Source organism: Chiroxiphia lanceolata, chromosome 3 (genome assembly GCF_009829145.1).
Source record: "Chiroxiphia lanceolata isolate bChiLan1 chromosome 3, bChiLan1.pri, whole genome shotgun sequence".
NCBI classification, from domain to species: domain Eukaryota; kingdom Metazoa; phylum Chordata; class Aves; order Passeriformes; family Pipridae; genus Chiroxiphia; species Chiroxiphia lanceolata.
In genome coordinates this window covers 97813719-97877375 of record NC_045639.1, presented here as the reverse complement: position 1 = coordinate 97877375, position 63657 = coordinate 97813719, and the positions used below count along the sequence as shown (strand labels likewise).

The window sequence follows — 63657 nt, the reverse complement described above, 5'->3', positions numbered from 1 at the left end:
CTAATTATTTACATGTCAAGTGATTTTGGATGTTTCGGTGCTAAAGCAGATGTGCAAAGCACTTTAAACTGTCCTTTGGTTGGCCTACAAAATTTCAAGGAACTAAAATCACTCAGCAGTTTAGAGACTCTTACCCTATCTTTAAAACAGTGCCCTCTTTAATTGAAAGTGTGTTGTAAAATTGTTCTGTGACTCAGGCAGTAAAGCCTCTTTCTCTAGCACTGGGATATTTTCTTAAATGTTTTCCTTACATTTGCTGGGCTTTGGTGTTGTAATAAATGGTATCCTTTTCCCTATTGGAAATAAAGGGAAATTGAAAAAGCTTCAGAATGTTCTAGTCCAAACTTGTCCCTTTCTCTTCTTATATAAATAACTGTACATCTCAAATCAGAAATTCTTTGAAGCTGACCTTCCCTGGGCTTTCTTTGTAAAGCTGACCCTGCTTTTCTTCTACTGTGAAGGGACTTAAAGGCTGCTTGTCAGATGGTCCAGCCAAGAGAGAAAAAGGAAGGCTTCATTTCTGGGCATGGGTCAGAAAAGTACATGGGTCAGAAATCTCCTATTTACAGAAGATTTCCCCTAAGAAAGAAATGTTTTCTTAAAGCCACTTGCAAAGGCATGTATCTGTCTAAAATGCACTGAACATCCAGATTTCCCCATGCTGTCTCCAGGTTAATGAACTTTACCTCTGCCCTGCAGAGCTATGCTATACCCCAGTTACCATAGTCTTTCCTGCTTCTCTTCTCCTTTTAAATCTTACAGCATATTTTGCCCCTGGATTGGAATATGCAGCATGTGTTTGTGTGGAGAACACTCAGCAGGAACCAAGTTGTGTGCTTAATCTGATAAACCCTCACATCCCTGACTCCATGAGCTGTTCACACTATGAGGTTACGTGAGAATTCATGCATACTTGGATGTGATGGGCTTCTAAAAATACTCACTCCAATGTACATGCACACTGACAGCAGAAATGCCAGACATTCCTCACTGCTCCAGGCTTTTCTACTGAATGTGTGTGCATACGAAAAAGAAACCACTTGGAGGAATGAAACCACCTCCCATAAGGCAGCACTGTACGACAGGATTTAGCAGTTTCTTTGCTAATTGTTCATAGATTCTTTGTTTCAAATAATTGGCAGCAGTAGCCCAAAGTACTGCAGGTCTCGTCCTGCCCTTGGCTATTCTGTCAATTTGACTAACTGTGAAAAAAATCAAAGGGAGGGCTGCAGTCAAGGAAAATTTGTTATTGAATCAAAAGTGGATCTGCTTCCCTGCCAGACTTTCCGTGGACAAAAGGGTATTTGTTTTCCCTTTGGTACCCACCGTGGCATGGCTTTCATTAGAAAGTTAGCAGGCCAAGGTTACAGCTGTACGGAATTGCCAGCCAGCTTTTGCAGCCAAATGGTCTCAAGCAATCCATGAGAGCACAGCTGTCTCATAGTACAATGAGGTGAGGAGCACATGATGAATAGCTAAGTCTGTGTCTGTGGGGGAACTGGGGAAGGAGAACAGATCACTGAGGCTATTGCAGAATGCAAGTAATACAAAGTATTTGGAGCATTTGCTGTCAGTGAAATGAGCTACGCATCTGATAGTGCCTGAAAGAACAGATGGATTGAACCTAGTATGTTGCATTCAGCTCATCTAATCTGTAGCCAAGAAGGGTGGGGAAACATTTGAATTCCCAGTTTCAACATCATTACTTTGCTTATGGTTTCCAGTAAGATCCCAAAGCTGGAAGAGCCTGTTTCCCATTTGAGATGCAGCCAAGATTCTCAAAAGCAACAATTCTCAGGAGATTTTATGAGATTTTTTTCCAAAACCACATAACTATTAAAAACATTTTGGCACAGTTGGTTCTGCCACCAACCCAAACTGTAATTCTGGTAAACTTAAACCTTCAAGTTTAAACCAAGACCAAAAATCTTTCCTGCAGTCCATATTTATTAACAAATACATCTTGTGTTTTGATGTTGGCAGAAATGACTATATTTGAATTCAATAGTAGTAACAAATCGCAGAATCACAGAAGCACAGAATATGCTTTGTTGGAAGGGACCCACAAGGATCGTTGAATCCAACCCTTAGCCCTGCACAGGACTATCCCCCAGAGTCACACCACGTGCCTGAGAGTATCATCCAAACGCTTCTTGAACTCTGTCAGGCTTGGTGATAAATCATTGTATTTATTAAATTTTTATCTGTCTTCTGTAGGCCTTTAAAGTGCTATGTAGAACCAATTAGTGTTAAATACAGCTATCCTTAAAATCAGCTCTTTATGTGGTGTAAACACCCTTTTGTATAAATACAAGCTGATGCACAGTATAGAGGAAAAAAGGTTACAAGATTGGACAGTCCTCAGTGGCAGTAACTCCACATTTCCTCAGAGCCTTCTGCTACCAAAAGCCTAGCTCATAAGGGTGAGCTAAGCAGTAGTGATGGCCGAACTGGCTGCATGGATCCTGCTCCTGATACACATGCATGGGAGAAATAAATCATAGTGGCCACATGTCTTTAGTATGGATCAGCACCAGAAATGGCCTTGTGCCTTTCTCTTCTCCTTGTTCTCTTTGCTACTGTTAAAGGCAGAAAAGATAAAGTCATGCCAAGTTTTCTTCCCTCAGCCTTATCTGGATTACCAGTCCTGATTCCTTCAACGTTTATGGGCCATGTTTTTAAGACCTTCAGTCATTCTTGTTGCTTGTCTGGACTGACCCACATTCTTCTTAATCTGCACTGCCCAAAAATGGGCACAGTGCTCTCCCTGAGGTCATGCTAATGACAAGTAGAATGAAAGAGTTACTTCATGTCTTTTGCAGACAAAGTTATTGTTTATCCATCTCAGTATGGTATGATCTGTTTTTTTGTAGCAGTTTAGCACTGAATCATTTTCAACTCATGACTCACCATAGTTCAGACCCTTTTCTGTAGTACCAGAGATCACAATTATTCGTCCTGTCATTATACAGCTGATCGCTCTTATGTGCAGAACTTGACATTCATTCCTGCTGAATGTATTCATTGTATTCTTCCCCAGATGGTTTCTCTAAAATTGCTCAGTGATTCTGTTGTAAGCTTTTTTTTTAGAACCACTCTTGTTAGCAGAAGGTGGCTAAAGCCACTGTCACTGATGCCTCATTACCACAGGTAATGTTTGCAGTGCCACTTCTGTCACTCTGCATTAGGGTAGCCCAGACACTGATGGCACAAAAGACACCTCCACGCTTGGGGTTAGTTATCTACAGGCATTTTAAGTGCTTAAACTTCCACTGCAGGCAATGAAAATATGGTTCATGTGATTTATGAGTATTTGAGGATAACTTACTTAACCAGCCATCAAAACAGTGGTTCTCGAGTGCCATCTGAAATGCCCCAGGCTGGCTCAGACATCCACAGTAGAATGACAGAGATTGTACAGGAACATCTGGGCCCTACTGGATGGCAGCAAGATGTCAAAAAAGGAGATCCTAGGACCTTTCAAATGGCATCGGATCCCTCTGATAGATTGAATCAACCCCTACACAATTAATAGAGGATTGACCTGCAGAGGTCCCTTTCAACCCTAACTATTCTATGATTCTGTCATGGTCAGTGAAAGGACGCAACAGCCACAAGTTGTAGCAAGAGTAATTCCAGATTTATTGTGACAGTGGTTTAGCATTGGAGGAGGCTGCCTAGAGAGTCTATGGGGTCTTCATGCTTGAAACACTTGAAACAACTTGACAAGGCCCTGAACAACCTAACCTGGCTTGGTAGCTGGCCCTGAGGCTGGAGTTGGACTAGATAGCCTCCAGAGATACCTACCAACGAAAATTTTATGACCCTAAACCACATGCAATGTTATTTTGTAATTTCTTTACTGTTGCTTTACATCATGTTTAATTAGGCAATAGAGGGAGAAGAAAAAAGAGAAGGGTAGGAAGTAATTGAAGCTATTTGTTTTCTTCAGTTCAGAAAAAAAAAAAAAAAAGTCCATGGCAATAACAGCCCATGGTCATTTAGTTAATTCAACACCATTAATTAAAATTAATAACATTTTCTTATCAAGCTTCTTTATCACATTTATGGTATATTTATTTCTTACATGACACTTCATTACTGTCAACTATGACCTGAGAAACTTGACAGATGGAGAAAGAACAGCAGTTCACTGACAGAAATGGGAACAAAATGCATTCTTTCCAAAGCTTTAGACATTTTTGCCTGTTTCCTGTTGGGAGACCTCTTGTTTAAACTGCCGTTTTAATGGATATTCAAAACTAAACATGCTGTGCATGTTCACATTTGGACAAAATATGGTGAGCTTGCTAGGTCATATTAGAGAGCACTTCACCAGCAAGGATCTCTGCTGATGTAACTTCTAATTTATTTATCTTAAATCACATTCATGTAATCTCTGTCCTCATGTTCCATTGAATTCCTAAACAAAGTAAAGGGAAGTCATACATGGAGTCTGTTTCTTCTTCCAAGATCCTAGCACAAAATAGAAATGGGAAGAAATAGCCACCATAGGAAAAGGCTCTTCTGTTCCAGCTGTTCTATTATGACAGCTTGAGCCCTTGAACGCTCTGTCTCCCGTTGAGTTACTACTTTTCCTGTCTTGTTTTCTCCAGCCTGACAGCTAATTTACTGGCTCCCTTTTCACTTCTGCCTTCCTTAAGACTTTTTTTCACAGTCTGTTTTGTAATTTTGCTATCCTTTCTGCATCCTTTTTTGGATCATGGTGATGTGGACTCCTGGCAGGTCATAGTAATTAATCATGTGCATGAGTCCAATCTGCTTTGCTGTGAGACCTCTCTGCAAAAAACACACAGTGGGATTCCAGTTTTCCTGGAAATTTTTACTGTTTGAGCTTCAGTGTATTCTCAGTAACTTTTGACAGGACTGGATATCTTACTATTTGACTCTACTTTTTCATTTGGCAGTCACACAGAGAAACGCAAAAGTCGGGCACTGTTGCTTTACTTGCTAAGTTTGTACGATTTATCTGTATTTATTTTTTCCCCCATTGGCTGAATGGATTTCTTGTAATTGAGTTTCTGACTCAGATGCATACACCAACTTGTTTCCCACCTTTCTTCATACATGATGAAAAATGATAATAAACAATGGGCATGACACTGAAAAATTCACTATGTTAGAACTATGAGTAATTGTGGGAAATGTTTGTGGAGAATGCTGCTAATGGTGAAAGCAACAAAAGATGTTAATTATTGTCAGAGAATTATGTGTGTATTTCTGTCCAGCAGTGTCTGGAAGCAGACATTTCAACTTGGTGTCACAGGCTGCCATGGCAGATACTACCTATGGGGAAGTTCTTTCTTCAGCAGTTGGAAACTGGTTCATACCTAAAACCTGAGGACTTATATATCAAAGAAAATTCTGTGAATATTTTCTGTCCTTGGATAATTTTACTATTCATACAAAGGTCTAATACTTTTTGAAAAACAGCTAAGCTATTTGGCTTCAGTAATGTCATGTTTGAATCTTATCAAAATATGTTCACTCTTCGCAGCCCATAAAACACATGGGAATATCTTAGCAGAGAGTAAATGAACAGCATTGGAGCAAATGTGATAACTCAGTGTTGTTAAACATCAATCCCCAATGGAAAAAGCTTTGTTTTAATGCCCATATCCAGCTGCCACTTATAGCAATAATAGCCGCAAATGAAGATCCAGGGTAATAGAAGGTTGTAGGTGTTAAGATGACTGCTTCTTGGAAAACTGGAAAAAATATGCACTATGGATAACATAAATCTTTGTTCCTACAACACTGAGCAAGAAGTTAAGGACCGTGGACTCTACTAATCAAACATAGAAAAAAGTTTCACATTTGTGGAAGAAAACAGAAAAGAAAAACAGCTGATAAAATACAGTACTTTGCTGAAGATTGCATCAGATATGAAACTGTGCTAATTTTGGATGAGATCCATTTCACCTAAAACATCTATAGCAATAAATCAAATAGTGCTATAAAAAATCTAGTCTGCAGTTTGGATGAAGCCATCCTGCTTTAGAGGGGTAAAAATATTTATTGTTAATGACACGGACTATTTCACACTAGGTTGCCTTGGTGCCAAAAGCAGTTCCTGGGTATTTTTAACTTAGTAGCATAACTGTAGTCCTAAGGTTCCTTCCTTCCCAAGTAAGAATTTGAATTTCTAAAACTCATCATGTTTCAGGCAGGAGTCTTATCAGTCTTAACTTCAAGATGTCCTAAAATTCTGGGCATCAGTATTTACTAGGCCCATTCTAACTTAGCTTGGAAGTTCCCAAGACACTTTTACAGACAGTTTTCATAACATTCTTCTTCAGAGGGGCTGTTCTGTTGTGAAGTTTGCTTTTGTCCATATTTCAACAGACATCCATAGCACTTATTTCTTGGACAATACCCAGATGGTTAAAGTGTTAATTCAGAAAGGGGGAGGCACAGCTTAAAACGTGAAGATATTGAACTCCCTGCACCAGACTAGTTACTGAATTCATAAGTCAGGAATGTGGAGAACATTATTCACTTTAATTCAAACCCATTGTGCAGTTCAGTCTGCAAACTGCTTAGCATGAAAAAAAGACTAAGGAAGAAGTAACTAAATGTTGTTGAATGACTAACACTGGGACACTTCATGTTTTCAGATCTTGCTCCTTGGAAGATGCATATGTTTTATTTTGGACTATTAATAAAACAAATAAAACTTTCTTGCAAGCAGTCACCAAATTGCTGTCTCTGCTTTGTCTCACCTAATTACTTGAGCAACAGCATAGAAAGTGGTGCCTTCTTGCTTACTGTCCTAACACAAGATCTGGCTTACTTCTGCACTCAGCATTTTTCTTTCAAAAGAGAATGAAGGCAAGGAGCTTACATTCAGTTACTCCATGGTTTTGTGCCTAAATATTTCTCTTTTGAACAAAATTGAGCCAAGAATTTGAATTATTTCTTTGCTGCTTGAATTCTCTAATCATTAATCTGTTACACCAAAGAAAAATATGCCCTCTGAATGCATGGTCTTATCAAGAAGAAGCCAAGAATGGGCTGCATCCTTGTTCTGTGTACTTTTAAAGACAAATGTAGACTCCTAAATTACCCAGAATCTGGAGAGGAAGGCAGGCTTGATGTATGTTACTGCAACTGCAGAAGGTGGTTCTATTGGACAGAATAGCTGTCCCTTTCCTGGTTTAAGGAGGTGTCTCCATCCTCTAAACAGGGAACTCAGGCACTGATTCTAGACAGGCAGACTTCACATTCACAAATATTGTACTTTAAATGTTTTTCAGGTAGACTGCCATGAGTTCATTAAATGCTCATTACGTACCAATAGTACTGTTATTAAATGTGAGCCTCCATCTGGTAAAAGTCCTGCCTAGACCATTCTAAGCTTGAAAGACAACGTAGAAAACTATGGGTTTCATTTTTTTTTTTCATACTGTACTTTAGAAAGCTGTTAGTTTTTTTTTTTTTTTGTTTTTTTTTTTTTTTTTAGAGACCCACTCCGAACTAAACCTTTTTACAAGGGAAAAGGGCATGCTATGCCTAACAAATTATCTACAGGAAACTTATTATCTGAGTTATAATATGAAAAATGACAGAAAATTGGGGCTTAGAGTAGCAGGGTAATTAAGCCCAAAATACATCTTGAAAATAGTCAAATAAAATGACTTTGCTCTGGGAACAGTTAAAACTCATGGCCAAAAATGTGAGAGGACATTGGTGCAGAATCTGAGACATTACTTCAAGTCTGTCTTTATTTGACCTGACACAAAAGGCTACATATTTACAAGGCAACTGTGCACCTGGAACTGTCCTCTGGCGCTGAGGCCAAGGGTCATAGAAGACATTCATTCTATTGTCATCTTAGGCAACAAAGCAGGTTGTACATCCTTTTATATCAGTCCCCGGATTGCATTAACACTCAGGCCATACCTGGAAATTGTTTGATAGAGCAATTGCTGGCCTAGGAAAAATGGTGCCAGGGAATGCTCTAAGAGTTTAACATGTTCAAGTTTCAGTGCCCAGGAATGTTCCCTGGCACTGCTTGATTTGTTAACACAGAAGTAGCCAAAAGCCTTTTGTTTTAGACACTTAAAATGACACTGGAGGCACACTAGCAAAAGATGATCTCTATAGAAAATTAAGGTATTCATAGGACAAAAATAACACAAAGGTATTTTACAGCATTGATCCTCAAATCTTTGAGATTATTTTTGGTCTGAATAAACAGTTTCTCAGACAGTGATTTCCATATAGAATATATAATACTGAGTTTAAGATTATTAGATTAGATCCATTTCACAGAATGAATTATTTAATTTCATATCCAAGATATTTATTCCAGCTCCAGGTAGGGAAGAAAATAGGATCTAGATTGTGGTTGATGTTCCACTGATATTTGAGAGGGAACGAGTTTGGAAAGAGAATTTCTCCTGTTTCCAGTTTGCATATTTACAGAAGCTAAGTCTATTGAATTATTTGAGCTTCCTTAATATATGGTGCAGAGCTCAGCCTAGTTCCCATTAAGTCACATGTTTGCTGACTTCATGGCCACTGTGTTGCACTCATAATTTTTCATTTGGCTTTTTAATTTTAATTTTCCTATTTCTCTATCTTTTATTTAGGAGCACTATTGTTAAGTGCTATTAATGTGAAAATACCTGTATCTATTTTTTAATCTGTTCTGTCATTTATATTCTACAAGTTGTGTGAAAACCGAGATGAAAGGAGCTATTTTTTTACCTATAATTGATGGCTGACAACACAGAGAGGAATCTGAATGAAAGCTCATGCACAATCTAATATTTACCTTTTTGGGGGCAGCATGTTGCAATAAGTAGTAGGAAGATGAGTGTTAACAGATGCACTGTCCATCAGCATAGTTGTTACTTAAATTCAGATAATATGGATGTTCTCTAATCTATGGTAGCCATCACAGGCTACATGACATTTGAAACTGCTTCTAAGGAAGAAATTAAAACCTTATTTGGAGAATTTCTCTGCCAATTGAGGGCAGGTAGAATTACTTTTTGAAAGCTCCATCACTCAAACTGAAAGAAAAAAGAAACTCCATCTCATTCCTTGGGCAGGGAAATAAGGGTTGTGTAGAAAAAAAATAAATAGGTTCTATTGTTTCTTTTAGCTCGGTGGAGCAATCCTGAAGACTTTTTGTATTTTAATTGCATTCTTATCTTGATTAAAAATGGTACTGTCCAATTTTGGTTACCCTTTTTTTTATTCTTTTGCTAGAGGACCAGCAGGAATGTTCCTTGTACAGTGTAAATATCAGATCTTAATCTATAAATACCAAGATGCTGCAAGAATTTAAAAATCACAGGTGCTTCTGATGGAATATAGCTTGCAGGAAGAGATTATGGTAAGCAATCCAATTTGGAAGTGCTCCATATACAGGAACAGGAGTTATGCAGGCCAGAAAACACTGCTGAAGGAATTTTATTTAGATATTTAGAAAAAATCAGGACAACCATCCAAAAGAAACCATAAACTAATTGTGAGCTATATTCATAGCCAAACCAGGAGAAATTAAGCTAATAGATTTGTTCTTTTAGTATATAAAACTGGCTGTGCCCTGGAAAGCCTCGGACTGCAGTCTATAATTCTCTCCATAATGGCTGCTGAACTGTTAGCTCCCATTCACATATTAATTCTTTGCAAATGTTTCTTAGTGCAAAGACTCAAGATGTTTAGCCTTGAAAAAAGCCCAGGCTTCAAAGCACAGTTTGTCTTTCCCTCTCACACATATTCCAACAAGATTTTTTTTTTTAACTAAACAATGGGAAATGCCTTTCTCACTGTGAGATTTACTGCTCCTTACAAGTATCTGACAGTTAACCTTGGCAGTCATTTCATTGCAAGAGGATGCAAGAAAAATTTCTGAAAATTCTGGGACTCTGCTCATCTGGCAGCTAAAGGATTCCAGCAAAGCCTTGCTTGGCCTTGATCTGAGAGTATGGAAGCTTTAATTGTCCATGTGAATACCTTAAACCTTAAACCAAAAAGGAGGCTGAATGTTGAGGGGCATTTCCCAGTATATCTGCCTGAGATAATATATATCAGTGTTTTTCTATTTCTGTGATTATTTCACACTATTTTAGTTGTCAAAAATCTATTGTTCTCTTTTACATTCATTGAAAAATCAATTAGTAGTCATATATGTAAATCAGGCAGTTTCCCCCTTCACTATTTTTCTCAAATTTCTAAATCATATAATACAACAGTATGATTTCCTGTTGATTCCTGTTATAATTTTTAATGATTTGCAATAAATTTACAAAGTTATGCACACCGATGTTACTGGGGCTATTTCCATTCCATAACAGGCTGTGAATCGTGCTTTTTACTGGTAAATATAATGTTTTCAATAAATCTTTTTGGAAATTTTTTAAGAACGTACAAACCAATCTCAAAGCTGGGAAATTACAATGTGTGGTTTAGTGGGTTTCTGTGGCTCAGCTTTTGTAGCGGGGGGGGGGGGGGGGGGGGGGGGGGGTAGGGGGGGGTGGGCTACAGGGGTGGCTTCTGTTAGAAGCTGCTAGAAGCTTACCCTGCCTTGTGGAGCCAATGCCAGCCGGCTCCAGGACAGGCTTCCTGCAGGTGGCCAAGGCCAAGCCAATCAAGGGTGATAGTAACGCCTCTGTGATAACACATTTAAGAACAGAAGGTTGTTGCAGGTGAAAATTCCAGCCAGGGGAGAGCAGAGTGAGAACATGGGAACAACAAGGTAGACACCAAGGTCAGTGCAGAAGGAGGGGGAGGAAATGCTCCAGGCACTGGAGCTGAGGCCCCTGCAGCCCGTGGTGCAGACCATGGTGGAGCAGCTGTGCCCCTGCAGCCCATGGAGGACCATCGGGGTGCAGAGACCCACCTGCAGCCCATGGAGGAGCCCTTGCTGGAGCAGGTGGATGCACGAAGGAAGCTGTGACCCTGTGGGAGACCCAAGATGGAGCAGGGTCCTGCCAGAGACCTGCAGCCCATGGAAAGAGGACCCCACGCTGGAGCAGGTTTTTCCTGGGTAGGACTTGTGGCCCCTGTGGTGGACCCATGCTGGTACAGCTCGTTCATAAAGGACTGCACCCCATGGAGGAGCGACTCACGGGACAGCAGTTGCATGTAGAACTGTTGCCCGAGGGATGGACTCACGCCAGATAGGTCCATCTCTGACTGTCTTCTGTGGGAGGGACCCCACAGGAGCAGGGGAAGGACTCCTCTCTCTGAGCAGCAGCAGAAACAACAACTGACTGCAACCACCATTCCCAGTCCCCCTGCACCACTCGGGGGGAGGAGGGAGAACGTGGAAGGAAGGATGGATGGGGGAAAGGTGGTTTTAAGATTATTTTATTTCTTACTCTTTTGCTCTGATCCTGTTAGTAATAGATTTAATTAATATCCCCACTTTGAGTCTGTTTTGCCTGTGAAGGTAATCAGTCACTGACCTCTCCCAGCTGTTATCTCAACTCATGAATCCTTAGCTGTTTTTTTTTCTCTCTGTCCAGTTGCAGAGGGGAGTGAGAGAGCAGCTTTAGAGGGTACCTGACATCCAGCCAGGGTCAACCCTGATGATAATTCCACAGAAATCAATGTGCAGTTGTCGTTGTCGGGACAGACACCACACTGGGATTTCATGCAGAAAAAGCCTTTATTTCATACAAACATGGCCAATTTATAGTCTCCCCTAGCCAGCGTGTTTCACCATCATTGGTGCCCTTACTACATACACATCTTAAGATTGGTTCCTGTATAGCTTCTGCAACTCAGGGTCACTCAGCAAACAGTCCAGGCTCTCTGGCTATCACAGCTGCGCTGCAGCTCCGTCCTCCTTGTCCACCTTCTAATTTTCATTGTTTACATTCCTTCACAACTTCACAGCTGCAACCACTCAAATTCAGGGCCCAAACTGTCCACAGCTCAATTGCTTCCCACATGCAGTGACTTTTAAAGTTCTTTTTTAGTAGAAATTTTAATGTCCTAACTTTTTCTTTTTTCATTTAGACACTTCTTTTTCCATCATTTACTCAGGAACTTTTTACAGACAAACTTATTATTGTGCTATAATAATGCTGTCCAGCCATGAATGCCGTTATATACACAGACATTTGTGACCAAGAAAACAATTCTCCAAGAGACAGTCCATCCCAAGTCTGGTAGAGGTCTGTACACCTTGTGTAGGTGAAATGCTATTCTGTGACAAGTAGCAGCTGTGTGCACAGAAGCAATGTAAGTGTGAATAATACTTGGAGAATCACCAGGTAAAGCTCCATAATTCTGTATAATGTGAACCTCAGCATAATGCTCACTGGGTGCGATGGGGTTTTGATTTTGCAAACAGTTGCATTCAGGGATGTTCCACTTGTGTGAAGTGATGGCTTTCTTTGTGATGTATCAGATCCAGTGAGAGGAGGTTAAGCTGAAAAATCCACTTCTGTGATCTTGTATATGAGAACTATAGAACCAAAGAACATTGCAAATGGGATCTTATGTCAATATTTGCAGTGAGGTAGAGTTTGTACCAGCTGGAGATCCAGATCATATATTTTAAATATTAGGTTTCTGCTACTTTTTGTGACTTTAGGTTTTAAAATGCATTCTCTTTATACAAGTCTAGTAAAGCATGACATTAGGAAAGCTGAGTGATAAGAATTAATTGTAAGAATTGCTTCCCATGACATACTTTTAATCTTGGCAGAGAATCACAGTTTTGTTTCAGGAGGAAAGCCTGACAGTGGGCCAACACTAACTGGACAGTTATGACTACTCCTACCCTTGGGATCTTTGCATAGTTACTTTTCTGTTACCTTAGCTATAAATCATCATGTGAGCACAGTAAATATTTAAATAGAAAAAAATCTGTGATCTGTGAAAAGAGTAGTTGTTTCCCCCCCCACACACACTGAAGAAAGAGCATTTAAGAATAGTTGTCCCATAAAATCAGGGAGGAGAATCTATATAAAAATAATTTATGGGGGTAGTGTATAAAACCAAATTAAAAATTGGGGAAACTAAAAAACTAGCAACAGAGATATGATGATAATATAATGGATTAAAGAACTGTGAAACAAAGATAACGGCATGTTTCCAGATTCTTGACCATGTGCTATTTTAATTCTTACCTGTTCAATTTCAGAAATTTTTACTTTAATCACTGCAATTGGTACTTTATAATTAGTGAATTCTAGAGCCAGTGAATTCTATTTACATTAACAAAATTACTCTCATGTAATTTGCAATAACAAGATATTCCTTCTTAAGTGAGAAGGTGGCAAGCATCTTAGAAGAGTAACTGCATGAAGAAAATGCTTCCTCTGGCATTATAGAATATTTTTATAATGGATGAAAAATTGAAATATTTTGGGATGAGCTTTAGATATGGTAAATTCAAATCAGAAATAATCTCACTGAAATTATACATAGATGTAATCAGTAGCAATCCCTTGAATTAATGGTAATGCTAGTATGAAAATCCTTTTCTTTTTATGTCTAATTGCTAAAATAGAGTTTATGCCTAATGAAAAGGGCTTCCATTAGCGTAAAATTTTTGTGCACTCTTTTTTTCAAGAAAAGATTTCTATGGAGAATACCTTTCAAATCCATCCCAAATATTTGCTACTAGAATGGCTTTATTCCAAAAGTTTTGCAAATGGATATTTTTGAGTGTTTCCAGAATTAATTCTGAAGTCTTCTCTTAGTAATATAGATTCAGTGAAAACTATCAGAAGTTTCAGCACATTGTCTCTTGTATACCTTAGCTTATTAGAGGACGATATATTGCTAGATCCTCAGTCAGCATAAATCAGTCTAGTACAACCACAAGGATTTTTGCCAGCTCCGATCTAGTGTCTAGTCAATCCTTGGCCTGTTCACTAGAACAACAGATAAGTTTGCCAAATTGGACATAGTATCTTAATTTGACTGCTTCTGCTTTGATATAAGGAAAGTTGGCTTACAGTATCAATTGATGTGTCGTTAGATGTCTCAGGTAAAGAACCTCCCCTACCCTTAAATTAAGTTTGTTACCCCTTCTCCTATACTTGGTGGGGAGGGTTTCACCAAGTTTGTGCAAATCCAAATAGAAATCTCTCACCGTTTGTTCTGGATCTTGACCCAGCTTCTGCAGAAGTCAAGGGCAAACTCCCACCAGCTGCTGAGACAAATAAGTCATCAAAGGCAAATGTCCCTGGAGTACTAGTTCTTCACAGGGATATGCAGGAGGAGATGATCACACAGCAAGAGTAGTCATTATGTAGGAGGGAATTTTTCTGGGGATGAAGCATTCAGGATGTTTATCAGAGCTTTTGTCATATTATGTTCTGGAATTAGCACGCTTGTCTATTGCAGAAATCCTTTTATTAGCTGGCTTTTTGCCAGGTAGGATTTTTGTTTTCATACTACTTCACAAATTTCCCTGGAAACATTTGTTACTCCAGATTGTGCCTGAATATTTATCTATTTTTCCAGTAAATGCTAAAAATTTGTTCATATTTACTAAAATGTAAAAAACCAAACTAACAGAAATAAACCAGAAAGCATTAAGGATTTTGGGTCTGATCTTTCAAAGCTTTTTCCTGGCCAACTTTGACAGTATGCTTCAGGAGAATTAAGTATATTGAAGTATGTATCAGCATTGGCCTCATCAACTGAAATGAAGTTTGGGTTCTGATAGAGAGACTCTCTGGATAAGCCCCAGAATTAAGATCTCAAAAGGTGGGTGCCACACAACTTGTGAGTCTTAAAGTATGAAACTATTCTGATTTTCAGAAGAATTTACCTGTGGGATAGAAACCGGATCAAGAAATGAGGGGGATTCCTGGAAGAGTGTCCCAGACACCTTTTCAAAGGCTGAAGACTGGGAGAGGGAAAGTTTAAGGGGAAGAGATGTTTCCACACTTCCTGCTTAAGCAGAAGTACTAAGATCCTTATCCAACTTTTCCAACTTGTCTTCCATGATCTCATATTTACACTTCACTTTCCTCATCTTTTATTTCTTCTTCGAGACTACTGTGGACAGCATCAGCATCACAGCTCCTGACAGTGTGCTGGCACAGGATAATATTTGTATTAGCAGTGTTGCTAAAGGATTTGAAAAGATTTGTCCTGTAATACCAGAACTGGATACTCAGGCATCCAGACAGTGTAAACTGGTGGTCAGTCCCACCAGTGTAAAGACTTAACGCATCGTAACTGATGAGTGAGCGTTGGCTGCCTTTGTTATGGTTGGAAGCTGTGCCACATAAGATGCTCTACTTTTATTCTAGGGTATACAAGACGATAAAAAATTTCTGACACACTATGAAAAGATACCAGGTGTCCTACGGTTAACAATACATCCAAGATGGGAATTTTTGCATGTTTATTATCTTAGCTGGCAACACTTTGTTTTCTGTTTTTCTCTTTCTCAGTTGTATGAGTTAATCAGCTTTGTGGAATGCATGTTTTCGTCCACATAGTCTTACAGCCATGCATTTCTAGTCAGTGTTGGGACCTCACACATTTATCACACAATGATTATTCCCTATTCTTTGTGGACAGATGCTTGTTTCTAGAATAGAATTTTGCCACTTTGTCTAGTAATTTTTTTTCTTCTTTTGCTTTGGGTATCAAAAAAAGATAATTTTTTGCTATAGAACTTCTCCCCATTAGAGAACTCTTTGCTAAAAAGGATTTTACCTCATTCGCTTGCAATCTTTCAATAATTGATGTGACTCCATTTACTTCAATAGATTTAGCTGGCTAAAAGGTGTTGTAGCAAGATTTTTCTTGAAAATAGATGTAATCTTTTCACAGCCAGTCAGAAACAAGTAACAGATATATCACAAATCTTCATTTGGACTTTGCTGGTTTAGAAATGCACAATAGATAATAATGTTATTATTACCTAGTCCTGTTTTTGCTGTTTTAATTTGCACATTTATCCTTACAGTAATTTTGTTTCAGTCAAAACAGTTTCATCTTTTTCAAAGTTTATCCTAAGAAGATGATATGACATAGCATTCTGAAGGAAAAGGTTGATATTTGTCAGAGACGTAAAAGATTTGCTTATAATCACTTTGCAATCGTTTTGGACCATAAGCTTTAAAAGGTAGCCAATCCATTATTTCTATTAGGAGTAATGCAGAGAAAATAGGATGTGAAGTTATTTAGATATTTCTTTTCTGAAACCAGTAGTTCTCATGAACGTGGGAGACTAGCTGTGGCTTGATTCACGTGTGTTTTGTCAGAAACAGTCTCATGGTTTGAGGGATAATCTCATTTCACACGGTTCGGGGGGAGGGCAATTTTTAAATGCAGTCAGTAAAATGACATTAATACGCATATGCAAACAAACACAAAGTCCTGTGTGAACTGATCCTCAGCTTCCTGTGGGAATGACATCTTCAATGGATTACATTTGAGCTCACTGAGAATCAGCCGGGATGACAGCTGAGCTGGAAGCTATGCCAGAATACTGGCTGCCGTCTGGTTTTGTATGTTTGTGATACCTATACTTAGCCTGCTGTCTGGAGTAAAGACAGTAAAAATGAATGAAGTGTGACTGTAAAATGAGCTTGATGTGTGATTCTTCTGAGTAATTGTAACATTATTAGAATAGAATAGAATAGAATAGAATCATCAAGGTTGGAAAAGACCTCCAAGATCACTGAGTCCAACCTTTGACTGAACGTCACCATGCCAAGTAAACCATAGCACTAAGTGCCACGTGGAGTCATTTCTTGAACATTTACAGGGATGGTGACTCCACCATTTCCCTGGGCAGCCAGTCTTAATGCTTAACCACTCTTTCATGGAAGAAATTCTTCCCAATGTCCAACGTGAACCTCTCCTGGTGCATCTTGAGGCCATTTCATCTTATCCTGTCACTAGTTTCCTGGGAGAAGAGGCTGATCCCCACCAGGCTACAACCTCCTGTCAAGTGGTTGTAGAGAGTGACTGAGGTCACCCCTCAACCTCCTTTTCTCCAGGCTAAACAACCCCAGCTCCCTCAGTTGCTCCTCATATGACTTGTGCTCTTCACCAGCTCCGTTGTCCTTCTCTAGACATGCTCCAGCTCCTTAATGTCTTTCTTCTAGTGAGGGGCCCAGAAACAAACTCAGGATTTGAGGTGTGTTCACCAATGCTGAGTACAGGACTATCACTGTCCTAGTCCTGCTGGCCACACTGTTGCTGATACAAACCAGGATGCCATTGCCCTTCTTGGCCACCTGGGCACACTGCTGGCTCATTAGGACCCCTAGGTTCTTTTCCACTGGACCACTTACCAGCCACTCTTACTCTTAGTCCATAGTGCTGCATGGGATTGTTGTGACCCAAGGGCAGGACCGAGCACTTGGTCTTGTTGAACCTCATACAGTTGCCCTTGGCCCATTGATCCAGCCTGTCCAGATCCCTCTACAGAGCCTTCCTACCCTCCAGCAGATCAACACTCTCACCCAACTTGGTGTCGTCTGCGAACTGAGTGAGAATGCACTCAATCTCCTCAACCAAATCATCAATAATAATATTAAACAGGACTCACCCCAATATTGAACACTGGGGAACCCCACTAGAGGTTGGCTGCCAACTGGATGCAGCACCACTCACCACCACTCTCTGGGCCTGGCCATTCAAACAGTTTTTGACCCAACAAAAAGTGCACCTGTCCAAGCCATGGGCTGCCAGCTTCTCCAGGAGAATGCGGTGGGAGACAGTAACAAAGGCTTTGCTGAAGTCAAGGTAGACTACATCCACAGCCTTTTCCTCATCCACTAGGGGCATCACCTGGTCATAAAAGGAGATCAGGTTGGTCAAGCAGGACCTGCCTTTCCTGTTGGCTGTGCTGATCCCCTGGTTGTCCTGTACATGCTGTGTGATCGCTCTCTGTTCAAACTGTTCCATAACCATATATCAAGCTGCTTCCTGAAATGTATTTTCTATTTATGAACTCTTTTATGGCTCTAGGACTTTTTTATTAAGTTGTTAGTACTAGTTATTTTCATGCCTTATGCTTGGTGCATTTCTTGATAGCAAGGTAACTTCTGAAAAGTAAAGTTCATTAAGTGTAGAAATTATATGTGCAGAATGGAATTAGCAAGTAATGTATATGGGCAACATAATACAAAGCCCTGAAGAGAGATCTGGCTCTAACTTGCTGTCCTTTCTGTCTGTGAATATATTCTTAGAACTGCATTACTTTGTTTCATCAGAAATCACTTTATATGTAGGGGTGGTATGTGAACAGATTAAAATACAGCCTTTGCCCAAAAGCATGGCAGTGATGTGTAAATCAGATGCCCTTAGTTCCTTCACAGCTACTGCCACTATCTAATGCAATTAGGGTCTCTTATAAGTGATTTATTAATGTGAAAACTATAGCAGTGATATAACCTACATTTCAAAAAACAAAGAAAAAATTTCAAATAGGAATAAGAAGGCTTTTGCATACATTTATAAGGTTCTCTTGAGCCTTCTTTTCTTTAGGCTGAACAGTCCCAGCTTCCTCAGCCTTTCCTCAAATGTCATATGCATATCATATTCATGGTTCTTGGCCAAATTCACTCCAGTATGTCCACGTCTCTCTGGTTCTGAGTGGCTCAGAGCTGTACCCAACAGTCCAGATGGTTCTCACCACTGTTGAAAAGAGTGGAAGGATCACCTTCCTCATCCTGCTGGCAACACTCTGCCTAATGCAACCCAGGAGGCTATTGGCTTTTGCTGTTATGGCCCTTTGCTAGCTTTTAACTTGCTTAATATGTAATTAAAAATAAATAACTTAATAAATGTTTGTTTTCAAAGCTAATGCCTAGGAAATGTCTTCTTTCAATTTATTTCTATAAAAGGCTTAATGGTGGGACAAATTGCTGCGGATTTAGAGTATCATCTATCCTTGTTTGAATGTGGATATCCTCTTTTGAGGTTGCTAGTCTCTCAATGCTAAACAACTCCTTCAGGCCTGAACTGGAAGGAGTATTTTTCTTGACATTGTGCAACTGCCACAATTCCATGGTTGCTCTGCAATCTTAAGGTTGTTTGACCCTAGCATGTGATTTGTGGATGTAATGAAGAATATGTTTGCTATGTCCTGCCTTTATAAGGAATCATCAGAAGTCACTGCTAATGGAAAGCCTGCTAACTGGAGAATGATTTCATATAATTCATATCAAATGAAGTTCATTAGAGTGCACTGAACACTATGAATGTTAACAGCTGTCAATTGTAAAACAATAATTTATGCTAAAATCTCTAGGATGTAAAAGAAAACAGAGTAGCTTGGCAGTATGAAATGTTGTGTGTGAAGTAAGTTTTCCTTCTAATATTATTTTTGGCTTTTTATGCTTTGTACATTGAATCAGTGACACTTCATTGTAGGTGTATTTTCCTTGAATAACCTGAGAAAGTGAGGGTCAAATGGAAAACTTTTAAAAGGTCTTGTTGATTTTGTTTAGGAATAAGTTCTGTGATATACTTCATATGCTACTCAAACTCAAGTTGTTTGTCATAATTTAACAATATTTTACAATGTGCACTTCATTCAATGCCCTTCTCATCTCGATTGAGCCTGCATTTTATACATTATACCTGTACAGAACATGTACATGTAGATGTAAGCTCTTCTTTTAATTAAATAAATTCTATTGGGGTTTTTTTGAAGGCTTGGAGAGATGGGACCAGACCTGTATCTACCTTTAAAACACAAAAAATATAAAAACTCTGTTATAAACAGCTGAATGCAGCAACACAATCTGTCTTTAGTTGGAACAATAACTTGGACTGGACTCAAGAACAGCCCCTTTTCTTACCGTGAAAGGAAGAAGATTTGAGATGACTAGCACTGTAAAACTTCTGTGTGACACATTTGAAAAAAATGATTAAGGATGTTATGTAAACACTGTGTCTTAGTGCTCTGCAGAGGGAGGCCTGCTCCCATCTTTTGGTCATCAGCAGGAAATCTGCTGGTTTTATCTACACATTATATTTTATCCAGGGCTACATCTGGATGAGAACTCCAGGTCTCCTGAGGGAGTAGATCATGTGCATGAAGAGATCCAAGCAACCATGACCTATTCTGTTCAGCGATAGAATGAGACCTGGATGCTGTCTCCAAAATCTTTGCAGCATGTAGTTTTAAAAGGCATTGGTAAGTGCCACTGCAAGAATGTAAAGGGAAATAGGGGTTCCTTCTTCAGGTACAGATCCTTTTCAAGGAACAGAAGCCTCCACTTATACAGCTTATTTGTGCCAACTTTCATAAACACAAAGTGCATTACTTTTGTTTACATTACATGTGTGCAGTTAGAAATTCACTATTTTTAGAAGTTCTAGAGCTGTAGACCTAAGCATGTTTCAAACACTAATCCATTCTCTTTCTTACAGATGATTTAGGACATTATTGACTGAAAATAGAAAAAAAAATTCTTAAATACGCTCCAGTACACCATAGATATAGTGTTACTTTTTTGTGTTGAAATACTGTAATTGACTTTACTTCTACCTGCAACATGCATTAATGTAATATCTGGAGCAAAATTCTCACAAATCAGTAAACACTATTTTCTACATGATGTTTCATCCACAGCCCGTGCATAACTGGAAAAAAACCTTCTGTATACAGATGCTTTGGTCTTCAGACAAGGAACTGAACAAAATGTTTCTCCATAGTTTACCCACTTGACATGTGTAAATAGATAGTCTTCGTTCTTTTGTCTCAGAGCATCATTCTCAAACTCTATGTCACTCTCGCAAGTTCAATCTTCATGTCCCTGGGTGTAACATTACTATTACCTGAAGTAAAGAAAGAAAACAAGCTCTAACCCCAACAGACTGTAGCGAAACCAGGGGCAAGGGAAAGGGAAATCAGGCCCAGATTATTTAAAGTGCAGCTGTGACGGAAATGAGGAAGGAAAGAGAAATGTGGGAGGATGAGTAACAAAACCAGAGAAGTGTATGGAAACTACTGAATTTTCTCAGGGGCATTCTCCACCCCATAACACAACATGTTTGTTAACTTTTCAAATCTCAAACATAATTATAGAAAATCTTTCTCTGTTTCCCCCACTGTACCCAGTATGGGTTTCACCTATGTGCCACTGACCTCTTTGAAAGAATCTTAGTGTATCATTTGGCTAGTAAATGTAGATATCCAAAATTTATGGCAAGACGGTTTTAATCCATAGCTAAAATATCTGGCAGGAGATTTGATTCTTCTAGTGAGTTAAGCCTGGGGCAAACTGCTGTGTTTTCCTGGGCTAAGTTTTCTTTCAGGAAAGGAAACTTTTGCAACTGGCCTAATCCTTTGAGCTCTCAAGCAGGGAAGTTGCTCTTTCTTTGTTCTCACAGGATGTTTCTCAGCAAGCAACTGTATTTATAGTAAATATGGGAAGATACAAAATTAGATTTAATTTGCCTCATTGATAAGTGGGATAAAATATATAAGCATTAAAATGAATGTCTCCCAAAGCTTCCCAACCATAATAGGACTCATTTTTTAAAGCAGAGCCTGCACCTTCTGAAAAAGAGACTCTAAATTTTTCAAGTCAAGTCCCAAATACTTAAAGGAAAAAAGAATCTCAGTATTTAGATGTGAAATATGGGTGAAAAACGTAAAAGGAGCTAGCTATAGCATCCAACAAAGTCACAAACAAAACTCAATTTTATCCATATTTAACCTGCTTACATATTTGTAGTCACATCTCAAAGGAATTTTAATGGAAATTTTTGTTTAGGACATGTGGTGACTGAAACCAAGAAGTTTCCCTGGACTCAAATCTGTTTTGTAAAGAAATGGATTTCAGTTTATATTTAGTCACAAAACTCTTTTTCACAGGCTAGCAACTTGAGAGCAAGTGTAGGCAGTGAGTCTAGAAACTTTGTTTGGGCAATATTGTGTCCAGATGTGCTTTCTGCAAATAAATGGAGTCCAGAAACTGAGATTTTGAATTACGACCCCATTTAAGATGAGACATAAAAGGCTCAAGGACTGACGCTGAAACCTCAATTCTTCAAGGGGCAAAATGGTAAATGAAGATTTGCTGGGGGCTGATATTTATGTTTCAAACCTTCCCTGTACCAGTGTGAAATAATGTGTAGAAGCACTACGTAAGCATGAATGAGCAGCCCATGGACAGTAACACAAACAGAAATGTGTTACTGCATGGTAACCGAATTCTGACTGCAAGCGAGGACAGAGCCTGCAGTGACATGCCACAGGTACTAACCAGGTTGCAGCATGAGTCTGGAGTCCCTTTGGGCAGTGGCCACATACCACTGCTAAGGCCTTCCTTTATATCTTGGCTTAACTGGGCATGAAACCTCATAGTGCACTGGCAACCAAAATCTACACAGGCATGCATGCGTTTTGTAAATTGATGTGAACTGTGTTTGAAGACATCACAATTAATACAGCCAGTTCTTTCATTTTCCCCTTAGCTCTTTGAAAGATAACACTCCTGAACATCTCCTCTTTTACCTCATCAAATAGGAATTAAAAAATAAAATATGTTTATAAAACTTGACATTGTGCTTATGCTTTCAAAATGACAAAATGGGTATGACAGGCAGAAATATGTTCTCCAGGGAGACTCAACACCAGTAAACATTGTATTCTGATTTTTAATTGAAAATTATATGCCTTCCAAAGAAAGGGTTGACTTTTTTTTGGTTATCCATGTTAGCTTTCCTCCTGACTTTCTTCCTGTTTGAAGTCAGGAGATCCTTAGAAAGGCTGCAATAATCTTAGTGTAATTACAGTGATAATGTAGACAAAAGGAAGCTTTCTATTATTTATCAAATACAGGAACAAATTTATCAAATACAGCTGTATTTATCAAATACAGCATGGAAGTTAGTTCATCGTGATCATTTAGCCCTGTGCAATCCTTGAGGTGTGAGCTCTGAACTACAGGAAGGTTCTTCCATCCAGGCTGTTGTAGGACAATCGTCAGCTCATATGTCTCAGCATGATTTGAGTTTTTCAGGATAAAAAATCACTAAGAAATGCAGAATAACTTAACTGGTGAATTAATTGCCCAGTAAATAGTACATTTCTCTTGCACTGCATATTTTAAAATCTGACTGGTTATAACAGATATAACATCTCTGCAAACCTGGCATTGATATGGTCTTTATTACTGTATTTATGTAAAACATATATCCGAGTTTACTCAGTCATTGTATCTTGTTCTGTGACAGAAATCTGCGATTTAGATTGTGCCAGCAATATGTGATTGTGCCAGCACAGGAATACATGTCAAGCTTTAATCAATCTGAATGTTTTACTTCAATGCACTTAATGTGATACACACAGAAAATATGAAGTACTCTTGATACTGTTACATATAACTGGTGTTTTGGAAAACTGCCATATCGAAATGGAATTCATACACAGGAAAAAAAGAGGGTTCAAAATTTCAGTTATAACAGAAAGAAAGGTAGAAAGGTGCACAGAGTGAAGGCCCTGCACTGGGGGCAGTTACTTGATCAAATAATGTAGATTACCTTAGGTGGGATGGAAGCTCATCAGTGCTCAGGGCAGCCCCTGGAAAGTTTTCTCTTTATGAATAGGATAGACCCTGAGGAATAGAATGATAATTAGTGGTTAGCAAACTAGACATTGCTAGGACACTACTAAGACACCTCTTGGGCCAATTTGTTGCAGGAACAGGGTCCACTCCTCAGAGCAATGTGTGCACACACCACTGCCCATGGGAAGTAGAGGAACTTTGTTAAACTTCTCTGAGGATATGTTCTTGAGCAGAGTCCTTATACATGGGTATATTTCCCTGGAAAATGCAAAGCGTCAGAAAGAAATGAAAAATACCAGAATGCCTGGAAAAGGAAGGGAAATAATATAATCAGTCTTGGATAATGTGAATAAGAAATTTGAAGAAAACTGGACTTTAAGGAGAAAAAAAGATTAACTGAAAAATATCATGACTTTGACATACATTTTAGAGTGTGGAATCTTTATTGTACCTGACTAGAAACAAACATCAAAATTTCACTACTGAGCATTTATGGTTTATATAGTAACTACTGTTGGAAAGGAAATGCTGAAATTTTTTATTTAGCATGAATTTTCTGATTTGAAAAATCAATGAGAGAAAGAAGGAAATATATACAGAACTAGCTTGTAAGACAGATACATCTGCCCCAGACATACAGTCAGAGGAAAATTTAAGCCCCTGAAGAGTAACTGAGCAAAAATAGGGAGACAAGTTGCTTTAGATTTTGCGAGGCTCAGTTTTGCATCTGTCATGCAGAGCACTCACTGCCAGCAGGCAAGAGGCAGAAAGGAGACAGTATTCTGCTGTGCTATAGAAACGCTGAGGATAATGGACACAGGACAGGGCAGTGTGGCAAAAACGCCAGGATGCTATTTGTGTATATGTTATTAGACTGTCAGAGGTGCAGTATGTAACCTAGTCTGTATGTTACATAGTTTGTAACTTCTCCCTCTTTCATTGCTCCTTTTCTTTCCTGTTACATGTTAAAGATATTCTATCTTTTTGTATATTTCCCAGGAGCATGCTACCTTTCTGAAAATCTGTGCTATGATCTGACCTTAAAACCCTAGAATCATGGCAAAACAAAATGGCAGGTGATAGACATTTCAGATTCTCAAAGAACAAACAAAACCTTCTCCTTCACTTTAGACATCTAAAATGTGAGCATCTGTGCTCTGACTAGTCAAGCTTATTTCATCAACATAAATGAAGAAAATCAACACTTTTACAGTTTAATAGGATTCATCATGTGAATGTCTATGATGTGGTGAATCCTGTCCTCGATATGACTCATTCTCTTATTGATGGCAGAAGGAACTAAGGGTGATGAGCTTGGACATAAACTTATACCTTACAGGTATCCAAAGCTAAATGAAATGACTCTTGGCAAGGTTGTGCTTTGTGAGCAGATAACTAATACATGTTTTGTGCCATTTTGTTTTGCAGTATCCCAGTGAAGGGTTAGCAGTTAAGGGGTGTTTAAAAATGTCTGCTCCAAAATGCTTTCCATAGTAGCAAAGAAGGAGGATATGTGATAGCAACCATAGTACCTACGAGTGCCAACTCTTCCTTTCCTATGAATGGTTAGTTAAGTCAGCACAGCATTTCTTTAAACTAACCAGAACCTTATGAATATCCCTACAAATAACACGAGCTCAGATTTTAGCAGGAATGACACTGTTAATTGAATGCAGATGGTTTAGGTCACTGATCAGCTAAATAATCAGATAAGTAAGAGTGATCTGATACAAGGGAAATTACAACATCAGCATAAAGAAAATTATTGTTGTTCCTATGTAAATTAATCATCTGTAATTCACTCTACTGAGTATGTGTGTTTTGTCACAGCTGGCTAAAGTCATTCCAGACCATTCAGCTCAGGTACTATTTCTAACTGCTGTTCATCTGGCAATGCCAGACCTGTAAAATCCTCACAGCTTCTCTTCTGCAGAAGTTTCTTTCTTTCTTTCAATTCATGGCATTATTTGATTATATTTAAAATATTAAAGGCTCTAGAGTAAAACCCATATATGATTCGAATGATGACAACTTCACTTTTGCTTCTGTTGATGGTCTAAGTGAACTGACGTGTCCTGGAATCATCCTACTGATTACAAGACAAAAGCCAAACTTAGGGGCAGGCTGACCAATCCTCCTTGGTTCCTCTAGGCTCGCCTGTCAGATAGCAGGCTCCTCCACTAAAAACTATTAGTGGATTAATTTTCTCCAATCTGGGGAGATGCTTCCAGCCTTGTTTTCAGGACCTCCAAACTACCCTTCTATATGAATATGACAAAAGCTGAGAAGAAATAATTTCTCATCTCATTTCACCCTTTAGTCTTCTTTAGACTTTTTCTCACTGTGCCACATTAAGCAAAAGGACTGATCAGGCTTATTCTGTTACAGTTGGTTGCATACATAGCCTATATGTGCAAATGCCTTCTGCTTAGGCTGTCTCTCTGAAGATGGACCTAAGCTGATCAATGAACCATAGAGACCCTTCTCTCAGTTCCACTTTGTTTCTGAGAATATATAACTCTATGGGTTGCATTCACTGGTCATAATGAGTATGTCTACAAGGTCAATGTTCACACGAGTCATCGAGGTGCCTTTTATCCTCTGGTGTAATTCAACTCATCCTGGAATAGATAACCATAAGCGCCTCACAAGCTACTTCTGTGATATCCTATTTCAATAATTTCCCATTTGTTCAAATGAGGCCTCATTAATGCTAGATGAAGTCCTGCAATAACTTCATAACTCAGGAGACATGTCCTGGGACTTAGTTTATTCTGTTTTGTTGCTGCAAAATAACATGCAGATGGTTATCATGAGCAATCACTCCCAGTTCACTTCCCTGACCTATGTCCTGTGACATTAACATTAGACATTGTAAACCTCAAGTGCATTAACATTTGAGAGCTTTCATCTTAGCAGTCGTATAGTCTCAGCGAAAGACATTCATTAAACCCAGCTCATACTTACAATGAGTAAACTTTCTCATTAATGTTCCTCAAAGGTCAGGGAGATGATGAAGGAAAAATTCTGTAGTAGTAATTAATAGTAATGGCTTAAATTTATAAAGCACTTGTATTTTCGGTATTCCGAAGAATATTAAAAATATGTTGAATAAAAGCGTTTGTACCTGGTGTTACAGAAAAACATGAATATCACTGAAATGGAATTTTGAATAATTGCCAGACTGCACTGTGTATCATAATTTTAACTAATACTTTAAAAATTTCCACTAAAATACTATTATGACTGGTTCTCCTAAACATGACCTTAAAAGCCCAGGCACCAAGTCAGGTCTATGTTAATATGATACTACTCAAAATGGGGAGTTAGAGATGTCATGATTTTTTGACATAGGCATGGTGCAAGTTATTATGAAGCCATTTTCTTTTTCCTTTTCTGGCAAGTGTTTCCAGGATGCCATCACTGGAAATACTCCATTGTTCCCTGAAAAATAAAGGAGTCTTCTCATTAACTTCCTTATCTTGACAGCTAATAAGCAGGATTTCTCAAGGAAAAGCTGCCTTACACAATTTGCCACGTTCTTACGGGGAAACTGAATCTTTATAATGACAATTTTCCATAAGAGACAGAGCATACAAGGCTTCATTTCTCTGCAAAGGGCAGTAGCATAAATGCCACACCAACCTACCTTTGACAAGTAACATCTAGCATCACTTTATGTAGCCACATAGTGTGAAAAAAGTCTAAGACCTAATAACTACACAAGCTAATCACCACAAACAGGTCTAACCAGAAAAGCAATTATCCTGGGAATCCATTTCTTGCTGAACAGATCCACTCTTTAGTCCTACCCTACAACTGAAAATTGCCACTGACTTCAGCTGACTCTGAAAAGGGTGTAATTTGTATTTAGGAGTATATGCAAGTGACAATACTGAATTCTTGGTGTATGTTGTTCCTTTTAGCACTGCAGAGCCAACAAAGGGGTCTGCAAGAGGGAGTTAGATATGAGGCAGGCTTGTGCTTCATCAGCAGATCTGTCTCCTCCCTTCTGATTGCAGTTTCCTTATGGCTGATGATGATTATGAGCCAGGAAAAAAATCACAGCTGTTGTTCCAAAAAGCTCTATTAGAACAGGGTAAATAAAATCCTGTATCACTGGAAGTCAGTTAACATGAAATGGTCTGATGCTGATTTTGCAGGCTCATTTTTTAGTGTCCATCAAATATAAAGTTTAAGAATGAAGATCTGCATTGTAGACATCCCATTCACATCCTCTGCTTCAGGAACAGAAAGTAAAGCTTCTAGCTGTTCTTATACTTGTTTTAATTTGTTCAGTTTTTAGAAATGTGGATAAGGTTACAAAATACTCCCTGGCTGAAAGCATGGAAACGGAGGGGTTGGTTTTGATAGGCACAGTCTCCATTCACAAAAGAGGCCCCAAATCTGCAAATTTTTTTCCCTTATATAACTTTATAAAAATTATTGATATTAATTATAATTTATTCTCGTACAATATAAAATTATATTTTATATAATAAAATATAAAATTACTGAAGGAGTTTTGTGTGCTTTAGCAGAAAAATGGGACTGCCTTGAACAACAAAACCAAAGAAGATAGGGAAGAAAAGGCTATTGCAATGCTGCCGCTTACTGCCTGAAGAGGGAAGAACTGCTCTGAGCAATTATCCACTTTCTGCTTTCCAATGCACTCAGAGAAGAAGCATCAAATTGTATTACAGCCAGGAAAACTGTAATGTCAGGAAAACAGTAATTTTTTGTCTCTTGTATTTAGTGAGAGCCTAAGGTCCTCAAAGCAGGGATTGACTACTGCTGTGAGGTTCTGTGTAACATGACAGACTTCTGAATACCATCTTAATCTTCATAATAAAGTAGTTAAAGAATATGAAGAAGCAGAGGGTCACAGTCACAGAGTTACACTTGGCTATGCAGCCGTAAGCCATTTATGGTAATTGGTGTTTTAGTAATGGAGGTAGAATTAGACAGTAAAACAGAGAAGTTGTATGTAGAGGAGTTACATGATAGTTCTGATGAAAGGTGGCATGTCCTGTGGAATGACAATGAGCTCCAAATGTCCATGTTTTCTGCTTCTTTAAGGTCTTGCAATAATCATAGAGCTGTTCTGCAAATAAAGTTATGAAAACTTGGAGTAACTGCGGAATATAAACTACTTATCACCTATATCTGCCTGTGCTCTGCAGACACGTGATTTCGTTTGCCCTTTCTGATGTGAAAATTTATTGTTGAAAATGACATTTGAACAGCTGGCGATGTTTGGAAATTCCCTCTTTACAGATCAGAAACTGAAAAGCAAGGAGATGAAGTCCTACATCAACAAAGTACACAGCTTTCATGGAAATTGATTTAACTGATTTCAGTGTCTAAGTACTTTTGAAAATATATGATGTAAAGACATCTGAATAAATCTCAAGGGAATGGTATTACAGGAGAATTATCTGAACTTCAGCTTATGGAGTTCAAGGTTGTTATCAAAATCACTTGATAGTTGAATCAAGAATATTTTTTAAATGTTGGTGGTCACACTGTATCACCCAAGACTTGGATTCAGCTATTTATTGTTGAACATAGACCATTAAATTCTAATATTTGTGGGCTTCTAAAAGAATTTAGTTTAATTGAATAAATACGTCTGTCACCTAAACCATGAACACAGACTTTATGAGCAGGTAAAGTCTTAGAGAAGTAAATAGACCTAATGATGTAATAGACTTTATGGTCTATGTTTGCCATCAACAAGTATTTTTAAGCTTAGTTGGCATTTACAGCAGCTGTACAGGCACAGAAGAGCAGGAAAAACATCTAACTCTGTCAGTAAAAAGACCTTTAAAGCTCTTTCACAATGAGTATTTCAGTGTCAGAAATACCTTCTCATACAAGCAACCTTCTAAATAGGCTAAAATAACGATATCTATCTGACTTCTGGCAGATATATGAAAAATCTACATTTGCACTTTATTTATCCTGGAGCCAAAGACCCAAATGCATGTGTTTTCAGTTGCTAGTTGTTTTATGACTAATTCTTTCTATTTATTGTTTTTCAATCATAATCAGACCAAGAACATCTTCTCTGACAGAGCAGTTTTCTGCATTATGTATTCAGTGTAAATGCTGTGTTTTTTCTGAGCATGTGGGTTTAATTATGTTTTTGAAAGATTTCTTCCTGCAGCTTCTCCATGCTGTGGCTGCAAAGACATAGGGAGAAGTGAGAAAATGAGAATAGAGCACCTTCAGATAGTTCTGCTAGATACCTGTTACAACTTTCTCACTCACTGCTTGTTTTGACTAGATCAGTTGCAGGGTTTCATGCCCTTTACGCTCCATTAGTCTCTGGATGATGACTGATTGCTATTCTGACCTTCACGAATGCCCAACTATTAGTCCCCCATCTGACAGCCTTTGCAGCAGTGGGACTCCCACACTCAGTGCAAAAACCTACCCAAGGCCACTGACGTGCCACTTGGGTATGTCCCCAGTCATGTATGACCTGGGTCTGGAGACTGGGTTTCTAATGGCACTCTGAGGACTGAATAGTACAGCATTTGCTGAGTTTTGAGAGAGAATGGTGATATAGTCTTCTGGACTCCAAATGCATGATTTCAGCATAAGAAGAAGCTAGAAGCTGTCGCTATGCCTATATTAGCAATGTGACATATGTGATGTATTAGGAACAGCTTTGAAGGGACTTAGTGTCCATGCTTCACATTATTTTGGGCAGATTTTAGACTACCAGCAGCTGGTAACCAGCAGATCCTAGGAAGACAGAGTAACGTTTTTACTGTGCCAATCTCTCTCCTGTGCAGCAAGACACCATCGCAAAACTGAAAACCATAGACTTCCAGCCTACAGGCAGACTCTCTCAGCCACTCCAGGTTTTTTCCAAGGAAAGACCATACATGTCCCACCAGAACTCCTCCTGGAGTAGGTAGTGGGGCACTTCTTGAAAGAGAACAACAGCTCCTCCCAGTTTTGTGTCATCTACAAACTTACATACTATCCCTTCCAGTCCTGCATCCAAGTCATTTATGAAGGTGTTGAAGAGCACAGGGCCTAAGATGGAGCCCTGTGGAACCCCACTAGAGACAGGTCACCAGTCTGATGTCACCCCATTCTCTATTACCCTCTGTGCTCAACCTGTGAGCCAACTGCTCACCCACCACATGATGTGTTTATCCAGCTGTGTGCTGGACATTTTGTCCAGAAGGGTCCTGTGAGAGACAGTATCAAAAACTTTACTGAAATCCAAAAAGATTACATCAACTGGCTTCCCTTGATCCACTAGGTGGGTTACCTTGTTATAAAATGAAATCAGGTTTGATATGCAGGACTTTCCTCTCATGAACCTGGGCTGGCTGTTACCAATGACTGTGTTATCTTTCAGGTGTTTTTCAATACCTCCCAGAATAATCTCCATAATTTTACCAGGCACTGAAGTGAGACTGACAGGCCTGTAGTTTTTGGAGTCCTCCTTCTTACCCTTCTTGAAAACTGGGATAACACTCGCTCTCTTTCATTCAGCTGGGACTTCTCCAGGTTCCCAAGACTACTCAAGAATCATCGAGACAGGTTGTGCAATGACATCAGCCAGTGTTTTGAGGATTCTGCACTGAATCCCATCAGGCCCCATAGATTTGTAGGGATCCAGCTGGAGCAGCAGATCTTGCAGAATTTTAAATCATTCTTACAGTCATGGTCCTCCAGTTCAGGGCACTGAGACCCCCTTGGCCTGTAATCTGTAGAAGACAGAGGCAAAGAAAGCTTTAAACACTTCTACCTTGCCTCTGTCCCTGTTTGTGAGGTGATCATCCTCATCCTATAACAGGCCAATGATATTCTGTACTACCTATTGCCATTAATATATTTGAAAAAACTCTTTCTATTGCCCCCCACATTTCTGGCCAGCTTCCACTCCAGCTGAGCTTTGAGTGCATGAATTTTCTCCCTGCAGTGGCAAGCAGCATCTCTATATTCTTCCTATGTCCCTTGAACTTGCTTTCACTGCACATACACCTTCCTTTTTTTCCTTATTTCCAAGAGAAGATCCCTGCTGAACCAAGCTGGCCTTATGCCTCGCCTGCTTGACTTCTGACCCTTGGGAATTGCCTGCTCCTATGCCCTTAGGAGGTGATGTTTAAAAAATGACCAGCACTGATGGACCTCAGCACCTGCAAAAACATTTTCCCAAGGGACCTTACTTACTAATTCCCTGAGCAGCCTGAATTCTGCTCTCCTCATGTCCAGAGTTGAAGTTTTGCTGGCACTTTTCCTCCTGTCAACAGAGATTTTAAACTTGATCACTGTGGCCAAGACTGGCACCAATCTCGACTTCACTCACAAGATCTGCTCTGTTGACAAGCAGCAGACTAAGGAGGGCATCTTTCCAAGTTAGCTCCCTTAGGACCTGTTCCATAAAGTAGTCATCCAGGTTTTTTAGGAATCTTCTGGCCTGGGCTGTACCAGCTGTGTGATGCTCTGAGGTAATTTTTGGCAAGTTGAAGCCCTCCATAAGGAGAAGGTCAGTTGATTTGCAAGTGTCCCTTAGTTCCTCAGAGAATAATTTGTGAGCATCATCATCCTGGCTAGAAGGTCATAGCAGACTACCACAATGACATCTGCATTATTTGTTTGTTCCTTGCTTTTCACTCAGAGCTCTCGACTGTGTCTTTGCCAACTGTGAGCTCCATACATTCTAACCCTTCTACTACATACAGTGCCACACCTCTGCCTCTTCTGCCCTGTATCTCTCTATCTCATTTCTTATTTCTCTGTGCCCTTTTCTTTTTCTTTCTATCTCTCCTCTCTTAAGGTAAATCTTAAATTCCAGAACAGTATTTTCCCAGTTGCAGTTTTTCCAGTTACAATTTTTCCAGTTATTATTCTAGAGTTGTTAAAAATAAGTTGCAACCAGACATGTCTATCTCATACTGGCCTTTTTAGCCACCAAAGCACTTGCAAGAAACGTGGGTAGAGCCCTCCCTAAATCTTCGTTCACGAAGCCTAGCTATGACCATAAAAATAAGTAAAAAAATAAATAAATAAATAAAAATTATTATCGTTTTTATAACTGGTTATGTAGTGTTGTTTCACTTTAATCCACTCCAAGGGATCCTTTGTAAAGAATATAGTTGCCCCACCTCAGAGGTGGGTTGTGACAGGGTCAGCTGTCCAGTCTACGTCTCCTCCTAGCTTCTTCTTGAACCACCAGCCTCCTCAGTGGTGAGGTGAGATGAGGAGCAGAAAAGACCTTTACATTGAACAAGTGCTGCTCAGCAATAGCTAAAAAAATCCTTCAACACTGTTTTCAGCATAAATCCAAAACATAGCACCATACAAGCTACTAGGAAGAAAATTAACTCTATCCTAGCAAAAACCATTACAAAAACTTTTCATCTAGTTCTTTTCTTATTTCAACATTTCCCAAAAATTTTTTAGATGTGTGTTTTCAGACTACCATTCTGCTGATATGCATGTAATTGAAGTCTATTGACTTCAATAGTGACTATAGTATGAAACATAATGGAATATAAGCTGAATGTATTTAACAGCACTCCAAAAAGAACAAACTTTTCCTTTGTTTTCAGCAGCTGTACCTCATGGTCCCCCTCTCACACCCTGCTGCCAGTGCCAGCAGAAGGAGGAAGCAGCACCAGAAGCTATCCCAGGGTGATGATGCTGAGCTTAAGGGCAGTGAAGTTCTAATTAATGCACTGACAATACATGGCCTCTCAAGTTCTTATACATTCTTATGAACAATCTCCTACTTTCTCTGTTCCACTTGACTTTCTTCAATAACCTCACTACCCTCACTGTTTTCCTTTACTCTACACATCTGGTCAGAAACCACTATTATTATTGCTTCTAAGGGATAGATTTGTGACCCTATGGGTAGAGTAAAAAAAAAAACCAAACAGGTCATTGTTTCCTTACTGATCAAAAATGTTGTATGGAGGGTTGTGTTTTATGAATAACAAGGGAATTCATGATGGAGGCCATGAGCACTTGGAAGAAATTGCTATTGTTTGTAGTAAGGTATTACCTCAAAGACAGTGATATATCAAGTCATGAGCAGCAGCCTGGATGGTAATTGCCTCCTGAGGTTTGCACTTTGCTATTTACTCTTTTGCAAAAAAGAGTCTCATATTAAAAAAAAAAGAAGGGCTGAGACCTTTAGGTGAAAGAATATGTGCATATAAATATACATTTAAGCATGTAAAGAGATTGTTTGCAAAAGCAACTAAGGTGAGTGAATGGATGAAGATGGCTAGGAAGGAACTTTCCTCATTAGATTCATAGAAGTGAGTTTTGAACTTTTGGAGGAAGTGGTGCTTGACTAGAATCTCTAGTTTTGAAGTATGAAGGAAATTATTTATAAAACGTGTGTCTCTGCAGACAATATTCTATTGCATTGGTGCATAAGAGTATATTTACATATATCACACAGGTATCATGGAAGATGACATATGATGAAGGGCATGGAGGGAGTGAATAGAGAAATACCCACTGAAACACACGGAAAACATCACTGGGCAAATGCATAATGCTTTTCTGGGGCTCTTTTGTAGGGAAAATGCCATGTGAACTCCAGAGTACGACTACAGGGGGTATATTATAGACCTGGGTTTGCATTCAGATCTCATCCTGTTTAGAAGATCATCTGGTTTCAAACTACAAACATAAGACTGTGTTCACATGTTTCTGTAATTTTGTTCCATTAAAAACAGCAAAGAAACATATCTGAGATCTCACGCAAATACAGAGCAAAAACTCAGTTTAGAAATTATCAACAGTTCCAATAGGAAATGTACCATGAATTCACTGAGTAATTTTCAGAAGATATTGGTATGATTGGGATGCATTACAGTTAGCATCTTCTCTTTCTAATAAATGGTAAATTAATTTGTTGAAATAAAAATATCGCCGTTGATTTGGCTAAATACAACTAAAAAGAACAAACTTGTGAAATACTTGCTGCTAATAGAAATGTCACAGTAAATCACAGTGAGCACCTGAATTGATTGAAACTTTATCCCTAGTATAACCAGAGATACCACAAGATCCAGAGCCTGAACTTTGTATCTCATGCCATTTTAAAAACTTCAGTGGCTAAAGAAAACTCCTATTTTTGCAAGACATCAATCTATGAGATTGAAATTCTGTGTCTCCTGAAATTTTGGCATGTTGAAATATTTTTATTAACATATTTTTAACCTCTCTGTTTAATATTTTTATTTTTAATTTTTTTTTCAGTGGAAAAGAAACTGACTTATGCTTATGTCTGCAAAAACTTTTTCTTTTCAATTTTTGTCTATACAGATTTTCAGGAAATAATTATCCCCAGATGCAGGTGAAAGATAATAAAAGAAAATTTCGCTCCTTTCAGATACACATTGTGATGAACATTTGCATACATTTTCTCTTTTTTCACATTATTTGTAAACATATAAGGTTACATGATCAAGAAGTCCATTTGTGTGCTATACCATGAATGAACAGTTGTTCTTAATAACAAAAAATAGTATTTGGGATTGATGTTTGTGATTTGGATTAGATAGACTAGCAGATTGTGTATAGCAAAACATCAGAAAACAATAAAGAGGTACCTTGAAAACAAACACTAAGGCAAATGCATTGTTTATGATATACATGTCAAAGTTAAGATATGTTTTATAATACAGACCAACTGTTTAATAAACTGTGTTCTTTAGATATATTAATTGCAATTTACTCCCACTTGTCTAGGTTTGACAAGCTCAAATTCCCACTTATCTTTCAGCAAAAGTCCTGCTCAGCTATTAACTTCATGGGAAATGTGTCTATAGACACTGTCAGGCCCTGTAGTTAGAAGAGTCAGCAAAACTTACCCATTCACATTTCTCATGAGCTTTTTCCCTCTCTCCCCCCCCTCCTCTCCAACTGTCTCAAACAAAAAGCTGGGTCTGTGTTTGTAGTGTACTGTGAACTGTTTCATTGCTAGCAATTAAAAACAAAGCAAGTCAAACATTTGTGGGAATTTATGAAGTGGCTATAAATCCAGCACATGCCATCCACATTCTTTTCAAACCTCTTCATATAACCTCTGCTTTTTTGTTCTGGATAAAGAGCATTGACTCTGCTAAATATAACTGCTTGAAAGAAGGAAAATCCCTATGTCATGTAGCAAGCCCCCCTCCTCCCTGTCCCCCTCACATCCCAACTTTATAACAGGAGATTAGGAGTGGGAGTGTAGGTCACCAAAGCAACCTAAACACTATAAAATCAGGAGACTGTAGATGACACAAAGCTATCCTTGCTATTGTCAGGCATAACAATAAGCTTAGGAAAGGTCCGAATAAAAGGAACTAAGACAGAGTGTAGTTGCACAGAATGGTACAGAAGAAGTGAGAATTTAAGCCATTATAAATATAGTGTCATAGTACTTACACTATTGTACCATTGAAATAAAATAGAATCACTGCAACTGACAGCAGTGTTTGGCCCAGTCTGACTTAATCAGAACAGAAGTCAAAAGAGTGAAGTTTGCAGCTTGCTGTGCTAGTGAATATCTTGGAGAAAATGTAAAACTCTATTCATGCTTCAAGACTCTCCTTTGGCACTGTAGGGAGAACTCTAAATCTGACTACTGTCTCACCAGTTGAGGACTTCCCACTTACAGAGAGTTATAACCTGCATACTTGGAGGATGACTTGGACTTGTCTGGGAGGAGAGCGAGGGAGTGAGCCCACCCTGTGCTGTACTCTAGCAGCTATCAGCTGGTACCTCCTCAGGGACGTTCTGACAGCTGAGGGGACTGAGGGTTCATCCATACCCTGGAAACTAAGGAAGGGAAAAGAAACTCTGGCTTACTAGCTATTGATTATGTATAACATTTGGTAAAGCATTTAGTAAACTATATTCTGTATATTTATGTTTTTTATGCACGATTCAGTAACAGAACAGTGTAATAACTACTGGAAGCAGAGAGAGAGCTAGCTAAAGGCATCAGCCCCTCCAGTTTGAGAATTTTGGTAAAAGGCTCAGGTACTGAAGCTAAACACTTTTCATGGAGAGCACAGTTGAGGTGAGAAGGCAGCAGTAAATAGTCAGTCCTCCAAACCAGGCACCAGGGAAAGGGAAATATGAACTTCACGCCCTGACTGACAGACTTCATAGTCAGCACAGCACATGAACTTGGTGACAGCCTATGGACTGTAATAGTACCGTGTCTTTTCAGGAATTGTCATTTCCCTGAATCCCTGTCTTATTCATTGTATGTCTTTTCTGTTCTGAAAGCATAGGGCAGAAGAACTACTGATAGCAAAACTATGAAATTCTCTTTGTGAACTTTTTTCCAAAGTCTTGAAGCACTTTTTCTGTGTTGTTTTGTTGTGTCTTTTTTCCACTTTGAGTAAATAAAAAAAATAATCTTTCCAAACAGCCTTTCTGTCCTGTGCACATTCGTTCATCAGTTCTACAACATGATTTTCACTCTGTTCTCATTTCCTCTTCAAGTCCCACTTCAACTCAGAGATAATTGATAGCAGTAATAAGTTGCTCTAATCTCTGCAATAGCTGTGAGAGGGAATTGAAGCTGCTTGCCAGTAGGCTTTAGCAGTGCTACTTTGGAAGATGTGAAGTATCAGAATGCTAATACTGGACAGCACAGTTAGCTGATGGGACAAACCATTTCAAGATATGCTGTTTTTGATCATTCCAGTATAAAATTAACTCTGGTTTTCACAGTTATGTGCTGCCATTGCAAACACTGATGCTCAGAAATGGCAATCTATGTTTTAGTTTTAAGGGAGACTGTACCTTACTGGATACTGACATGTCAGGCCATCTTTTTTCCTGAGGAGAAGCCTTGCTGATGTCTCCACCACTTTCCTTGTGTCAAACCTCTCTGCTCTCCCAGCTCCTCAGTCAGGTGTTCCCCTCATGTATCTGTTTCCAGATTTTTACTCAGTCAATCCATATTTTTCTCCCTGAGCCTTTTATCCATCTACTTTCTCACCACTCCAGTTCTCAGTTCCAGTCTCCCCAGCCCCAGTGTCTCTTGCTGACTACCACCACACTCTCCTGGTTCATTCAATATTCCTTGACTATTTGTCCGAAAAGAGCTCTTCGATTCTTTACCACACTACCCAACTCAGTTTCCTTTCCAGACACAGATCTGCCTTGCAAACATCTCCTCACTCACAAACTTTATCCCATACACTTACTTTTGGACTTTCCTTTCCTGTTCTTCCCCTCAGACTTTTTCAGAAGTCTTCATGCTTTCAGAGCTGCCTCTTCCCCCTTCCTTTGCAAGGACAAGCTCTTTCCCCTTCCTTTGCAGCTCAGACAAGCTCTGATTTTCCCATTGCTTTTCCTGCCTTGTTTTCCCAGCACCAGCCTCTCCTCCTGCCTCATTTCCTCTACTTGGATCCTCATAACTAGCCCCTACAACACTGCTGCTCCAGGAACTAGAGTTACGCGTGACTAAGCCCCATTTCTGCAGCTCATGCAAAGTACTGTTTAGAAAACTTCTTTGTGTGTATTTCTATTTTTGTTGCCAATGAGAGCAGTGTCTAGAAGCCTCAGCTGGAGTAGAAACAGAGGGGTGGTGCAGGGGAGCTTAGGAGATTTGGACTGGCTTCAAACTTCCATCAATGTAGCATAGGGAGGCAATTAATGGGGAAACCTGGAACAGTGCCCAGATGCAGAGTCTGCCTGTGCTATACAGCTGGCCTTACTCATTTTAACATTTTCTTTGGTTCAATTCACCACATGGCTTTACTTCACTGGGATTAGATCTTCAGTAGTTGTAAGCTCACACAACTTTATTGAAAGCAGTGTAGAGATGCTGGTTTACAGCAAATAAGGATATAGTCCCCCCTCTTTTTTTGACTTTTAATGAAACTAAAAATTGGAAAAGAATTTCACTTGGTGTCATGTCAAAACCCCAAGTTAAACATAATTTCAGCATAAAACCTCAAAGTGGTCTGGATAAATATGAAAAGACCATGAAGTTTAGGCAATCTTTAAACAGGCTTGACTTCAGCTCTGTACATACAATTATCTGATTTAGTTCCCAGTGTCAGATTTTACTGCAAAAATTTTGCATTAATTTAATTAATCTCCAGCTGGAAGAAGAAGCATAAAAATGTGCACAGTATATTCAGACTTAAGTATTTGTTCACCCTTATTCTGAGCCCTGCATTTTCAGCAAACAATCTGAAATACTCAGTTTCATAGACTTCTTAAACATTAGAGAAAAGATCTTCAATGGGAAGTTAGGTTAGAGCCAAAAGAAAATTTACGGATCTTGAAAAGAGGCAGTGTAACAGCTATATTTTTAGGCACTTTTCCCTGGAATTCAATACAGAATCGAGAGTTACAGTCCTCAGGGTATGGGAAGGGTTGTATAATTCAAAATGATAGTCCCAAACCTCTGTGTACTGAGACGAGAAGGTTAGCCAACTAGAAATTGCCAAAGATGGATCATGACAGAAATTTTTCTGCTCCCTTAAGTGCTGAGTTAAGGCTCCAGGCAGGCATATTGACTAATGAAAATATGTTTTAGAGTTACATTAATTATCTCTTTATAGGTCATGTTATGAACTGAATTCCTATGATGCTCAAGAATTGGTGTCAAAAATTGTAGCTGGTTCTGTGGAAACTCCAGGCATTAGTACGTTTAGGAATTTGTGCCAGACCCAAGTGATTACATGTTCTGTCCTTATGCTTAATTGTCAGTAGAAGTATAATGTTTGAAGGCCTTGGAACTGGATTATATAGTAGAGTAAAATACCCATCTTTTGTATAACTATCTTGTTCATTAAAACACATTCCTGGGAAAAGATGAAATTAGGGTCACTTAGCTTTATTTACTGTCTCAGCTAAAGGAGGAATATAAACCTCAAATTCTTTCCTTGTCAAAGAGCAGCTCAGATGTGAGACTGAAGTAGGATGGGAAATACTACCATTGCTTCAGTCAAGGTAGCCAGATGTAGAAAATTGCAAGAAGCAGCCAGAAATAGGCAGTCTGACTCAATGGTTTGGTGGTTTAAAATCCTCATGGAAGGGGAAGAGTCCTGACTTCCTGCAGGTGAATTTCTGCACACCATGATATCCAACATTGCACGTATGGAATACAAAATAAGTTATACAAGTAGTTCTTGGCGTGCAACTCTTCACACTACTTATGGCCAGAGATTTATCAGAGAAAATCCTCAGGCAACTGACAGAAACTGTGAAGCTGAGATTTACATGTTATCATATTAATGTGAAAGTGCACTTGGCATGAGTATGTGTCAGGCAATGTGAGTAACCCCCTTTCACATGTTATTATAAAAAAACCCAAACAGATAGGAAAAGATCAATCATAAGATTCACAGATTCAGAGGCCAAGGTAAGTAGTACAGCCCGCAGTCTATGATCTTCCAAACACAAAAGCAAAGGCCATAAAAATAGCTGGACTAGCTGCTATTTAGACCAATTACTTTTCCCATTTACTTTTCTCCTACCTGTGAATATGATAACACATTGATTGTAGTAGAATGGTGCAATGTTCAATGGCATCTAATTAATTCACTTGCTTTTTTGGTAGGAAATTTCTTATTCCTTCAATAAAATATGTCCTCCTCCACCCCCAGTTTACAAAATAAAATCTCTTAATCAGACTGTTCATTCAAAAAAAGAAAAAAAATCTTCAGAGAAAGGGCTTTAAAAAGTAATTATGCGGTGATCTCAAAGAGTTTCAGTAAAACATACTATGGGCATGTAATTATTTTCTCATCTAACTTCTCCTTAATATAGTTCAAGGGAAAAGGAAAACCAATTTGATTGCTAAGGATTTTAGTATAAAGCATCTTATTTACAAAGAATGTCTCCATTTTTCACTTCTTAGATTAAAGAAGAACCCTCGGTTTTGACAGGAGTCTCAGTTGCCTGCAGTCAAATTATTGCTGCATTTTTTGTTGATTTTCTACATTTGTAGGTTGTTTTCTGAAGCAATGTTGTAGGTTGTTTTCTGAAGAGGTTACTCCTCACACTAGAAAATTTTGTCCAAAAATGACTGATACTATCAGTCCATTTCATAGCTTGGAATAAAATACCTGGTCTGAGCTGAGTTTAAATAGATTTCTCTCACGTAATTGCAGATCCATCAGTAATGTTCCCAGACCACCAAGCTTCCTGAAGAAAGCACTCAATGCCAAAGTCTGCTTCCATTTATGTGAATATTAAATTCTGCTATTATATGTGCCAGTGGTCAAGGAAGCAGGTTGTAAAAGCATAATTAAGAACATCATTTCCCCAGTGTGAATTATGTGTGTGTTTTTGAAGGCAGATTTTGGCTGCTGAACCACTGGCTTTTCAAAAGTTTGCTTCCCATGAAGTTGCACTTAGTTACTGTTTATTAGAACTGGTTTGGGCTATGCTGAAGATTGTAAAAGGAATTTTACTATCATCATGGCTAGGCTTCACGAACAAAGATTAGGGAAAGGTCTCTACCCACATTTGTCACAAACACGCTGGTGGCTAAAAAGGCCAATACAAGACAGGCGTGTCTGGTTGCAAAAGGCACAGTAGAAAGACTCCTTAGGTGGTAAATTCTGCAAGACATGATTCTTTCTGCATTATCTTTTCTCCTCAAGAGTGATCCTGCGTGAGTTCTCAAAGGCATCAGCAGCGTTATAGATGGTGTGTCTCCAGACCTCCCAATTGGAGGCCAGAGTAGACCAGTTATGTTGATCAATATGGCCAAGGCTGAGATGTTGTTTCAGGGAGTCCTTGTATCTTCTCTTTGGGGCTCCTCTCATGTGGCAGCCGGTGGCAAGTTCACCATAAAGCAAGATCTTAGGGAGGCGGTGATCTTTTATCCTTGAGACGTGTCCTGCTCAGCGCAGCTGAGCTTGTGACTGCTTGTGACTGCTGCTGACCAGATGTATTGGTCACATAATCTGACCAGCGGATGTTTAGGATTGTACGGAGGCAGCGTTGATGGAAGCGTTCTAGGAGATGCAGGTGGTGGCGGTAGATGACTCACAATTCAGATCCATATAAAAGAGTAGACAGCACTATGACTCTGTAAACACTGATCTTTGTACTTTTCTTCAAATGTTTATTTCGCCAAACTCTTTTAATGAAGCTTTCCGAAAGCAGTATATGCCTTTGCTAACCTGTTGTCTATCTCTCCATCAGTCTTACTATAGATATATACCGTTTATAGATACTATAACGTTTATTCTCATATTTTCACTAAAGTAAAAATCTTAAAATCTGATACATTCTCTTACTTTAGATATTACTTTGACTAAAGAAGAAATGTGAAGCTTCAGAAAAATCAAATATTTCAAAGAATTTTTAGCAATTTTAATGTTCTTATATTTCAAGAAATGGATGAGAGATCTAAAGCTGTCAATCTGTACATTTATATAATACTTTTCCCTTAGTAAGGATTTGTTTATATTATTAACAAGTTAATAATATTAACAAGTTAATAACCTCCCCCTACCTGGGGAGGTGCTGAAACAACCTCTCCAGGGATGTAGTAGAGTCCCCACCACTGGAGGTTCTCAAGATGGGATTGAACAGGATGTTAGATAAATGCATCAAGACTCCCTTTCCCATAAAAGATTGAACTAGGTAATATTTGAAGGTCCTTTCAGCAAGAAAGAAACTGGAGATACCACTTTGAAACTTATTAAATTGTTAACTAATCTAGATATTTAGCAATTTTGAATCTTCAGTGATGAATGTGGGTTTTTAATCAATTACATAGGAGAAAGAGGTTTGGAATCCCGCAGCCCAGTTTAACCAACCCTCTCTGCCACACCCCTAGGGATGCTGGTCACCAGGTCCAAGAGCCCCAGTGTGAGCTGTGGACCACGCTCAGAAACACATCAGTTGTCTGTCTGACTGAAATAAACTACACTTCTAACAAAGAGAGAAACTGGTACCTCAGTTCTTGGATTCTTAAGACAAAATTACTCTCTAGGTAAATCTAGGTAAAGATATCTACAAAAAGACATTTTAATCTTAAAAGTTGAAGAGAGTAGAGTAATCTAACCTTTTAATTAGACAAACATGAGCTTAAATTATACCGCTCATTGCATGAAATAACATGACATTTTATTCCTTTTGGAAATAAAACTGCTTCAGTTCATGCTGAAGAGATACTATATAGTATAGTAATACTACCACCTTGTGGGGAAGAAATGTGTCCCAACATGTACAAATATTCCTATGTACTCAATAGGCAGAGCCAAAACCAATACAGAGCTAATGTTGCTGAAATTAAAAATGAAACAAATATTCTAATAGAAGGTCATTTGCATTGAAAACAACAAGATATTGCAATGGATAGATTTATCTTCCAATTTGGGCTTAATGTGATAGTCCTGTAAACTTTGCACAGCTTTTACAGCTAATTACAAACATATGATTTATGCCCTTGATTTATTAATATGTTCAAAATTTATAAATTTTTAATGTGTTTATAAATACATTATAAAATAATGCATTTATATACAAAAAGCTAATGAATAAATATATTTAAGTACCACTTTGCACAACGTTTCCTTCTATTCTGCTTTCTCCAACTCTCATTTTCATAGAAAACATTGAAATTAGGCTCTTCTGAGAAACTGGACATCTGGAAAAGGCTGAAATATATCTAGCCTGTAATCAATCCACTGATAAACAAGACCATTCTTTCTCCTCCTAAAGTCCCCATTTTTTTTTTTCTAAATAAGTTCCGTACTCTATCAAACATAAGGCAGGGTCTGTACAGACAACAGTTTCATTCACTACAGGCCTAACAGTCTGTCCTGTTCACTGAATGACGCAGTATCCTGTGGAAAAAATAGTACATGCTTATGTTTTTAAAGGCTGTAGTATAAAAATGATACTTAAGATTTAGCATGAACATTGGAAACTTAACTCTAGAATTTCCTAAAACTTTTGAATAATCTTCAATGTCAGTAACAGCCAATACAAGAGTTTTCATGTTTATTTCCACAGATAAAATTTTATAGAGAAAGGTGAAAATATATTCCCTTATCCATTACTATAACACCACTGATGTACTCCAGGTCTTAAAAAGGTAAAAGGAAGCTTTCTTTATTGGAAAGTATGAAACACCTTCTAAAGTATATACTAGTGAAGGAAATAATACTTGTGCTGTTGAACAGGGAAATTGTTTTACTCCTAGAAGTGATGTTTTTTCCCTCCATCTTGGTATCCATGTAGTAATAATGGAGTCCACGTGTAACAGAATGTTATCAGGGTGAAATATGTTCAAAACATACTCTAGCGGAACAAAATTTGGTATTTTAAAAAGGACAATATGAATTTATATAGGTGAAATAAATTATTTTTCTTGTCCTGCACTGGAAAAATCATTGCAGAAATCCTACACTGTTCAAAGATAAGAGGAAGCTGTCATTTACACTACCCACTTGATGCACTTGGATCCTTCAGTGCTTAAAAAGCAGACTTCAGGCTTTCATAAACTGATTCAGGCAACCTAATCCAGCCCTAGGCTTCCTACCTGACCAGAGAGGTGTCTAGACTGTGATTTCAGAGATCCTGAGAGAGAAACCCACCTCTCCACTACTTGAAAGTCCCAGATGGGTTGATGCTCTTTTAAGAGCAGGCATATAATGTACAAGGAGATATGAGGACAAGGCTTAGTCCACACAGTAGTAGTGCAATTGCCAAGAAATTGAGGAAAGGCTCTAGGTTTACACTACCTTGAGGATGTTTGCTCTACAATTTCTACTACTCTGTAGCCAAAAAACTGGCAGAAAAGTCAGGACTAATTCTCCTTTGAACTTTTTCTGTTGAACCTGGACCATTTACAGTCCCAACTGCAAACAAAGCAAGAAAATAAGCTGAACTCCTGTGAGAAGAGGATTTTACTGAGAAAGGTTCCTTGTTTTTCTGCTCCGTGTTTTAGTCATTGCCAATGACTTTTAAATGGTCAAATATCCTCTGTTTTTGGTTCCTGTAGACACATTTTCTCAAGACAGTTTACTGCTTAGCAGATCTTTTTTTCTTTTTCTTTTTTTTTTTTTTTTTAACTGTGTAGACCTTCTGAGAACCTGAATGTGATCAAAAGATTTTTTTTTTGTCCCATCTAATAGGTTTCATGTCTAGCTTTCAGACATAGAGTTCTTTCAAAAAATCCTATCAGGTTCAGATCCACAGTCAAGAAGAGCAATTTGTAAAACTTAAACTCCAGAACATACTTAGTGTCTACATTTGGCATTGCAAATTTCCCGTGGCATGCAAACATACAAAGAGGTCTTTTTAGTTCCTGTTGTTGTGATTCAGAGCTGAGACAAAGAGCTGACTAAAACCCCGAGAAAAGCAGGGTCTATTAGGTGTGCTCTATTTGAGCATCACTTGACACACAGTAAGCACAGAGTTCAGCAGACAGCAAAGCAACCACGGATGGTATCTATCATCTGAAAAAAGGGAGTAGGGAACTACTTTTGCCGAGCAGACTCAAAGCTAGGACACTCCCTCAGGAGAGGTGCCTGGAGGTCCTTAAATAGGGTGTTTATTCTCCAGATTGTCCAGTCAATTTCTGAAAATCTCTAATGATGGAGATACCACAGTTCCTCTAGCAACTTGTACTTAAGTGCTTCCATGGGAACTTTCCATATGTAAATAAAAACTTGAATTTTCCCCTGATGAAATTTACAACTGTTGCTTCTCGACCTTTTGTAGACCACCTCTGAGAAGAGTCTGGCTCTGTCTTGCCTCTGAGCTTGTATTATTAAGCAAGCAGATATCCCTTTATTTCTCTTCCCTTCTGGGGTGTCTTTGATAACAGGTTTTGTTAAGGTATCTCATTTCAGGAATATAAAAGTTAAGTACCTAGTCTCAAATCCCTTTTCAAACTTTTGATTATCACTTTCAACCAATCCATTCAATCTATTAAAAGATCCAAACAAATGAAATCATTACTTGCAGTTGAGGAGTGATTAAAAAAAAACAAACAAACCCAAACATCCAAAAGCCAAGAAACCCAATTGCTTGAACAAACTGGTTCTGCTGGGAGGAAGATGATTAGCAGCCAGATTAGAACACAACCAGGCATTTGCCTGGGGACTTTTCAATCATAAAAAGGGTCAGCTTGAAAAGAAGTTTAAAAGACTCCTTTAATTTTTTTTACCCCGGAGACAGAGGTATAAGAAAAGCTTATGAAGCAAAGACTGGTGTGGCACTGCCAGAAGCTGCTCTGCAGCATCGCAACCTTCCCGCAGCCCCACCACAAGCTGAGGGAAGAAGAGGGACGCACATGGGGATTCACACCTTGGTGTGCTAGTGGGACTCTGAGGAGCACTTTGCACCAGTCACAGCCCCAGCAGGCTTGGGGAGCTGCAGGGGCACATGTAGAGCTGGAACAACCACATCTCCTGTGGGAGATGAAAATTTATAGCTTGCAAATGAGGGAACCCTCATTCTCAGGATACAAGGTGCACAGGTAACTTCACAAGGCCACAAAGAGGGCACGAGTGTGCACATCACTCTGTGTATGTGTGTGTGGGTGTGTGTGTTGGGGTAGGGTTAGAACTTTAGGGAATTTTTTATGGAATAGTGTTCAGAAATTCATAGGTGTCTGTAAAGTAAGATATGGAGGTATCTTCAGAAATGCCAAGGCAGTGTAAGGAATTCAAAAGTTTATTTAGAAGGCCAGAAACTTACAAAATCCTGACAGTGCTGTTTAAACACGGGGCCCCAGGGAGAAAAAGCCAAATTCCCACCCTTTCCAGGGCCTCTTTATCCTCTCTGTTTCTCCCCCACCTTCCCAAGGCCTCTGTACATGTTTGTTAGGGTTATCTCTCTCCGGCATAGGACAGAGAGAGATAACACAGCTCTCTCTGCAACTCCCTCTAGACTGCAGAAGGGGAAAAAAAATCTAACCCTCTTGAGAAGGCGCTTTGCAGGCTTCCTAAGCAAAAACAAGTTTCTAGCTTTCCTGTTACAAATTTTACTGAAAGTACACTACTCCTACAGTGTCTATTTACACTTTGTATGTATCTAGTCTTAAGTTTTATCTGTTGTATTGCTGATAATGATCCCAAAGTACTGATTGGCAGTAATTTCTCTAACATCAAGAAAACAACAGAAACTGCTTTGATCCTGATTTGATTCAATCCATGGTAATGGAGCAGTTCTCCTTGCACTACTCTATGAATACATGCCTTTCACCTTCTGTGGCCAGAGATGCAGTGAGTGTCCCAGATGTGGTTTCAGGATCAAGCTTCCCAGCAGAGAGGTGCTGCTCTGGACAACAGTTTCCCCATGAGGAGAACATGTCACTAGACCTGCACATGCCATTGCAGAATTTCAATTTGAGTGAATCAGCATTTTCTAATGAAAAAGTTCAGCCAAAGGACTCCTAATCTGCTTGATGTTTTGTTTACTTCAGCCAGGCATCAACTGTAATATTACTGCTTTTAAAAAGTAACTCAATATGTTTTTTAGCAAACCATCATTATATAAAATATTTTAGGCTGAGGGCCTTTTCTATGCAGGTGGAGTAAACCAGGCAGTGACTTAGATCTACATAGCACCAATAATAAGCTGGTTGTATTGAAGTATTTTTCGAAGACAGTGCTTTTATTTATGGCCTGTGTGGCATCACTGAAGGCTCCCTAGGGATTTGTTCTCATTGTAGACCTCATACTTATATCACAAGCTTGTTTTCGTCACTATTTCTTGCAGAAATAGAATCGAAGTACAAAATATGGAAATTGATCCAAAAGATGCAAGAAGAAAAGAGTGGCTGTGACTTGAGAGTTTTATCAACTCTTCATACTTATCAGGAATAAAGCTGAATTTACACTTGCGGGGAGATTAAGCACAAATCCTTGCTCTATGACAGCAAGCAATGAAATGTCACCTCCTTGAAACATCATAATATGAGCAATAACTGAATGCTAAATTTGCTCAATTTTTGTAAGTATTCTTTATAGAACTTCTTCATATAACTCAATTTCAGGACTAATCCCTGGAAGATCTTTCTAACAGCAGTATAACTCAGTTGAAAGATAACTCACTTTCTCAATAAAGTCATCTAGCTTTCTAATAGACATTGAATAAAATTAATGGAATAACTTCGACAGCTTGTCTGACAGGTACCTTTAAACAATGCAGCACTGCCTTGCTCTGCTACATGGATTTCAATGCTTTTATTGCCAGAGGACGCAAGTGTCTCATACAGTGTGGGCCAATGTCAGCATTGGTGTGCTGTGGAAGTCAATAAAGCTAAGGTGATCCCAGTTCGGGGGCAAGAAACTGGAATGGTTTATTCATTACAGGGGAAAAAAGGTATTCAGGTTTACAGAATGCACAGGATCCAAGGAACACAAAGGGAGAGATAAAGCACAATATGTCGTCTGCACAGGTTTGATGAAATCAGGGTGCGGACTCTCTGGCTTGGGCAGGGCACTCCACACCAATAATATCTCGCTTAGTTCTTAAACTGAGGTTTTTTCCCCAACTTTCGTAGCCCATGGTTTTTTGCAAAAACCACTCAAATCCCTCTCTGCAGATATTATATTTTGCGATCCAACAATATGCTACTTATTCAATATCAATAGCTGAAATATGTTTAAGGTACTAGAAGTCAGTTGATGTAGCATTGCATAGTATTTTGATAGAAAGTTTAACACTATGATTTCAAGTCTACACTAAAATAATTATATTACAGAACTTTAAAAGATAAGTTAATGGTTAATCATTATCAAGCTGATACATTTCAAGTGGGATTCATGAAGACTATGAAGAAAACTACTGGCAATATAAAATCATGCTGGTTTTGTTGTATATAATATATAAAAAAAGCCAGAGTTAAAAATAATAGTGAAGGAAATAATTTTTTCAACTGTATAATAAGTAATTTAATGCAGCAAATTTGAGACTATATGATGCTACTTACACATAGGGGAATATATTCTGGATATCACTATCAGGCTAATTAGAATTAGCCTGATTGTGGCTGATGACAAACTAGACATGAATTTACAATGTACTGCATTGCTAAGACAGCTGATATCAATCTCTAATCCAAGTCCAGGAAGTAACTGAATCAAAGTCTGTAAGGACCTACATGGGAAAGTGAATTCTCAGGGTATATGGGTCATTAATCTTACAAAGAAAGACATAAAAATGTCCATGGACTATCAGTTTAACCTAAAAAAATTCAGAATACAGTAAGGTATAGAAATTGTGCTGAAAATGCAATTGATTTATACATCTTGCAAGGTAAAGTGAGCCCTCTTCTATCTGACGTTAAGTAGATGCCATGGTTTGAGAGCTCCAAAATCCAATTCCCTAGTCCCAGCCCCTCCCTCCCTCATCTCAACCCAGTGTGAGATGGGTTTTCCAGACACCACATGAGACTCAAAATGGGGGGAAGGGAATATATTACAATGACTGTACAAAATAAATACTACAATACATTATGTATAATCTTGACTATCTCTACCATGACATAAAAGTACTTACAATGGATCAAATCTCTTCTCCCCTCCAAATAAAAGTCCAGGAGGGAAGAAGGAAAAGATTCTTTCCACTCTCAGAGCAGCAGTGTCCTCAGGGCAGCAGTCTATCTCTTTTCTTCCATGCAGCGGCTGTAGCTGGATCTCTGCCAGTACACAAGGGGGGTATCCAAGCCTTCTCGGCCACTCAGCTCCAAGCGAGGGTCTTCTCTTCCATAGGCTGTGTTCACTGGGACAAGGGTCACTTCACTGCATCATATCATGAAGCTCAGGGGTCTTTGTGAGGGTCCCTATCTTCAGGGGATTCAAGCCCCCTTTGCAGATCTCCGTGCTCTGTCTCAAGCAGCGGGGGGGGCAAGATCACCCCCTCTACATTCCTTCTCTGAGCTTTTCAGCTCCTTCTTGCAGTGCTGTAGCACTCCAAGACTAAAAGTCCATCATCCTCTTCTCTCTAGGAGGTCTCAGAGGGGTTTGGGGTCTTTTGGTTCAGTTCTTACCCCAAAACTCTGTCTCTGTCTGTAGAGCTTAGTTCTACTCTCTCTGCTGCTGGCTCTCTTCCTCTTCAGACAACTCTGTGTCTCTGTTTCCTTGGCTGCAATGCCTCTGCTGCTTCTCTCTTATCTCTTGGCTCTCTGCCCTCTGTACGCTGCTCCTACCGCTGCTCCTGCTGCTTCTTACAGCAGAGAAACTCCTTCAACTCTCAGCCACAGGTACTTAGCCCAGCCTTATGCTGTTCCAAGTCCCTGTAGCCCCTCAGCTAGGGCTCGGGGGGGGGGGGGGGACAGAGCCCCCCAGGGGTACTCCTGCCCTTTCTCCTCATGGCTCTACAACATGGCTACTTCTTCTACAACAACTACAACTACCTTCTCTTCCTATCTGCTTGTGATATGTTTATATTTTGCAGAAGTGGTTATTTGCTCAAACTTTAAGGGTCACCCCCTGGGGATTTACCATTTTATAACTTCAGGGGGAAAACTGTAGGGAAGTCACACCAAGCTTAGAACTCTATCCAACTCTTACGCTCAGTAGAAATTAGGATCCATGCAGGAAACACTGAGGTGTTTTTGTGAAAATCTAGCTTAATCAGATAAAATATTATGTCAGAAATGCTATGATATATCTTCAAGTATACCAAAGTAATACCTTACCAAAGTAATACCTTATTATGAAGAGTTCTTATGAGTTAGGGTGAAACAGTTATTAATCATAACTGTCTTGATAGACAATGATGATATGCTCTTCATTCAATTCAATTATATAGGTACATTTAGAATCATAGAATAGAATCATAGCATGGTTTGGGTTGGAAGAGCATCCAACTCTGACCCCCATGCCATGGACGGGGACACCATCCACTGGTGATCATGTTGCTGAAAGCCCCATCTTGAACATTTCCAGGGATGGGGAGCTCGCAACTTCTCTGTGAAACATGGTCCAATGCCTCACCACCCTCACAGTAAAGAATTTCTTCCTAATATTTAATCTAAACCTACTCTCCTTCAGCTTAAGGCCATTCCAAATTGTCCTATCACTACATACGCTTGTGAAAAGTCCCTCTCCACCCTTCTTGTAAGCCCCCTTTACATACTGAAGGTGCTATAAGGTGTCCCTGGAGCCTTCTCTTCTCCAGGCTAAAGAGTCCAACTCTCTCAGACTGTCTTCATAGAAGAGATGTTCCAACCCTGTGATGAACTTGGTGACTCTCTTCTGGACTCATTCCAACAAGTCTATATCTTACTTGTGTTGGGAGTCCCAGACTTGGATGCAGTACTTCATATGGGGTCTCACAAGAGCTGAATAGATGGGGAGAATCACTTCTCTCAACCTGCTGGTCACGCCTCCTTTGACGCAGCCCAGGATGCACTTGGCCTTCTGGGCTGCAAGCCCACATTGTCAAGTCATATTGAGCTTTTTGTCCATAAACACCCCTAAATCTTTCTCTCGAGAGCTAGTCTTTATCCATTTCCCTACCAGCCAGTACTTGTGCTTGGAATTGCCCTGACTCAGGTGCAGAACCTCATACTTGGCCTTGCTGAAGTTCATGAGGTTCACACAGGCCAAACTCTCAAGCCTATCGAGGTTTCTTTGGATGGCATCCCTTCCCTCCAGCATATTGACTGCAGCACAGAGCTTGGTGCCATCCACAAACTTGCTGAGGATGCACTCAATCCCACTGTCCATGTCTGCAACAAAGATGTTAAACAGTACCAGTCCCAGTAATGGTCCCTGAGAAATGCCACCCATTACTGGTTTACACTTGGACATCTAGTCATTGACCACAAGTCTTTGAGTACAACCATCCAGCCAGTTTTTTATCCTCTGAGAGGTCCATCCATCAAATCCATGTCTCTCCAGTTTAGAGAGGATGTTGTGTGGGACAGTATCAAATGCTTTGCACAAGTCCAGGAAGACAATGTCTGTTGCCCTTCCTTCATCTATCACTGCTGTAACCACAACTTAGAAGGCCACTAGATTTGTCAGGCATAATTTACCCTCCATGAAGCCTTGTTGATTGTCACCAATCACCTCATTATCTTCCATGTGTCTTAGCAGTTTCCAAGAGGAACTGCTTCATGATCTTGCCCGGCAATGAGGTGAAACTGATCAGCCTGTAATTCCCTGGGTCTTCCTTATTTCCTTTTTCTTTTTCCCCTTTTCCAGTCAGTTATGTTTCCCCTTTTCAGGGAACTTCACCAGACTGCCAAATGGTAATGGATTAGCCACTTCTTTGGCCAGTTTCCTCAGGACCCATGGTTGTATCTCATCAGGTCCCATGGACTTGACTTCAGGTTCCTTAGATGTTCTTGAGCCTGGTCTTCTCCTGCAGCAGGTGGTTCTTCATTCTCTCAATCCCTGTTTTCACCTTCTGCAACTTGGGAGGTGTGACTGGAGCACTTGCTTGTGAAGACTGAGGCAAAAAAGTCATTGAGTACTTCAGCCTTCTCCATGTCCTGGGTAACAAGTCTCCTGTATCCTTCCTGAGAGGACTGACATTCTCCCTAGTCTTTCTTTTATTACTGATGTACTTCAAGAAGGTTTCTTTGTTACCCTTGATGTCTTTGGCTAGATTTACTTCTACCAGTGCTTTAACTTTCCTAACCATTTCCCTGGCTGTTTGGACAATTTCTCTGTATTCCTCCTAAGCGACCTTTCCTTTCTTCCACCTTCTGTGAGCTAACTGTTTGTGTTTAAGTTTGTCCAAGATCTCCTTGTTCATCCATGCAGGCCTTCTGGCATTCTTCTCTGATTTCCTCTTTGTCTTTGCTCTTGAGCCCAGAGGAGACAAATCTTGAACATTGTTCGGCTCTCTTTGTCCCCTCTTCCCTTCAGGGCTGTATACCATGACTCTTGACCAAGGAGATCCTTTAAGAGACCAAAGCCTGCTCTCCTCAAGTCCAGGGTAGTAAACTTGGTTCTCACTCTTCTCATTGCCTGAAGGATCTCAAACTCCACCATGTCACAGTCGCTGTAACCAAGGCTGCCCTTGAGCTTCGCATTCTCCACCACCATCTCCTTGTTGGTGAGAATGAGGTCCAGCATAGTACAACTCCTTTTTCGCTCCTCTATAATTTGGAGAAGGAAGTTGTCATCAATGTATTCCAGGAGCCTCTTGGATTTAGCTGTACCTGAAACTGCTGGAAGGGCATACTTTAATTTCAGTATGGACTGACTTGTCTTACAGCTTGTGCCATCATCTGGTTATAACCCCCCCTTCCAGTAACAGTGATTGGGGGAAGCATTTTAGTGGACTTTGAAGTCATTGTGGAAGTAGAGGACCCAATGTGATATTGCTATATTGGATCTGGAGTCCAACACTGAGCCTGCTGGTGGGACTAACACATTTCCCTTATGCTGCTGTGCCCACTCACTTGATTGGCAACTCCATGCATGTTTGTGTGTATCTTTGTGTCTGAGTAAAGTTATTTCTGACACAACTTATCCCTTGCTAGACCCACTTAATAAATTTAGATGAGCCTGGTATTAGCCTGATATTGCCCAGTGTTTCCCCCTGTGACAATAAGAGTTGAGAAACTTCATTTTTGGCACAAAAAGTCCCTTACAGGAAATTGTACACGTTGCATCAGATCATAAATAAGGGAAGTAACATCACAAAGTTCATTAGCTGGAGACACAAAGCACTTCACACTTCTCTAAGTTTCTTCTTCCACGTGGTGCGAGACCCAAGGTACTTGTCATGGGATGGAGCTGCAGCAACTGGCAGATCACACAGTAGATCAGGAACAGTTCACAGGCTCCCAGCTAAGCCTGTTTTTTGTCATCAGGCAGCAATGGAAGCCCATGGCATCACCCTGAAAATGAAATAATGCACTCCTGGCCGTCAGGGCACTGTAAGGCTGGAGCCATCTGCACAAACATAAAATTTGCAGAAGTCCTTGAAATGCTGAGAAACTTCTACCACAATTCTGTGATTTTCAGTCATTCTCTGGCCTCTGTTGGACTAAGTACAGTGCTGTCAGTCATGCCTGGTTTCCTGGCTCATCACAACATTCAGCAAAATGTAGCAGGCTGACCTTCACTTGCTTTTCTACCTTAGCAAGACTGAATCCCAAGTGGTAGGATAACAGTCTGGTGTCTGCAGTTGTGGTGTCAATGCTCTTTCCATGGTGCCCACAGATCCATTCCATCTCTTCTACTTAAGTTTCTTATCAGCAGTACCCCTAGTTTTCCTTTGAAACCTCTTTTCTCCATCAGATCAGTCTGTCTGTTTTGTCAACAATGAAAAAGTCACTAAGAAAAATAAAACTTAAGGTTACATGCACAGAGAATCCACAGGATCACACAGATATCTGAGAGAAAACAAACTGAATATGCCTTTCTCCCCTGAGATAAGAAACAAAGGATTTATTCACTACTGATTTTAAATTCTTGCAATTTATTATTTAGCTTCTGAAACAACACTGCTGAAAAAGTCAAAAGCTGTGTTTTTCATTATTTTTGTCTCTAAGTGCATGGTTATGAAATAACTTAAGCAGTTCCTTTGTACAACCCCTGAACATACATGCATGCACTTAACACAATGCCCCAAACCCAGGACTTACTTGGTTAGGGAAGCCTGAATAAATATATTTATTTTTGCACACTGATCAACGAAATGAACTTTTGATGATAAAAGTCATTACTCATCTTTGAACTAAAGTATCAAACCATTAGGAAAAAAATTAAGGTAAAGGAGAATTGGGTGGGATGTTGCTAGGGTTTCTTACCCCACATCATCCCCTTATTTTGAGATGGGAACTATGCTGCCCCTATGTTTTTCATCACTAAAGTCACCGGCAGCATTGAGAAAAGCTGATACTCTCCTTCTCAACAATGGATATTTGTTTTTCTTGTTGACACTTTTGGCTTAAATCTTAGAACAAAAATATTTTTTGTATGTCTTAATGTTTATGTCATTTCCAAAGGCCTGTTGAATCACGAGCCTGCTATCTGTGTCCAAAACTGTCATGCTGGTCTAATCTGTGATATGGTTGCTAGTGAACACAGTCTGTTGGCAAAGGCTGGGAGAGGGTGAGGAATTCAATAGCTTCCTCAACTAAATATAATACTTCACAGCTGTGAGAAGCATTATGAATGGTGCTATAATGGATAAGGTGGAAGAAGATGGAATCAACAAAATGTGTTCATGGACTTTGTGCATCTGCTAAACCAAAGCAAGAATATAGCTTCACCATATGTTGGGAGATCGTGTTCAAAGTCTGGAAACAATTGCCTTTTGGAATTTCCAGGGCAAGTTAAAGGAGTGCATGTATTTATGGTTGGTAATTTTTAGTCATTACAGCAATGAACAGAGATGAAAATGGGTGGCAAGCACTTTCATGATATGGTAAATTCAGTTTATTTTGCTGCAAATTAGAATTCATTATTTCAAACCCATCGAATTCAGGGTCTAGACTCCAACTCATCATGTATCAAAAGGAACAGGGCTGATTTTGTGTACAAGTGGGTTAGTATGTGTAGCATGAAGATTACAAGCCTATGAGCCGATCCAAAAATTGGCATGCAGGTAGATTTTGAATGGCATGAAAGCATCTGGGACAGGACCAAGTCCCAGAGGTATTGAAAGAGAACCAATGACTATGACTTTCAACAACCAGTTTCCTCCCAGTTCCACATTCAACACAAGCCACATGTCTCATGTCTCTCTGGGGGTGTTATGAGCCCAGACTTCTTATAGCTAGTGGAACAAAAGGAAAGGTGTATTAGAATTAAACTTTGTGTTTTGTTAAAAATCATGACATGATTTTAAAGCTAAAAACTCCCAGTATGCAGTCTGTTCCTAATGAAGAAAGTATTCTGTTCTGGAAAACTTAGTAACTTAGAGAGGTCTTGAAGAGAAGTAATTCAACAGAAACTTTCAATATGCTACTATTTCAAAAATAACTGATGCGATGGGTAAAAATTTAATAGAAGAAAAATGAGTAGCAGAAATGAAATTTCTATCTATACCAGGCACATCCAGTATTTAAAAAAAAAAAAAAATTGAAGAAGTTTGACAGGTGTAAAATGAGTCACAAAAAATCAATTAAGGACTAAGGAAAATACTTTGTGAGATTTAAAAAATCCAGGTTTTTTAGTTAAAAAAAAAAAAGTCCTAAGCACAATTTGTTTAACAGAACCTTAGTATCTCCATGTGGAGAAAACATGCAACAGAGAAAGGCAACAAAAAGTAGCAAGTGAAACCTGAAGCCAGTGAATTTACAGTCAAAACAAGACACAGCACCATTAAAAGCTCGAGCTGACTATACAAAAAGTGATGAAGCTTCCGTTCTCACTATCATAGAACCATGACTAGTTCCCAAGCCAGGGGGACACAATCTTGCTACTTATATATATATATAACAATGTAGTTATAGCTAAAGGGGCATGTCATCCCTGTTTACAGACAGAGGAAGAACAAGAGGCACTGTAAGTAAGAACATGGCACAACACTAGAGCATAGAAAGGTGTATCAGGGGTTAATTATGCTGATACTTTTGGTCTGTGTTTGGCCCAGCCACTTTCCCTGCCAAGTTCACTGATAAAACAGGAACTTTGTCCTTAGAGAGAGAGCTTCTTGTATAAACTGTATTAATTGGTGTTCTGTGGTTGGTTCATCATGTGCCAAGGACATTTGAAGGAGAAACCAAAGAGAAGATGATGAAGTAACGCCTCCAGACTCAATTAGGGAAGACCCCTGAAGCATACCGTGCATGTGGAAGGGAAATTCCAAAGCACTCACACATGCGCTGAAGTGATGCACTTGCATAACCAAGGAGGTGGGACTGAGAACCTCTGGTGGGGCAGTGCTGACCACACCTGCCTAGGCAGACATAATCAGTTAATTGTATAAAAGCAAATAGTTCTTTTCTTGGAGGGGAGCAAGCTTCACATCAAGGACAACGTTGCCTTTTGGCAGGGACGCCTGCCAATATGTGAACTCACTGACTCTCTAAGGATGCAGCTTCTGCTATGGGTAATGATAGGCATGCTAGGTCAGTAAGATAACTTTATGGGCAACAGCTGGGTGACTGGGGAGGTCGTACTGGGGGCTTGTTTCTCTCCTCCTTCCTCTCTTTTGGCTTTGTTCATTTTGTTGGCCACCTCTTGGTGATAAATATCAGTTTTCTTGAGCTTTCATTGGTGTTATGGTTCTCAGCTTCAGTATGCTATGAATTCTCCCTAATACAAAAGGGCAGTATAATTCTGAGATCAGGACAGACAAGGGGCTTAATGCAGTCATGTCTAGGATCTTCCCTATTTTCTTGTTCGATGTTCAGCTATGAAAAGATCAGAAAACCCTGCTCAAACTTTTTTTAAGCATAAATTTTGGGGTTTGTCATAAATCATAAGATCTAATGCAAAGGTAATTGTACAAAAATAAAAAGTATGTCAGACATGGGAATTCAGAGCAGACAGTCTAACACTTTTTAATTGTTTCAAACCTTATATCTTTAAGTGACTAGGCTGTGTGTAATGAAATCCTCTCACTCTTTAAGAGTGATCTGGAAGAGATATAAAGATGAAATAGCACTCTTGGGAAGACTTTATGATCAAGAAAAGTCTTGAAGCTGACTCAGCACTTGTTAAAAAAATAGAAAAAGTTAAATAAATGCCACATTCAGTCATTTAAAGTTATAAATTATAGACAATTTGGGAATTTTTAGCTGTCTCTGTTGCCCTGCCCAGTTTACAGGAAGCATTAGCTGGCTTCTCAATTCATGAGCCCTGTGCTAAGGTTATTGCAAAAAAGGATCCAACTGTGGAGCAACTGCTTTATCATTTCAGATGTGTGTTACATTACGCATATCTTCAGGAATTATTCTACTTATGAACCCACATTAGGCCACTGGTACAGCTTTTATGTCTTCTTGTAAGCTCTGCCAATACTCTTCCGACGCACAGAAGGTAAAAGTCTTAACTGTGAAGCCTACTTGCAAGGAGCTGCATTTCAAACTTAGAACCTTTCCATACATAGAGCTCCTCTCAAATTAAATAAGATTGTTATTCTAATTCCACCTGTTTCTTAGCTCAAACTCCTGTACCATCACAGGAGAAAGTATCAGGTGAATCACTTAAGACTACGCTAAATTGTCAGAACAATAATATTTTGCTGCAAGTGTTCAGAATTTGGTGCAGGTGTTTTGCTCTGGGACACTAGGGAGGAGCTTAGAAAGTTTTACTCTGGGATTTTCCATATCTCCTCACCCTACTTGTCCTACATTCTTTTTTTTGCCTGCAACAACTTTTAATTTGCAGAACAGAATTAAAGGGTTAATAATAGTACAGAAAAAAAAAAAAAAGACTTTATGTCATGTACTCCAGTGTCTGGTCTGATCTGTGCAAGTGTTAGCTTTTCTACCACTTAGATGGTAAGCAGTACAGAATTGCAGATTTAGAACAAGTTTCTTTTGGTCAGTTATTTTGTAGTTTGGAGCATTTTGGAGGGAAAAGCAGATTCCCTGAATCCCACAGTGCAAATTTGTATAGGTCAGTAACAAAAAAAATTTCCAACATTTAGAGAAATTACTTGTTATACTTTAGGTATACTACAGACAAGTCCCACAGGATTTGCACAATGAGCATAAATTCTAAATTTAAATGTATACAATGAGGTATGCAGTGATACTGTCTAATTACAAACATTTGAGGAGAGGAGGGATAAATATGGTCAACCAGACTGAAAGATATTTTCGTACGATAGTGTCCTCTAGAGATAAGATATTTCCAGAAACTGGAATGGCATGGAAGAAAACCATTATTTTTTCTATTCTCCTCATCAGAACAACGAACAAGCAAAAGTGGTCATATGAAGCCGATCAGTTACTTTGAGTGAGAACTTGGGAGTTAACTAACATATACTTGGATGATCAGTGGACCAGGATCCTGGCACAATGGGACAAACAACTTGTCTGGTAGCAAATACCTACATACCTACATGTCGTGACAAAAGAAGGAAGTGGAGAGACTTGTGCTTGAAACATAACATGTGACATAACTCAGGATTTAAGTTGTAGATTGATGTTTTCTTTGTAACGTCTGATATAATCGAAATACTTCCTATGTTTTATAGAACTAGAAAAAGTTATCACAGACTACAGTATGATAAAATTAAAAAGTATACAAGTTAGCCTATAAAATATAAAAAAGTGAGGTAGACTAAGAACACGAACAGATGAGGAAGGTTTTATCCGTTAAGCAGTAACTAAAGAGTTTTGTTACTGCAAATTGGGAATAACATGACAAATCCACGGACAAATGTAAATTCAAGTCTACTGTGAGATTTATAATCTGATAAAATGGAAACTTTACCAAAAGATATCTCAGTCCTTACTGTAGATGGTGCTGTAGCGTAAAACATGCATTTCACTCTGGCTGCTGATTTTAAACTATTTAGCTATGAGTGACATACAAGTTACTCTGTGCATGGGATTGATCCAGAAATTGTTGTGATGGGTCATGTAAACATATTGCAATTTGTGTAGTTTTATGTGAGCAAATGATTGCTAAAAAAAAAAAAAAAAGAAACAAAATCTGTTGAATTCTTTTCTGTAATCCTAATACTCTGGTGTATTTTACCATATTGTTCAAATATATTCTTCACCAAAAGGGTTATCAAGTACTGGAACAGGTTGCCCAGGAAAGTGGTTGAGTCAGCACCTGTGGAGGTAATAAAAAGGTATGTAGATGTGAAACTTAGGGACATGGTTTAGTAAAGGGTTTGGCAGTACTGGGTTAACAGCTGGACTCAGTGATATTAGATGTCTTTTCCAAAATAAATGATTCTGTGAATCTATGATATGCTAGGCCATCTAAAAGTTTAGAAAGATATCTGGGATATATTTACTGAGACGGTTAAATCTCTATTTTTTCTTTGTTTTGTACTGATTTCTTCCTTCACTGGGAACCGATGTAAATTAATTTTCTCTATACAGGGCAAATACAGAGTAATGCATATGTCATAAACGATTCTTACTCCAGAGAAGTCTCAGAAGACACCCCGTTTTGATGTAAACTGGGACTGATCACAGGGACAGGAGGGACCTCAGGAGAATGGTCGGTGCTGTCCTGTCCCTGCCTATTCCATGGTGGCACCAGCTCCTTCATCTCACAGGCACTTGAGGAGTTCATGCTTTTATTGCATATTGTCTGTGCTACCTGTTTTGAAGTTTAAATGCTTTTCTGGTGTCTTTTCAGCTGGCAAATGGTGCACTGCAGGACAAACCTTGCAGCCTCCACCTTCCTCCTCCTCTCTTTTGACTCAATAGTAACTCAAATGGTCGGGTAAGCACCATCCTGGACAAAAGCTACTACTTGGCCAACTGCTGCTTCCACTCCTCACCATAGCAGAAGCCATCCTATTTATCTTTAAAGTGTGAGAGAGGCTCTCCACATCACCATGCAGTACCAGCAGTCAAAATCACTCCAACAAATGGCCTGGGGACACGAGCCCTTTTATGAACCCTGCAGCTAGTTCTCCAGCTGCTGCAGGCCATCCAGTCTCCCCATAGAACCTACTGGCCCTTGGCAGCAAGCTTCTCCAGTTCCCAGAGGTGATGTGTCACCTTCCACAAATGCAGAATGAAATTTGTGTGCCAATCCACTGCTTAGTATTTCTGCTGAGAGTGCTGCTTATACACAAATATTTATCACATGAACATGAAAAACTGCTTTTCTTGAAAATAGGTGGAGCTGTGTAAAGATACACTAATGTAGGATCAAGTCCACTGAACACAATAATTGTAGGGTAAAAGCAGCACTGAAAATTAAGCAAATAAATTAATTAATTTGCCTTGGCAAAAGCAGTTGATATGGCTCAATGCTGAAAAAATGAAATCATAATTACTGAACAGAGACTAGCCTAAGCATTCTTTTTATTTTTATTCTGCGTTTTGTTCAGAATCAGAACAAGCAAATGATAATGTCAGTTTTAGGCGAGTTTTTTGTGCTCCTTTGATGCAAAATATAATGTGCTTACTTCAGTGGAACACTAGGACTGAGAACAACTCAGAAAGTTTTGCTCTTATCCAGATACTTGTGCATGAATCCAGACGTCCTTTCCTCATGTCACTGTGTAAGAAAACAGCTTTTATTTCTTACAAGCTAACTGGCATTATGAAGGAAGCTGCAGCTGCCTGTTGCACACTGAGGCATTGGGTGGCCTTCTGTTCAACAGAGCCTGCAGCTCCACTTTCCAGACCTGTGCTTGGCAGGTGTCTGCCTGATGGAAGACAAAAAGGCACCTGCAAAGTGCATGGGGCAAGGAGCTCACTAGCCTGGCCAGCAACTTTTGTGCAGAGAGTGGGTCTTCAGACACACTGTAAAACCCAGTCTGACTTTTAATTTCACAGAATCACAGAATCATAGACTGGGTCAGGTTGGAAAGAACCCCAGTGGGTTATCTTGTCTGAACTCCCTGCTCAAGCAGGGTCATCCTAGAACACATTGCACAGGATTGCTTCCAGATGGTTCTTGAATATCTTCAGTGAGGGAGACTTCACAACCTCTCTGGGCAATCTGTTTCAGTGCTCAGTCACCGTCACAGTAAAGAAATTCTTCCTCATATTAAGGTGAAAATTCCTGTGCATCAGTTTCTACCTGTTGCCTCTTGTCTTATTGCTTGGCACCACTGAGAAAGAAGAGCCTGGCTCCATCCTCTTGACACTCTCCCTTCAGATATTTGTATACATGGATGAGGTCTCCTCTTAGTTGTCTCTTCTCAGGGGTGAGCAGGCACAGTTCCCACAGCCTTTCCTTGTAACAGAGATGTTCCAGCCCCTTAATCCCTAATTTCATACTTACTTTCAAATGAAAATTATCTCTGGTGCAGCCAGATTTCTGAAATGATCAGACCAAGAACTTCTCTAAGTAATTTTCTTGTGCATCTTTGGCTGAAGGAGGCCCACTCTTGCTTACATTTTCTTCTCAATGCCAGGCTTCTAGAAAATAAAGCTTTTGCTGCATGGTTGTGTTCAAAGTGTGATATCTGCTAATCATTTCGTTGGAAGCAACAGGTGCCCCTGACACCAGCCTGCAGCCTGTTTCAGCAGGCACTTCCACATTATTGTATACTCTAGTCTAACCCTTTTAGCCATGGAGGAACCTCTAGTCTGCTAAGCAACACAAACTGCTTCCTAAACCAAAAAAGCAGTATGCCAAAAAGGGAGATGAGGGAAGAGATGCAGAGAAAGAGAGAACACTGACTGTATCAGCCATGCTACCTTAGAATGAATATTCTGATAAAATACTGTTTAAATTGTTTATCATTAGCTTATACTTGTCCAGGTAATTTTTCTTCTCCCTTATTTTCTATGAATTGTCAGTCACAACTCTTAAATTATTAGGGAAACCATTCAAGGAAAAGTCCTGCCCTTTATCTTCTGGGTGATGCTGGGAGAGGTAGAGCAGAGACAGTTGCAGGAGAGTGACCCATTTTGCCTTCATGGACACAGGGAACCAGAAGCAAAGTCTAACTGTGCTTCTATGTGCTGCTTTGAGAAATATATTCGTGCACCTACCTCTTCTGGCTCCAATCTTCTACATGTGGACAGAAGAGGTTAAAAATGGTGATGTGATGGCCTAAAAGCAGATCGTCTAAATAGTAGTTTGGTTGTATGACTGATAAGTCGTGAGAGTCTAACTCTGCTACAATGATGCCCTGAGTAAAGTTATCTAAGCCCCTAATTTAAAAGATGAGAGGTCAGCTGTGTTTTCTGCCCTCAACTTTTTGTTTTCCAAGCCTAGCTGCTGTCTCTCACAGTCCCCTCCTTCCCTGCAGTATTTTACAGGACAGAGGAGAGCAGCAAACCTAAAATGTGCCACTTCCAGACAGACCCTGGAACAGCAGTGGGCTGCATTATCAGAAAGTTCATTAAGATGCAAAATTGGTAGCAGAAATTGTTAGTTCTGATATCTCCTTGAAGTCATTTGCGAAAACCGTTTAACATTGATGAAGCATTTGTGTCAAATAAAAAAAAAATCATGGTAAACACAGGCTAGTCACAAGCTATTTCTAAGAAATAATTGATTTGTCTTTCTGTGCCTAAATTTACAGTCATATTTCTGTTAATTGCCTTTGATCTATGTACAATAGACAACACACATCCAGAATAATAACATATTTTAAAAAAAACCAATAAAAAAAAACAACAAAAAGACCCCATTACTTTGAGTGACCACTGAAAAAGAAAGAAAACTCCCATAATTTTCTAAGGGAATTCTTTTTCCTAACTATGTGACTGGTGCGGTATCATTGTTATGCCGGTAAGTATGTCTGCTTTAGTTTTATCATAATTTTTTTCCCTGACACAAGTTTACAGTAGTTGGTCATTCCAATACCGTTTTAGAAGTTCGATGTATTGATATAAGCAAATGGTTCTATTTATTTCAGCAACCAAATCTAAATAAGGAAATAACTCAAGCTGTGAATATGCTCTTAGACAATAGTTTTGGACACTGAATTCTTGGCTTTTGATGTTTTTAAAGTCCCACTAAGTACATTTCTACATTTTTAAGTTTCAAATTCTTGTATGTATCTGGCTTGTTTAAATTTCTTATATTTCTACTCAGCCTAAAGATTTTTACTTTTCTAACAGATTTTGTCTTTTAAAAGTGAATTTGAATTCTACTCATAACTTTGAGTAAATGGAGGTACCTGGAATATTCTGTCTTCTGAACTGTGGGCCATATCCATAGTTAAGGTAGGTCCACCTAGCTGTGCTGTCCTCAATGCCGAAGTACTGCATTTGGGGTTCTGACCTTTTGATGTTCACCTATTTAATGCAAGTAATAAATCAATTTTAATGGAATTGCCAGCAGACCAAATATGGTCCTGAGAAATACAGATATGTCATTTCTCCCATATGTTAAGATAAAGTCACAGTGTTTTCATTTGTATGCTTTCCTACATCCGCTAGAAAAAGCAAAGAATAATCTTTTACCACAGAAGGACACTTGAATACAAATCACCATCATTGCCATAAAAGAACCAGGTAGCTAGTTAATTTAAATAATTCATACATCTGATAAAGTACTTTATCTATTTATAGTATAGCATTGATCTGTTCTCTGTATTTTCAGCCATAATATGAGTGTTGTAATTAAACTGGAGGATATGCAGTTAGCATAACTGTCTGTCCAGAATAGCACTACTTTAGGATTTTGATGCAAAAGTGAAATTCTGT

General features: G+C 39.2%; 1 long non-coding RNA gene across 1 annotated transcript; it reads right to left on the bottom strand.

Annotated features, from left to right (window-relative positions):
• Nucleotides 1-20557: 20557 nt before the first annotated feature.
• On the bottom strand, nucleotides 20558-30535 carry LOC116784800. The gene is made up of 4 exons (XR_004356248.1): nucleotides 30489-30535; nucleotides 28499-28602; nucleotides 23473-23546; nucleotides 20558-20760 (listed from the first exon to the last, which is right to left on the bottom strand). It is a non-coding gene; the product is annotated as an uncharacterized LOC116784800 (long non-coding RNA).
• Between the last annotated feature and the right edge of the window lie 33122 nt (nucleotides 30536-63657).